The sequence below is a fragment of the Protomyctophum bolini genome (assembly GCF_963924005.1).
Source record: "Protomyctophum bolini genome assembly, chromosome: 21".
Taxonomy (NCBI): Eukaryota; Metazoa; Chordata; class Actinopteri; order Myctophiformes; family Myctophidae; genus Protomyctophum; species Protomyctophum bolini.
In genome coordinates, this window is record NC_137882.1 from 17,948,679 (window position 1) to 18,020,767 (window position 72,089).

Here is a 72,089-nt window from a genome sequence, read left to right on the forward strand (position 1 = left end):
ATAATACAATACATCATGTCTTTATTGGTCTCTTGAGCCAGACTGTTGACTCACACTATTTTCAAAGATATTGCAGAATAGTCTTCTGGCTATGCAGGACTATGGCCTTAGTCTGCAGTACTACTAGCTATGCTCAGAAACATTTTGAGACTAAAACACAGCTTGAGTGCTGAGGTTTTGAAAATAATAAAATCCAATCCATTTATGTTTCTGAATAATATTGACCAAAAACATCAATGCATGAAGCCTGCATGTAAATCTGTTAATTATGAAACATCTAGATAGCATAACTACTTATGCCGTAGGAACGGTCCTATGACCAGACAGACAGCACCTGAAATTAAATAATGAATTGAAAATACCCTTCACTGGCAATTAATGAATTATACTAAGATATTCAACAACAAAAAAACTCAACCTTGAAGTCGATAGGATGATTATTAGTCTTGTGAAAAGAAAGTACTTTATGTTGGCTTGCTTTCATAAGAGTATTTCAGTGAGGGTGAAACTTTGTTTAAAATATTGAGCCAATGAGCCAGGCATTCTATTCTATGGTGGGCATGGAACTTAAGAAGCTATCAAAGAAGTACATTTGTTTTAATATGAGACCGATAATTTAATATTGTTGAGAGAAAGACAGAGGGAGTGAGAATATTGAACATCCTCTGGTCCAGCATGTAACTCTTCACTAATGAGCCAGGCATTCTATTCTATGGTGGGCATGGAACTTAAGAAGCTATCAAAGAAGTACATTTGTTTTAATATGAGACCGATAATTTAATATTGTTGAGAGAAAGACAGAGGGAGTGAGAATATTGAACATCCTCTGGTCCAGCATGTAACTCTTCACTAATGAGCCAGGCATTCTATTCTATTAAACATGGAACTTAAGAAGCTATCAAAGAAGTACATTTGTTTTAATATGAGACCGATAATTTAATATTGTTGAGAGAAAGACAGAGGGAGTGAGAATATTGAACATCCTCTGGTCCAGCATGTAACTCTTCACTAATGGCGGGCACTCTTTGGCCCCTTTGAACATTAGGGTCTCATTAGCAAACCAACAGAGGCTACCACCAAGGCCATTACACTGGTCAGAGTATTTTTTCGTGTGGCCTTCACGCCATTACGTCTGATGCATATGGGGCCCCAGCAGCCAGAGATAAGGATTTCATTGCATTACAGAGTCCATTATGTGCCACCAGGGATTAAGGCATTAAAGTTTGTGGTCTGATTAAATTTAGTGCCGCTCAGTTGAAGAGGCAATTAGTGTGTACAACACACCTCAACCCTGGACGCTGTGGTGCAGGTTGCCCTTAGAATGAAACCCACTGCAATATGCATAATTCAGCAATACTGCATCCCTATTAGTCTCCGTTATCCAGTTTTTCATTTGTCCTGCAGTAATGGATATATATATATATATATATATATATATATTATATTATTGTTCTGGGTGGGTAATTGCAGCTGTACAAAAAAGCTATTTGTAATGAGTGGTGAAGGCACAGCATGATACAAGAGATTTACTGTAAGCTCTGGCAGCCGTTTCGAGGTCAAATGATAAGAGTAAGCATAATTGCTCTCCAAACTATATGGGAGTTGTAAGCATTATAATTATCTGAAATATTCATGCAAAAATTACATATGGATTCACAGAGATTATACCTTCACTTACATATAAGGTATCCTTCTGATAACATACTTTTCTGTCAAAACCAGGAATGATTAGATTCCAAATATCCCCACTATGTTCCTTCTGTGAGAAAACAGCTTGCAGGCATGAGCATGTTCTTGCCGTTGCGCTGGAATCACATTTTCTCAGTGTAATGAGACATTCTAAGAGGTAATTGGTTATACGGAAGAAAGAAAAATGAAATCTTCTGAAAACTACTTAATATCTTCATTTGTAATTGGTGATCTTCACTCTTTGATGTTTAAAATGTGAATTTGAACGTGTTCCTCAGTCATGTTGCAGGTCCCTTGGTGTGATCCATGGTCAGGCAATGCCCTCTTGATTATTTATTGTATTACTACACATTATGATACGGTTGATGATGCTGCGTTTGGTCGTGTAAATAATGTAAACTATTTTCAGACTATCTTGTCTGTCCATGAATACGTACTCTGCTGTTGTTGCTTGTGTTTGTATTTTAGGTTTTCTGTTTTTTAAAAACAGAAAACCTAAAATTTGTAAAAAATCTAAAATAAAGTACTGATCATAAAAAAATAAAAAGATAATGTGAATTTGACAGACATGTAAAGTAGGATAAAATACATGGATGGGATGGATTTCATTTATTTTTAATCCAGTGACCGTTGCGTCATCCTTTTAGTCAGAAAGGGATGAGAGAATGGTTGCAGTACAGTGTATTCAAAAATTCATATAGCACTGGTTACTTTTTAATGTACTGAGCACTCTGGGGGTTGTGGAGCAAGGCAACTTGGATCTTTTATGTTGAAACATGTTATCTGAGCACGTACAACTCATTTTGCCCCGTTATTATTAAGCTCACAACGCCACGCAAGAGCTTGTACATCGGCTATTTTCGCTTTTTTCTTTTGTTGACAACTTGGCCAATGTTTGACCAGTTCTTATAGTAGCCTATAGTTTGTTGACTACTTTTGGACATTTGAGGTATTAAAAAGTTCCTTAAATTGTCTCTTCACTCACTGTCATCTGGACCCCCCCCCAAGCCCCCCACCCAAAAAAAAGAACTACTATTACTAATACTACTACTAACTACGGGTTGAGAACCAGAACAGGCAAGGATTTAGGCGAGCACATGTAAGTGAATCTACCAATAAGCTTCGTTTCACCTGACTGTGTCACTGACATAACTTGTGCTATTGGATAGCTCTGATCCATAGCCTTCTACTGCTTCTACGATTCTGCCCTGCGCAGTACAAGGCTATGGGACTTACAAAGGCGGGTTGTGTCAATAGAAAGACTACTTTCCTTAGTGGAAGCACTCTGAGCCCCCCACCACACGTATAAACGGTACTTTTTGGCCAAAAAGGGAATTTTTTTCACCGGAGGAAAAATATTCTCTATGAGGCAGTTCTCTGGGCAATATCAGTAGAGGGCGCAGCGGAGTAACTAAAAATGTTTTTTTCCCGGTGGAAACAAAATCCCTTTTTGGCCAAAAAGTACAGTTTATACGTGTGGTGGGGGGCTCGGAGTGCTTCCACTAAGGAAAGTAGTCTTTCTATTGACACAACCCGCCTTTGTTTTGGTGAGTAGCAAAAACGTTATTTTTATTTACACTAAAGAGTAGAGGCTGGTCTGCATTCATGCGAGCGGCGGAAGTTGATAGTAACATAGCTCTAATGCAACGCATTAGAGCTATGGAACAGAGCTAGCTATTGGAATGCTATTCTTCTCAGTTCAGCTTCCCACTTATTAGGTGGCAGGCACCCTGACCAACCAGTAGGAGTCGCTAATGCAGTGACAAAAACCTCAGCCTTGCAGTTGCTGCCAGTGGCTTCCCTCCCACAAACATGGCCAATTGTGTTTGTAACATTCAGGTGATTCAAACCTTTGATTGATAGTGATACCTTTCTCTGTGAAAACTGTCATGGGCATATGTATACTGTATCACTGTATCTCTGCTATAGGCTAATTAAAAGACAGTAGTACTGAGTAATATGGCATTAAGCCATAAGTAAATCCACTAGTCGACCTTGTTGGTACTAGTTGAATAGTTGATAAAAAAAAGTTTATTTTTTATTTATCCCCCCCCCCTCACCAATGTACAAAGTTTTTAAATGTACAAATATTTATTTGCAAAAAAAATTAACATTATTTATTTTACATAATAGGTAGTTAAACAACTAGTCGACTAGGCAACTAGTAAAAATGACTAGAAGTGAATACCCTACTGAGTAAAATAGGTCTCTTCTTAGGTGAGAAGAATAGGTCCTTTATACACAACAACAACCTTTCCACAGACTACTGGCAACCGGATCCCAGCCTGCTTCAGGGGGAAATTAAGCACAGTTGGGATACTTGACCAAGCTAGAGCAGGGACAAACAAACAAACAATTCAGCTAACTAGCTCCACACTCTGCTTGTCACAATAAGTACTGTACATGCTCACACACACACACACACACACACACACGCATGCACGCGTACACACACACACACACACACACACACACACACACACACACACACACACACACACACTGCTCGGCAGCAGCAGGAGCTTCTTGCCCCTGGGGTAACATGTCATTGGATCGACCTAGTTCGACCATCACTAAGCCTATCTCTAACCCTAACCTAAACATAACCACAAGCACGGGAGCAGCGCATGTTCGCCAACCTTAATGCATGTTTGCCAACCTTAATGCATGTTTGCCAACCTTAATGCATGTTCGCCAAACTTAATGCATGTTCGCCAACCTTACTGCATGTTTGCCAACCTTAATGCATGTTCGGACTAACGGGACTTCGGATCTTTGGGCAGTCCCCGCCCCGGGTGGGGATGGTGTCCTCCTGGAAGGCAGAGCAACTGAGCCTCTCCTACAGCGAGCATGTCTCCACCTGCAGGGAGTGGGATGTCCTTTCCTCCAGGGCCAGCGACAACTGGTGCTCCAGGTCTTTACAGCGCTTGTTTATAATTGTGGGCAGACTGGGCACAGTGTCAGTCTGGTGTAGCCTGACTATCTTGGCTATTTGTCTGTCTCACAAACACCAGCTACACTGTTTGTTCTGACTAATTACGCTGAAAACAAATTGACTTCCCATCTGGAGATGTATCTGCCAAGGCCTCTGCACCCCACTTGTAAACACACTCTGCGTTTCTAGGTTTTTGACAATCATGGCCAAATGTGCCTGCTGCTTCATTACCATGTATTTTATTTCTGAGATCTTAAGTTACAATTACCTGCGTTTCATGAGACTGTAGTGTTGTTGAGATGTATGTACTTGTCCCTTTGAAGCTGCCCCTCCTCAACTCAGCAAAAGGCCTGTCTCCGCAGGTCAAGGAGTGACATCCCAGGGGTCTGCCACACCAGCCTTTTAAGCACTCTGTAAAGCATATGGTCACGCACCCTTTCACAAAACAGATGGTGTACGGCATTAGCAGAATTCGGCATAGCATTAGCACCAGTTGTATATTGCAGTTTAGTTTGTATTATTTATAATAACCAGTAAGACGCGCAAACGCGGGAAGCGAACGCAGCTCGTACATATTTGGGTTTTGGACGTATAGCTGCTTTGGGGACTCCTTATATGGTTATGGCTGAGTCATGGTGACGTAATCACTCAGCTCCATATATGGGCACAAAAGCGGGACAGACAGACAGACAGACAGACAGACAGACAGACACACACACACACACAGACAGACATGATCTGCTAGGTCTCATTGCGAACGCAGTGATTGCGAACGCAGTGAGCACTTACTATGAGACCTAGCAGATAATGTCTGTCTGTGTCTGTCTGTCTGTCAGTGTGTGTGTCTGTCCCGCTATCCAAATATGGAGTGTGTTGCATCAGCAATCACTCAGCTCCATATATGGGCACAAAAGGGGCCAGGTCCACTCAGCTCCATATATGGGCACAAAAGGGGCCAGGTCCATACAGTAACAGACAGACAGACAGACAGACAGACATGATCTGCAGGGTCTCAGCTGCGTTCGCTTCCCGCGTTTGCGCGTCTTACTGGTAGTAAGTGCTCACTGCGTTCGCAATAATAATTGCTCTTGTAACATGACATAGGAATGGGAACAAGAATACAACGGTACATCATTCATTATTGTGAGTGTCTTGTCACATTTCACTGTAGTTGCTGCGCTGTCAGTCATCAGCATTCAGCACAATGCCTCTTTTTACAGGGTACCTTTGACCCAGAGGTGCTGTTCAATCTGTTCCTGCCACCCATCATCTTCCACGGTGCGTACACCCTTAATCAGGTGAGACTGCTACTCATAATGCCCTGCACCCCACCATATTGTTTTGGCCTAAATCAACAGCTGAATTTGAGGCTCTTGTTAGCACGATTTGTTTTTAATCAACGAGTTGCACACAGTTAATTCGTTTTTTGTATCCTCCTGGTCGATCAATCATCATTCATCAATCATTGCCATTTTCTCTTATATAACTGCTCCTCCAGAGGCGATTCATTGACAATCTTGGATCTGTGCTGACATTTGCAATTCTGGGGACCGTAATGACGTGTGGGATTATAGGGTGAGTATTGTTTCTTTGCACACAAACTTAATGATGATATGATATGACATGATAAAATACTTTATTGTCAGCTCACACTGAAATTTGTCTTTTGATTGATGACCCACGATAAACAAGTCATGACAAAGTAACAGTGCTGCCTATTGATGTAAATGCAGATAGTGTTAAATAAAAAGACAGATGGCAGCATGTGACATGGCTCCCCCTTACACAATACGCGTGAAAACTATAATAATACTGCAATTAACAAATACTAATAGTGTTACTAATTGAAAATGTATAGTTGGGTAACTACCTAAAAGAAGGGATGTATACAGCATATATACGCGTGCGTGCGTGCGTGTACTGTACTCCAGCGGTCCAGCCTACTATATGTGCAAAATTTAACAATAATGGCTTTGTTTTGGTAGCTTTGCTATTCCTGCAACAGAAAGCTAGATGGCACTCTTGAGCTTTGCAGAATATTACATCTTTGCAGACCTGTTGTGGTTCATGCAACACACAGTGTGCAGAAAGACACCCAAATATCTAGAAAGAACCAGGCATACCCTGTGGGCATAATGAATAATAATAATGCAAGAATCCTGTAAGAATTGTATAACCTCTAATGTCTAATTTGTAACAGTATGCACATATTGCTGTGTTGCCAGTCATAATAGGCTATTTCATTATTAACATCAACAAATAAATACTGATTCTTTGGAATATTTGAAACATAGAGTAGCTACAGTATCATAATTGCTCACGTTCCTTTTTTGTTCATACTAGTGCGATGCTTGTCGGAACGCATTCCTCCTCGGATATGCAATGCCCGTTGTACCCGAGTTCTTAGTGGAGTACCCATTTTCATAGTAGGCCCAATTGGTGTCCACTGACCAGTTTATGACATCAGCACTATGACGATGCATGCGGAAACACTTTCCCCTTCGGTTTTATGAGGATTTGTAGATTTATAGATATAGATATTTAAGAACTGCTGATGCGACCGACTTCACACCAGGCGCTGCCCTCCTTCGGTCCTCTGCAATACATAGAGCAAGTTTGAAGTTAAACGGTCGAACGGTTCTTGAGATGCGTGAAGGAAAGGTACACACATTCATACACGCAGAGATTTGCGTAATTTATAGATAGTGTAGTAAAGATTAGTTTGATGCCCATCATTAGAATGCATGTCCCTTCCGTTATACAATACCTGTTGTACCCATTGTCGGGACCAGGAGGCCTGTCTGTATCGTCACTAGCATGAAGGCATATTGAAATGAATATCAGTGGATCTCCAATTCTCCACATATGGGGACAAAATGGCCACTGTGTGAGTGAATATGACCAACTGTCAATCAACAGACACTGCCTATTTACCCATTTATCAAAGGTAATGTTTCTTTAGATTGCAGGAACATGCTGACCTCAACTGACTTCACAGTAAACTGGTGTCGGATCTAAAGGTTACAGATGTTATCTTTTCTCTCTTCTCTCTCCTTCGTCTGTGGTCTCAATCCACGAATGGGGAATGCACCCCTGGGGAAAACGGCAGGATTTGACTTGTTGTGTCACATGCAGCATTTTTCGTATGCTAAGGCACCAAAGACTTGACCAACCCTGCTGCTTGTTAGTCAGGCTGTCATTTGTATCTCTCTCTCTCTCTCTCTCTCTCTCCCCCCCCTCCCTCCCCCCAGCACTATATGATTGTTGGAAGTCAGGTCATTTACCCTGAGAGAGTCATACATTAAATCCTGCCCCGGAGACAAGGGGTGTGTTCTCTATAACCATGGTTACGGGGTTATGCTAAAGGACACATAAGTTCCCCAGAGAGGCCATAGTGACTGAGACACTGATCAGGCTCAGTGCTAAACAAGCATGCACACTTTTAGTCAGGGGATATTAATACAATCTGGGAATACATTTCTTACCAAGAATTGTCTTCGCCAATGTGTTTGTAAAGGTATCTACAAACATATCCCACATTGGTTTATATTCAACCACCCTAGGGGAATTTTTGACAGCTGCTGAAAGTTGGGGTACCATACAACCATTATAAGGCAAAATGTTTTGCACAAAAAACACTCCTTGGGCTAAAAAAGGCCATAGGCGTCATCACAATGTGATGAGGTCTATGAAGTGTCTATGGCTGTTTTTAGTCCAAGGAGTGTTTTTCGTGCAAAACTAATGCTTGGAATGGATTCAGAATGATGAAAACCCCCTAGTTTGACACGTCACATGCTATTTAAAGCATAATGACATTTAGAACATTTTGCCATATATTGGCTGTTGATGGTACCCCAACTTTCAGCAGCTGTCAAAAATTCCCCTGGGGTGGTTGAATATAAACCGATGTGTTAGTAGACACCTTTACAACACATTGGTGAAGAAAATTGAACTGACATTTCTGCTGAAGTTTAGCTTATCTTATATTTTGTAAAGAAGACGAGGCAGGACTGTAAGCTATGTCAAGATGAACCTGTATTGTTTTATTTTATTGTTTGCTATATTCTATGGTGCAGACTCGAGACAGGGTATGATTCACAGATTCAGGGAGATTTAACTCATGGCATTACAGTCTCACTCAGAGCATATTGCAAACACATGATTTGCGTTCCTCATGTGCTGAGCTAGCACAACGCCGGCATCGGCATGACATTGTTATCCGTTGTCCCTCACAGATAAAGCTCACACTCTGAATGTATTTACACTTCACCCATTAGCACCCAATTCTGTCTGCTAACTCTGTGTCTCAGAGGTGGGCTGTGGCCAGTTCAGAAACCAACCAGCAGCCACGACAGCAGGGATTCCAAGCTATTGGAAACGACAGCCTTTGTCTTCCTGGAATGTAGGCACGCTGAAATAGGAGCCATTGTTGTTTCATCAATAATAAGAATAAAAAAAGAAAAGGTTTCAAATCGTCTGAAATTACCAATGATGATGTTTGACAGTTCAGAAACCTGACCGCAGACCACCTCTGAGTGATCAGACAGAAATTGTGCTATCTCGCATGAGATGATGAGACATGCAGATCTGCTATTTTTGTCATGTGACACTGCTGTACGGCGGAGAGACATTTAAGTATTAGGACATTACGGAGAAGAATTGCAGCACAGATTTAAGCAGGTGGTAATGATTCTCCTATAGTACTTGTTTACGGTTGATATGCCCTTCAGCCTTCACAAAATTGCTCTGCGTCTATTTTACCCAAGGAACCCCCCCATGGTCAATTGGTCATAACTCTTCTTCTAAAAGAGAAGAAGAGGGCATAGTGAGACGCTGATTCTTGTGGGATGCTTCAAAAGGAAGCATTATGTCTGAGAGCTTATAATGCAGTCATAAAATGATCCCAGGGCAAAAGATGGATGGGCGCCTCCGCTGAGAGAGTGTCACCCTGCATGTGTGTGTGTAAACGAGCACACAGACATGTGTCGGGCAGGCGATAGCTGTTTTTCATGTACACAGTACATTTTTATCGGGATGTGCATCCCGATGGCTAAGCGGCTAAGCTAACACCGGTGCTGTCAGGCTGTTTGCACCAGTCCACCTGTGCTAAGCAGCCTCGGAGTGGAAAGCAGGTCACCTCACCTGCTGCTGGCAGCGTCTGGCCCCATTACACACACTACACTGGGGGAAGCCCTGCTGTGGTTAGAGGGATGACGGATAGCTGTGCTGTGAGCTCTGGCGCTCCCTGATGACTTCACTGTGTGTCCTTCCATCCTCCCTCCCTCCCTCTCTCCCTCCCAGGGCCTGTGTGTATGCTTTCAGCAGGCTGATGGTGCTCGCAGGCCAAGCTGCAGATGACGACTTCCTCCTCAACGATTGCCTTCTGTTTGGAGCCTTGATGTCTGCCACTGACCCAGGTAGTTGGTCATGAAGAGAGTCCCACAGTAGCACTAGTCATCTTTATTTTATTCTCATACTATTTGTAACTTGTTTTATTAGACTTGATTGCTGAGTTGTTCAGTACTATTGTAGTGGATACACAAGAGGCACATTTGTATAAGCAGTGAATTCCCTTTAATCAACAACGTGAAGGCTCTGTGCATAACTACAGTCCCAGGTTTTCAGAAGGTGACATAATTTCCTGTTCTGGTTAATTTTCCCATAGTTTTGTTTTGATTGCCTTGGCAGCAGATTTGAGCCACAATCACACATGAAGGTCTCACCTTTGTTTAATTTAAGTCTCATACTGGAACGGAATTATTGGGCCTTGTCAATGTCCCACTGTATTTTAGTGTAGTTGTTTTAAGTACAGAGTACAGATATTAGATGAAGATAAATATTGCTCTCAGAGAGAGAGAGAGAGAGAGAGAGAGAGAGAGAATCCAGGACATATTGGAATGACATATTGAGGTAGGGAATGGACACGTTTCATCTAGACTTCATCAGATGACTTGTAGGCTACTGGGCAAACACGCTTAGGGACGTAATCATATATATTCACCTCTAAATGCGTCACTGTTAATTTTAGTTATTTGTGGCACATACGAGTACTCGCCCAACCACAGATGTAAGATTCAGTGTGTCTGGACTCTGAAGTTAAGAATAATGATGATGAATCACTTACATTTTCTTTGCGAGTTCTTGCATATTCTATAAGTGGGAACATGGCATAATATCTGTGATTCAAGACTAATCGAAAAGGTTGTCATACAGCTTCCCACAACATGGTGACGACAGCGGATAATGTTCTCATATTCGAATTCATTATTCATCATGATAAGCGGCTGATCTTGGAGTGTGTCAAGCATGAGCTGTAGATTACAGCGCGTCACACAGCCTGATGTCGGGAGTGCCGTAACACACTGCCCCCGTCACCATCATCACAGTGATTATAATCATGCTGCGATGTGTCAGTGGCCCCCAAAGACAGTCTTGCCCAGGGGTTGGCAACGTTGACGATGGAGAGGGCCACTATAGTTCCACAGTGACTCCAGAGGGCCACATTGCATATTTCTGTCGTAGGAAACATAGCCGATCTACAAGCTCAAAACGCGTCGCACTGTGACACCTTTTGAGCTTGTAGATGATGATCAGCTATTTTTGCTATTATTTGAATTGAAATCCTGAATTATGTTATCTAAAAAGTAACACTTTTTTTCTTCAAATGCCTTTCAAATGCCTTTAATCATATAGTTATGGTAACTTTATTCATGAACTAAATTCAAATACATTGGACATAAAAAAGAAAGTCATTAATATAACTTAATATTAATAAAAGTCCCCCCTTCTGTGTAGCCTAGAACTGGAGGTCTAGAACTTGAGGTCATGTGATCAGTGACATCACCTAAAGATGTACTTTGCAAGCTGAAATAAATAATATATCAGTAGTCTGATATCAACCTGAGGGCTGCATTAAGTGAAGGTGTGGCTCCGGGCCGACAGTTGCCCATATATGTTCTAGACTCTAGAGTATAGACCATTGTTTCCCAAACAGTGTTTTGGGACCCAAGGTTGGGTCGCGGACCAATTTGTATGGGTAGCGAGAAGATATTCCCTTTTTGTGTCTTCCGTTTAAAAATATACATTATTTAAAAAAGTAAAAAATAAATCTAAATGACAACTTTTCATCCATAGCCAACTAGTCTTGTGTAGCCAGACAACTATTCCACAATCTCTGAATGATATATAGACTCTAGAGTCTGAAACTACACCTGTATGACTGTATGGCGGAAGCATTTATATTTTACTCATGATAAGAGCTTCCGTTGCTCCAGACTATATGACGGAAGCATTTGGAAATTGTGAGAGGCAACAGTCTCGCAATGCGATACTAACCAATGCGACGCAGAGTGAGTAGACAGAAATTGTGCCATCATATAATGAGTTTTACTATGGACCAATGATATGAAGATAAGTTTGGAGAAAAGTGCTCCTTTAACCACGAAAACCCTTTTTGTCACAGAGACGCATAAAACAAGGCACAGGGTTGAGGTCACAAAGTAGACGCTCCCGCTGCATCGCCTCAGGAACGCAAGGTTCACATTTTACTTTTACATTTTTTTCTCTTTCTTTTGTTCCCCTAATTAAACAGCTGCACTGTTTAATTATCAGTATCAGCTGTACTTACAGTACAAAAAGAATATCGTCATCAGGCATTGGATACCTAATGAAGGTCTCAGTGACCGGAACGTATCATTACATTTTGTAAGTGGAGACAGTGTGCTCCCCTTTTTCTACTAGGACCATAGACCCTTTTTCTACTTTCATCTGTCTAAGTTCATCTGTCCGTCTCCGGTGTGCAAAATAACTTTTTCACACATTTGTATATATACTGTATATAATTTGTTACAAATTTGTATGTATAAAACTAAAGCAAGAAAAAATTGTTAAAGAGGAACACATGGTTCTCTGAAAACCCAGTCAACGTATCACTGGGGAGATTCCTCTGGTGCTGCACTTATGTGACCTGGGTGTCCTGTGCTGCTGTGCATATATTGCCTTCAAAAAGGGTTGTTGGATTCCGTGATGTTTGTTTTTGGAGAGAATTAGTCATCATCAGATACTTAAAGCCATGTGAGACTGAAAATCCAAACAACAGCATACAGTAAATCCACCAGTGATAATGTGGTTTTCCGCTTCATCCTGTGTTCAAATTATGGTGGGGGGTTTTGCTGTAATGCCTTTTGAGGACATTTCAACTGGGCAACAAGTATTGCAGTAATTCCCTGTTGCTGGTGGTAACATAGCCAATGCACGAGTTTCAATGTCCGACTAATACAAAATCAAATAACAAATCCAGTGGCCGTGAGATTGGTTTTCACTGAACATCCGAAGTATAGTAATGTGTCCTCCTAATTAGACTCTTACCCGTTCGACTTTGACCTCTTCAGCTGTATATGTGTAACGTAATGAACTCCATCAAGCCAAAAGGCCGGGTAGGCCTGACTTTGTACAGCTAATCTCAGACGCCCATCGGGGGGAGGCAAATATACTAGACCGGCAAATGCGGTCCGCCTAAGTCTTTACCTGCCAAGGACGAGTTTTGAGCAAAGTCACAGACTGCCAAGGACGAGTTATTAGGTTATTATTAATTATGAAAGAGCACCAAAGTTATTATCATCTGGTTAGCTTGGGTTTGCTATAGCTTGCGTTTGCTATAGCTAGCGCTAAACAGGCACGGGGCCGTAAACAAGATGGCCACGGTCATAGACTTTTTCATAGATTTTTAAATCACGTATTTTTACACTTACTTTTTTCCCCAGATTCTTTTCCCTGATCAAAACGTTTTTGTTTCACGGCTCATAACAAAAATCCCAATATCATATACCCGGTAATACATTTCAGGAAACTCTGTCTGTTTGTGTATCTGTCCATCCTGATCCATATTCTAATCAGTTATTTTACTCAGTCGGTTGGTCAATTGATCTGAAATTGAAAATGGGCAATTGGGCATGCAGGGACTGACCAAGCTGATTTGTGAGCTCTGCCACTCAATTAAAACCATGTCTGTCCTCATCCATTCTCATCTATTTTTCTCTTCACTGGGCTAACCAATCGATCTGAAACTGCACAACAATTAGGGTTTTTTAGCGGCTGATGGCAATATTTAACAGTGTTTTATGGCAATAATGCAATATGTTGTTATAGACTGAACATCTAGTTATCAAAAAATGCCAGATATCGGCCCAATTATTGGCCTGACTGTCGGTCTATCATAGGATTTACCGTTGGCATATTTTAAGCACAGGATGGGCCTATAGGATCTGGAGCCTTGGTAATGTTCCCATAGGCCAGACAGACGGCCATGCTGTGTTTTCTTTGGGCTTGATTGTCAGAGTGGCATCATGACCAATAATTGACGGACGGGACATTTACATGGCTGTTCTCTTCTCGTGCATTTGTCTCCTCAGTGATTTTCATTTGAGCAATCAATCTAAAATTATAATATATATATATATATATATATATATATATATATAAGGCATATAAGGGACTGACGATGGTGATGTTTCCCAAATGTAAGCTTTTAATTAGCATTTTATAGGTAGTGTAGTTGAGCTCACAGTCCCATGGTCCCAAGTTTCTGCCCACCCTATCTCACCAGCTGTCTGTTTTTTTCCCCCAAAGTATTTGATATTATTGATGGGAGATTAATCTGCAAAGTTTTTAGATTAATCGGCATCGGTTTGATTAATCGGTCTGTCTTTACTGATAAACAAGCCCAAAGTAACAGCTTGAACAGATCTACATGCTCACTATATTAAATATAAAGGTATTTAAGTTCAATCTGACTTGCCTAAGCATGCAGTGCAGATACCCTACGGTACATGTATTTTTCAGAATGGACAAAATGATTATGATTTTTCAATACAGAATGAGATCATATCGACATCGGTAATATCTGTTATCAGCCATAACAGCAATTAATTATCGGATATCGATAAGTGTCTCATCGGCACATCCCTATTTGATATTGTTATAGTTATTTGATCATGCTTTTGAAACTGGGACGGTTCTCCTTTGTGGACATTTTCCCTTGGAAAATAGATTTTTGGATTGCACCTTGTGCTTTGTAGTTTGTAACCCTCCCTCCCACAACTAATCTTTCTTTGATGCTTTGAATGAAGTCAAGCCTCTTTCTGTAAAATAGTAAACTTCTTCCGTGCCACTTGCAAGGTTGATTCTGGCCATGAGAACAGTAGAAAACAGCACTCCGAAGTCCTTGTGATACATTTAATTCACGGATGTTCGGACAGCACAGCTGTATGTGCACATACCTGCCTGCCTTCCTCAGCATGTATGATTCCAACCATGTTCAAATAATTTTCCCGCAGCAATACCAATGACGTATTTTTTTAAATATAACAATTGTACAGATCGGATTGGGCATACCTTCATCAGTGTCCAACACAGATGGTGTCTCCTAGACTAGTATCTGCTGACCAATATTGGCTATTGGTCAATATTGTCAACACTCCAGGCACAACAGGATCATATATCTCTCTGCCACTCAATGTCAGCACTTGTTTGCACATGTGCTGAGTGAGTGTGCGTGCATGCGGCTGTATGATGTGCTGTATACTGAACATTCTCTTGTTGGTCACCTCTGATGACCTCACTTTCCTTTATACTCAGCAGTCACTGACTGCTGAATGACTCAGCTGTATAGATAGATTTGTTTCTCTGAGCTGTTTGTTTTTTTCTCCTTATTTATTTATATATATATACCATGGGCATGACACAATTGAGCCACGCATACAGTACATGACCTGGGGTCAATTGGTAATCAGCAAAGATAAAGAAATGTTTGTTGAAACTCAATACATTGCATTGGTCTTTTCATCTCTCTGCTGAGGGCCAAACGGGAATGTGGTTTGAAATAAATAAATGATGAAGCACGTGTGAAGCCATAATTATAAGGTACACTCAGTTAGTGTAGAGAATTTGGCATTGGCATGCTTGATGTACAGACCACACCACTTGGTCACTAGATTTTAACAATCTGCAACCTCTTAAAAGTACAATTTACTCTATTAGGTGGTCCACATGGTCATATTGTATGTTCTTTGACGTTTTGCTCACATTGCATGTGTGCAAAACAAGGGGAAATTACTTCTGGATAGCTTTCTCATGCTCTTGCAGCTGTGTGCAGAATCTCTGTTCAATAGCTTCCCATAATGGCCATCTACTGTGCATAAGGGGAGCTTGCACTAGCATTTAAAACAAGATATATTTTTCTTTTGAAATGATCAATGCCTATTCTTTACACACACACACACACACACACACACACACACACACACACACACACACACACACACACACACACACACACACTCCTGTTTTCAGCACTGCATATGCCTGCAGTGTTTATTCCTTTCCAACCCACAGGTTCTAGACCACTGTTATAGACCATACACCACCATGTACCATAGATTGTCTAAAGGCTCATTCATAGTCTGTCTTTTTGGTGGTGACGTGACCACCGATGTGCCGCTGTTGTATTTTCCGGGCATTGCCGCACGGCCTCCATCCGGGTGTCCGTGGGCGTGGCTGGCAGGTCTGTAGCACGCCGCGTCCTGTGGGTGTTGCCTGTGCGGCTATGACGCGCGGCAATACTGTGCCGCGTCGCTGCGCACCCACTTCAGACGGTGTGTGTTGGGCTTTTCACAGGTCCAGGTGTGCCTTGGGATTTTGTGACAATCACACATTATTATGGCAATTTGTAAAACCATACAAAAAGCCATGAATTATTTTTATTTTACTATACAGTATCAGTACTCTCTGTACACTCCCGAGAAAAATTCGATACCCTACTGCGTGCGTGTGTAGATAACAGATGGATGGATCAATAGAGAGACACACACACACACACACACACAATATTATTTACTGGAGAAATTGGCCATATACAACTTCCATAATGTCCAGAGATTCTCAATGCTGTTGAGCAGAGGGGAGTTTGCATTATTTAAAGTGTGGAGGCTAGCTCTCTGCCTGTGGTCCCCCTGCATTAGATTTAATTGGCTCCTCCTGGATGTTTTAATCATTGGCAGTCAGAGTCTTAACTCTAACCTTCTCCTTATACTCCCTAGCATTATAACTGTGCTCATGCCCGAGACTGACCACTGTCACTTTGCCCACGGCTGTGTGCAGTACCCTTATGCCAGTGGTACTGCAATGTAGAAATACTCTGTTACAAGTAAAAGCCCGGAATTCAATATGTACTTGAGTTCAAAAGTATTGTACTTTATGTACAAAAAATGTACTTAAAGTACCATACATAGAGAGTACCCATTATGCAGAATGTCCCATTTCACGAGTGTTCAAATAAAAAATATATAATAATTGCAAATTGCAGGCTCACAAGCTCACAATGCGTCGCAGCTTGTAGATTGGCTATTTTCAAATGGCCGAAATGTATACAGTATATAGGGCTGAAGTGTTTTTGTTTGAAAAAGCACAGGAAAGTACAGTTCAATACAAGGCCTGCAAAGAGGATTTAGTTAGTTAGTTAGTTGCTGCCAGAGTGAGGTCTAGCCAACACCAACTCAGGATTCCTGGATCGCTGCCCTCCACAATTTCCTATCCAACATCAGGTACCTGAGCTCTGCAGTGTTGTCAGCCAAGCTGGCGCGCCGCAGCACGTCTACATAAGTGGTACGCTTCTTTCCCCTAATGGCTTTGCCCTGGGTTGGCTCCCATAGGGTCAATTTACTTGCCTAAAGTTCTGGGTGCCTGACGCAGTGCCCTGCCAGTCTCATCCTTCTCTCTCTGACTTTGTCCGTGACCCGTGGTAGGTCCCCATAGAGGTCCACATTTCTGATTTCTGATGTCCATGTGACACCTACGTAGCATTCTTGTGTAGACTCCATCCAGGGCTTTTTCCTGTTGTGCTGTGAGGGTCCATGTCTGGCCCCATACAGCAGTACTGACTCCACAGTAGCTACGAACAGCCACATCAAGGGTTGGATTGGGGGTCCCTGCGACATAGCGTCATGTCCAGGGGGTGTACTTGTACATCAAGCTGCCTCACGCTACAGAAACAGGAGATATGCTCCTGCCCTGGGCCTCGTGGCTCGGCAAGGCTACTTGAGATGTAGTGGAGTAGAAGTAAAAGTACTGAAAATTGGAAATACTCCAGTAAAGTAAAAACAACCTCAAACTGAAAATTCTACTGCTTAGTTACTTTACATCACTGCATGTGTGTACTACACTTGTGGCCACATAACAAAGGACACAAATATATGTGGCTCTGCTTTTTAAAATATGTGAAATCAGAATACTTTTTTGACTCAACTTCCTTTCCCCAGCTTTGTACCGGCCTCATTAGCTTTAATTAGAATGTCTGAACTCAGTAAATCCCAGATTATCACACGCTGTGATAATCTGACTATATCCAAAATGTGTTAATTTGAGATAAATTAACTCCATCCATCCATTTATACACTTTTACACTTTTAATACTCCACATTTTATAGTGTACCTGATACAGTCACACACACACATTTGAATTATTTTATTTGGATCTGCACAAGAGGCGTATACAGAATAGACCCAAACACTGGTCAGAATAAGGTTATACATTACATGGTCCAACCAAGCTGCTGCACATGCGCTTAACACACAGAGGAAAAAGAAGAGAAAGTATATATTTAAAAAAAAAAATATATATATATATATATAGCACATTGTTGACGTACTATATACTTGATACTACTAGACAGGATGTTTGTTTTGGGTTTTTTAAGCCACCTAGGGATAAATGAACAGGTAACTCTGCTTTTTAAATCAAATCATTAAACGGAATGAGCTTCAGCATTATTTGACGAAGAGGTTTAGGGGATAAATATGATTTATAACGGGCTACAAAACTACAAATATTCCCACCAAACTTTTTTTTATGGCATATGGCAAATAATTTGTATCGATATTAGCCATGTTGTCCATAGGACTTTCTTGTCTGTCAACCGTCTTCGGTTTTCAAGGACAGTTTCCCACAGTAAGAATTGCCATTTAAAACCGGTAATGGTATTTCTATATCTCCATCATTCCCCAATTGCAGTGCTCCCTGTTCTTAGCCTTTTTTATATCGAGATGAGTAGCTTATATTTGCCTGGACAGAATCCTCCCTTTGAATACTGACATAATTTTCCATTTACATGTTATAGTCTATTATTTATTAACACTGGAGTAATGTTTGCCTTGGTTTCTGAAAATGTTGGCAGGAGAAGAAATGGTTTACACTACAGTTGCTGCATTTTTGGCAGAGAACTGATGGTCCACAGACAGCTGACACTACTGTATTCATCTCCCTGTTAGTAAACCTCTTTTATCCTTCGGTAGTATTCAGTGGTGTGTTTTGTCTTGACAGTATCAGCCTTGCTTCCTGTCGATGCTGGACCCAGATTTCTGTTTTATACTATATGTTTCCGTCTTTCATGGTCTAATAATCACGGCCTGAACTGTCTTGTTATCGCTTGACCTCCCCCAGGTGTTTATGTACACGTACAGGTTTTCTCCTGTTTTGTTTTACAGTATCTGTACTCAGTCTGTGCTAGGCCCGCTTGTTGTTGTATCTCATAGTGGTCTTCTGTTTTGTCTTACAGTGTCAGTGTTGGGCATGTTGTCAGAGCTACACGTGGACCCAGAATTATACACCCTGCTGTTTGGTGAGAGTGTCCTGAACGACGGTGTGGCCATTGTCCTTACACAGTGAGTCTGTCTGGGTTCTGTCTGGGCTCGGGGGGAAATGTTTTTCCTTTCCTTCTTCTCCTTTGTAAGTGGTTGCCTGAGGGCATCAATTATCACGACCTGGGCCTGTATCTGGGTCTGGATGCCGAATAAACCAAGGCTGGGATGAATGGACAGATAGACGGACCGACAAACCGGCAAACCTGCCGGCGCAAACATAACATCCACACTCACAAATGCTTATTTCAATGCATAGCGGCAGACAAACAAACAGCCGCTGGATGCTTCCAGCTTTAGGAAAGCATGGAATTGGAACACGACGGTGTGCCAGCATTTCATTAAGGGATTCGGCAGCAAAGGCTGCAGATAACGAAGTCCACCTAGCTGCTGTCAAATTCAGACAAAATACACAAGTCATTTCTTAACTGAAACGGTTGAGAAATGACAGTTACCATGTGCCGGTCCCTCTACTGTACTGTACTGTCGAAATCATCATATATATACAGTGAATATGTGCGTGTGCGTTTGTGTGTGTGTTAGGTTGCGCACAGGTGGTGAAAAACAACCATGCTGTTTTTGTGCTCATACCCAGCCAGGCAGGCACCCACCCAGCCAGCCAGCCACCCACACACACACACACACACACACACACACACACACACACACACACACACACACACACACACACACACACACACACAGCTCCGTAAGGGAGTGGTTGCACCACTCAAAAACAACAATTATAGAAAACAACCGAGCAATAGCTCCTCATTAAGCCCTTTTGGGTGTTCTCTGTGTAAGGTGTGAATCTACCATGCCTCTCTCTGTAACAGTAATGGAAATTTACCCGTAGGTAAATCAGACATAAAGTGGGACAGTGGAACATAACAGTTTGCTCTCACTAAACTCTTACATTTTTAGCACGTTTATGTGCAGAAATGGGAGGCTCGTTAAACACATGACCCACTTTCGGATCACTAGATAATATATGCCAGTGTTTCTTTACAGCACTCTTAATGTCAGAATAAGTAGTAGACTAAACCAAATTGGACTCGCCTGTCTGTATAGGGCCCAGCAAAATATCACAAAACAATTTGTCGCTTCCAGCCCGCATTCTTGTTGTGGGGCAAGTAGGAGTAGGACCCATAACGGAAGGACTTGTGTCATAACAGAAGGACTTTAGAAGGGAGGATTTTATTGTCTGGACTTTCTATCGAACAATCAAGTATCAGCTAATGTGTGCTGACAGCGCACAGAACGGTGGATGCATAACAGCCAAGCACTGGTCATTTAATTAAGCCACATACGCATTTATATAATCTATGAGGTTTCTATTTTAATTGGGTGTCTAGCTGGTCATGTCATGATTTTATTTATATATTTATATATCACTATTAGAATAATAGTAATCCATCTACAACCTAGTGAGCTTGCAGATCAGCGATTTTCAATGAACAGATTTAACAGTTAAAAAAACACCTGATCTAAAATAAACATGGGCCATTAAAGATTTCTGCAGATGTTTTCGCTAAGCAATTACATGTAGGCCTAAGTTATTTCCTTCAATAAGGTAGGCTTGAAAGTGGGGCAGTAGCATGTCAAAATCTTTCCATTCTGTGTGTGAGTGACGTGTGTTCATAATATCCCCGATTTTGCGGAGATAAAGCTCTCTTCCTAATAGCTTGTACTTGTACGTATGTTGAGCGCACTTATAAAAGACTGTTAATTGTCTTAGAATCTCATCTCTATAAGAGGTTTTATTCAACAATACTATCGCACCTACTTTCGTGCGATTCAGATTTTACGGGGGCCAGTTTCGAATTGCAGCCGTCCGTAGTTGCCCTTTGAGTGCGGATTTGAAAGAGTCAAGGGATTTGCATGTCTTAATGACTGTTGTTAGGGCGTTCCACATTTTGGTGGCATAGGAGCGAAAAAAGAATTGTCCCTTGTTTGTGCCGAATCCGGGTTGTTGGTGTGGACTTCGTTAACATTAAGGAAGTATTTGGACAGGTACATGGGTATCTTGGTGTTGTATCGAATCTTGTGGACCAGACCCATTGCAAGATGCTGTACTCTGTCTTCGACCATAAGCCATTCCAGCCTGTCAAACTGGGCAGGGATGAGGTTGGGTTCGGGGGGTGAGGCCAAGTAGGAGCCTGACAAGTTGGTTTTGGGAAGTCTGGAGCCTTTTTTTAAGGGCCTTTGAGGTGCTGTGGTACCAGGAGGTGCATGCATAGTCTAATAAACCTTGTATGAGGGCTCCTGTTAGGGTCTTCATGCTTGTTAGTGTAGAAGGCAGAAGAAACACTTCAACAAGTCTGCAAAACGTGGCTACAGAGGAGGAATAAACATACTTTTCGGTCTCAAAGTTTGTGTCAATTCAGAACTCGCAGGTTCTTGTATTTGTGTTGACGGTGGTCCACTCACTGTATTCGGAGCCTCTTTAGCAAAAAAGGCTCTCAACTTCACAGACCTGAACATTTTAAACAGTTCTACTCTTGTCTGAAAGGTGTCAGCATTTTTAAAAGGAACAAATGACAAACCTTTAGAAAGAATGGAAGTTTCGTGTTCACACTGTTCAGTCAAAGTTCTGTTGGATAGGTTGATTTTGTTCCCCCCATGCCCCCCCTCCTGGATCCTCTGCCTTGGTCGTCTTATAGACGAATTAAAAAACGGGTCTCATGGTCGCAGCTTACGTATTTCCTGTAGGCGGACTCAACGTAGCTCCGGGGTTTAAACCCTCACCAGGCACATCTCTTCTACTACAGTGAACCGTAGAGTGACTGATGTATAGTCTGCCTCAAACGTTACTCTTTTACCTGCTTTTTACTAACACTAACATTACAAAGATGCCCAGCACATCGAGATGAACCTGTGTAGTTTATGGCTGCTCCAACAGTAGTGGCAACATTAAAAAATAAAATAAAACGGAATGTCAAAATATCCACCGCGGTAGCTCTGAGACCAGAGCCATTGAGTAATGGTTGAGACGAAGCAGTGAAAGGTCCTGAAAGATACATAACGTCAGTCTTACCCAATACCCAATCTTTCTGTTTTATGAACACAAGGCTATTATATGGAGAGAAAAGTCAAGAGTCGAAACATGTTCCACTTCCACTCACAATTTACGTGCTGGCTTTTAAAATGCGGTACTTATTCCTTCATTAAAAAATATGATTACTCATAAGTGTAAATATAAAATCAAATATAATATAGCCTACAATTGAAACCTGCTACTGCAGTGATTTTATCCTGTGTTCAATGCGTTTCTGCGTTTGTGTGTGGACTCAGATATCTGTCGTGTGTAGGGTGTCACCTGTTTAAACAGTATCTTGAGTTATTACCATAGTTTGTTTCTTTTATTTTGGTCTGCTGTCAAGTATTATCTTTTTTTTTAGTGGTGCAACCACTCCATTACACAGCTATGTGTGACCCCCGGGAACCCCCAGTGTCACACACGTGTCACACGCGTGTCATGACTCGTGTACCAGCACACACCAACACACTGGCCTAGTGGACACGCAAATGCATAGGTCTCTCTCTCTCTCTCTCTCTCTCTCTCTCTCTCTCTCTCTCTCTCTCTCTACACAGACAAATGGGCCTGGAAAGGCTGGCAGATTGAGAGAAAAAGAGGAGACGAGCGCACAGATTGTTGGCCGTGCCCAAGTGCTGGCTTCTATCCCCCTGTCCATTGAAGCCAGCGTAGACACCAAACCCCCCCACCCCTATACAGACACACAGATAGTGCAGTGTCTCTTCTTGGGGTAGCGTGACTAGCCTCTGTGCCATCTCCTGTCACTTGACTGGCTGGCCAGAGCCGCCGGGTCGCCCCGTCCCCGTACACAAAGGCCCTTTATTAGTGAGCCACGCGGGGCCCCGGCATTGGAATTTTAACGAGCTCCCGCCGCAGCTTGGCCGTACGCTAACGTGCCCTCTTCCATCCAGCGCACTACGCCGCTCCGCCTGCTCCCAATGGGCTTCCACTCAGCCAGGTCTCGCCTTGACATCTGGAGATTCTCGGACTGGGACTTAGCGGTCCCACGTGGCCTAAAGAAAACATCTCTGAAAGGTCACCCTGCATCACTTGCACACTTAGAAGCTAGTGGCTGAGTTAAATGTGCGAAGTTCAGAGTTTTGTTTTTGTGTGAAGGGGGTAATTGCTTCAGCTAGCTGCTGAGCTCATTAGCAGCAGCTTGATTGATCGCCCCCCGTCTCGTTATGAAGATTAAGCCATGTTGTGGTATATAATGGCTCATTTAAAACTGACAATATGAAATGCGGAGACGCTTTACAAGTACATTTTTCAACTGTTTTGACACAGGCTGTGATTATCTTGCTGTCCATGCGGACCGTGTTCAGTCTAAGGTGCAGAAAGTCAGTCCCTGTCTGGTTTCTCTCATCCGTCTCCCAGACAAAAGAGTACAGTACCACCTCAAGAAGCTGACTCAAGAAAAGTTTTTCATGCATTTTACAAAGGGAGCTTAAATCCAAAGAGTGTGTGGGAGCAGTGGGGGGGGGGGGTTAAGAAGTTCTGTCGTCTCAGGAAAGTCAGCCTGCTCAATCAGCCGCTCACAAGGGTGCCTGCCTGGCTTCTCCCTCTCTCCCCTCTCCCTGCGATGGCTGGTCTGAACTCATTGACTTCCATGCGGAATCCCCCCCTCTGCCACAAAGTAAATATTTATAGTAATGATGTGCTGCATAGCACAATGCTACTCTCTTTGCAAACAACAGTAGTATTTCCCCTGCGTTCGCCCTCCAACATCTGTGGGACCTCTCTCAGAAGTGAATAGTAATTCAACCAGACTCTGTTTTCTCCTGCAGTGGCAAGAGGGAGAGAATCAACCTCAGAGGAATGACGCACATTCTCTGAAATGAGTCAAATGACTCCAATAAATTGTACTTAAGAGGCTTAGCTCAGCATAATAAGCGTGTGAATTTATACCCACTGTTCTGGACTGGCGTATATTTCTGATGACTTCTCTCATTTCAGAGCAGTAAACTGCATAAATGTTTCAGTGTGCATATCATTGTTTTGTTTTGTTTACTTTATTACTGTATCTCCTTTGCTCCATAACGGGAGCCACAGCGTGATGTATGGTTAGTGTGTTTGTACAGTATATGCATATTATGTGTCGTGTTTTTCTGATTGTTCGCATCAATCTGTGTCCCACAGTGCCATCGCCACCTATAGCCTGATCGGTGGAGGAAGTGTCTTTGGCGCCCGTGCCTTCTTCCTCTCCGCAGGCCATTTTGTTGCAGTGTTTGCCGGCTCCTTCGTCCTGGGCTTCGTGTTCACAGTCATCACTGCCCTCATATCCTTTGCATTCCCTCCCACTGCAGTCCCGGCACCCCACACGCAATTATCACCTCAGCATCCGCTGCAATCTCCCCACTTCCTCCCTTCAGTAATTGCTTCTCTGTAACCCCCCCCAATTCTACTGTACCAGCTTTATCAACATAAGCAACTCGGCTGAGCCTAAAGTGCTCCTGTGACATTAATGGCTGGCGTCTGCACGAATGGGGGTCATCAATCAAGGCAACGGCCTCTGATGAGGTTTCGACTTGCGATGTTGTCCGACGTTTGTCTCGGATCTTCCTAGTAATTAGACCTTAGAGTGAAAAATGATGACGTGTCAAGAGGAGGGTTTGGGACGCAGGGCGCAGTGCTTGTTTGCAGTGAATAATCTCCAGTTGACAGAAAAACACAAAATGAGCATAGCTTTCATTCATGTGCCGCCTCAATGCACACACTGTAGTTAACTCTAAAGCCTCACATCCCGGGAGGGTACTCGACCTCAACATCACTACTTTTCAACTTATCTTCATATAATTGGTCCTCTCTAATGTTCATGATAAAAATATGTCTCATAGGAGGGCTGTGGGCAGTTCAGAAACCGTCTACCAGTGACATCGACACGTTGTTTTTGCATTTAAAACATGCTTAAAATGCATAGCAGCAATCAATTTTTTCAGCACAGCTTCTATGTCCGAGCATGTCCCCCTAGTCTCACACCTCGCAAAACCACACGCGTGTCCTCGTTAAAAGTTTTAGGCTTGCGTGATCCGTGATCTGGAAGTTGTTTGTACTGTGTCTGTCTATATATCCCGCTAGATGCCAGCAGGGAGTTTTCTTCTGAGAAGTAAAAGAAAGAGAGCCTGCAGATCAAAGACCCCCACAACCCTTTGATGTATGGCAAAGGCGGCATGCAGTGTTACAGAGATGTTTACCTCCACTGTCCCGCTTTCAACCTAATGTATAATTACTGTACTATGAAGACAAAAGTTTCAGTGCAGGATGATTTGGAGTGGAACACTGTTTGGCTCGCTCCCAGACAGGGCCCTAGGTTTCTGCTAGGGAGCTTTGCCTGAGGCGATGTGGGACAGTGGAGAGGCACAAGTTAGATCTGGACTTGATTATGTACTGGAGAACTCCCTAAAATGAACTCATTAAAAACTGGAGGGTAACTCTACACTGCACTGTAGCTCCCCCGGCTCTGCACAACAACCAGTCGGCACCGGATCACTTTTAGGGGTGGGCGCGTGCATGCTGTTTTTGTTTTCTGGAGGAGCATTTCATGTTTACAGTATGATTGCATGTTGTCCTTAACTGTCCCTTCCACCTCACCAAGTTTGCTCGGCTGCATGAGAATCCACTGCAGGAGACATCGCTCCTCTTCCTGCTGTCCTGGAGCAGCTTCCTGTCAGCCGAGGTCTGTGGGCTTTCAGGTAAATGGTTTTGCGGATTATATACGATACGACAGTCTCAAATACAAAATGGCACCATGGGGAAAAACCTTAGAGTATACTGTATATGAATAGAGACAGCACCCGGAGGAAACCCAGAGGCGAAATGGACATAGTGGCCGAATTTGGTGTTGCAGTTTGGACTCATCGTGAACGCACTGGTCCGTTGACTGTCATTGCGCACGTTCATGATGACACGTGAACGCTGTTTCATACGTGAACGCACATGAACGCGTGCAATGATAGTCAACGGCCAGCACGTTCACGATATGGGTCCAATCCATATCCCAGAATTCACTCTGTTCCTGTTCCGCCTCATGCGCTTTTGAGCAACTTAAGTGGATGGGAGGAGAAATCTGGTGCCGTCTTTATTCATATATACTCTAAGGGAAAAACTGTGAAATTGTAGGTTAGTTGCCCTACAATAGATCACATATCTGGTTACAGCTTTTTGTGTAGGTGTGTTTGAGCACGGAATGTGTTCATCTCTCCAATTTAGTCGTTCACCCGCACACATTTGTGCGTTGTCACTGCTGTTGTATCCTACTGACTCGTAGAGCCTTCGTCCTACTCCTCCCACCCAACACTCCCTGTTGACAAGTGCTGCCCCGGCCCGTAGGAGTACGCGAAGTGACAAATATCACCCTCCTCGCCCGCGAACACGAGCGAGTTGTGTTCGTGTAAACACACTACAAAGCCAGAAGCACCACGGTGGATTTCAACCCACAAACTCTGTGGTGGTGGGCAGGCAGTTTTACCCCTGCGCCACCCGAGCACCGAGACGCAAGGTTTCTGTCTGACGGCGACGATATATGAGATTGTGTGTGTACTCTATGCTGTTGCACCGGTGTATGTGTCTACACTCTACTTTGTTATCAGGATGAGGGGATATCGGAGGTCAGAATTAAAATCCTCGCCAGCCACCAATCCCCGCAAAGGCTGGGATTGGATTCCTCCTCAGTGCCAGCTGCTTGGCCAGGCGTGGCAACAAACACAGTTGGTGGTGGTGTTCACTGCTGGGAAGCCAGCAGGTGATTGTGGGAGTTTTTGTCGCTGCACTAGTGAAAAAAGAAGAAGACTAGTGACTTCTATCGGTTGGCCCCGGGCACCTGTTTGACTGGAAGCAGAAACACATTTTGCTCTCGATTACACGACTCCACGTGTGTCAGAGGAGCCATGTAATCATTTCCATCCACCCAAAAAGGCTGTATAGTGCTAGCCTGGTAATCCATCCTGGTCATGTGAATTCACATTATCATGCGTCTTCTGCAGTCCGGTCTGGCCCCAAGTGCTGTGTGGGAATAGACACCAAAAAGTGGAAGAGAGAATCAAGGTCTGTCAATCACAGAGCCCTGAGCACAGACGCTGATTGCAGGGCTCTTTTTGGTTTCGGCAAAACGCTCACACGGCGCTTGCGGCCAGGCCGGTCTGCAGAAGACACATGATATTCACACGACTGGGTTTACCAGGCTAGAGTGCATTGTTCAAGGGGAATTATTTAATCATGGAGCAAAAAAAATATTGAAATCTGTGACAAAGACCAAGGCCAGAGATAAAAAGCAATTTTTCCCCAGCTGAAAGCGATGCACCAGTGCACCAGCCCCTCGTGGATGTCCCTTCATACCGGCATGCCCAGACTTGCATCATCACTGTCATCATCAGTGCCTGTTCGGTTGGCAAGCTACTGCTGGTTGTGGTCTCATAGCTGTCAACCTCGCTCTACGGTGCTGTGAAAGATGTACGCCTCTTGTCCACATTCCTGACACAGCCATCTGTGCAGTTACCTGATAGAAAACCCACGGACAAACGGGATGATCCTCTTCTGATAGGGCCGATATTGAGCGGCAGAGAAGATTGTTTAGCGTCCCATATCCAACCGTTGGCCAGAATATTAAAGAGAAAAATGAGTTTCATTCACACACAGACGAGGACACACTCACGCACACAGGAACACACACATACCCTCTAATAGTCCTTGCTGTTATAGCGAGTCAATAGTGGAGATGAGAAAGTATTAGGTCATTGCCTCGGTCTACAGGGGGCTACATGTACTCATTCCCATCTCAAAACCCCATAACTCATTCCATTTCGACCCACATACTGTACACACACACACACACACACACACACACACACACGTCAGTCTCAGCATGTTCAGTCTCATAGTTCAAGTCAAGATAGGGCCCAGAGATAGCGGAGAGCCATAATGGCATTCCTGCCCTGGCTGTTAGCCTGGGTCTCGTGTAGAGCGAAGAGTCGCTCTGGTCTCATGTATTATCGATGACCTGCCCTGCCCTTCTGTACGTTTCTATTCCCACCTTGCATTTACCGCCCAGGGAAGAAAAGTGTGCTTTGTGAATTCACCCACTGTCACAGTGATGTGACAGTGTTTCCTTATTATGTGGAAATGTTTTATACTGCGCTTGGAAAAACAATGGATTAGCCTCTTCAGTTGCCAAGTGTCAATTACTTGTTTCCTGTGGAGTCATGACGTAGTTATAAAATATACATGTCTCATACATACTATGCATACTAGGGCCGACCTCAATGTGTCGGTTGGTATTCAACATTCAACACAGTCAGCGGTGTGGTGGAGTCGCTCTATCCTTGGCAGCGCTCCCTCTGGCATGTGGAGGAGAATACCGTTCTAATTAAATATGTTGACCTTTTCTCCATTAGACCCCAACTCCCAGTCTATAAAGCATCCTAATGCTGTCCGGCGCTGAGATGGTACATTGTATCCAAGATGGAACTTTATGTGGTATCGTTATTGGCATTGCTGCTGTTATTATTTAGAGTGCACAGCACAATTAGGGATTTGATTATTCTCATATGTCCCAGAGGCATTCAAAAACAGTTTGCTTTTCATTAAAGAGTCCATGAGCAGCAAGGCAGGTAGGGCTGTGTTGTCTTGCGTGAGGACAGTGTGTGAGATATGCTACAGTATATATACTGTAGGCTGTGTCAGACATTATTACCTTACATTTGTGGAATCATCTTTGACTGTCCAACAAGACTTTCCGCAGCTGTTTATAGTACTTAATTAACCGTATAGCTAAGATGAATACTGAAGTTCAAGAAGATGGACTTCTACAGTAGCTATGCCTTTGATGCTAACACATTTTATTTATTTTTCAATCAAAATACATTTCCAAACAATTTCCAATTCTCAATATTCATCTGCACAAGCTGCAGATGGCCACGTCTTCCTATGGGCTTTAATGGCCCATTTATTTTTGAAGCAATAGCTCATCCAAAGGGGATGCAGTGAGCGATGGCAGTCCTCCCTCGTGTCCTTTGGTAATTGAACCTCTCTCTGTCTGCTAATTGCTGGAGTTTAGCAACCGTGTGCGTAATGACCCCAAACCTCACAGGGAGCGCTGGCGTCATTAATCTCGTGCCCTGCATGCCTCACAGCCGCTCATTGTGGTATGAGTCTCATCTGTTGCCCAGTGCCCAGGTGCCCACCTACCATCCTTTCCATTGGGGAGCCATCATGTGTGCGTGTGGGCGTGCTGCAAGGCGAATGATGCGCTACCTGCGTCCATATTGCGTAAGCTGAGGATGCAATAGAAAATGCACAAGCAGCAATAGCAATAGATTTGATAGTGGTACAGTAGCACAACCTGTTAAGACTTCATGGAAGAGTGGCGTTGAAGGACGGTGTGAATTACCGGAATCACCGGTCAATGGGACAAAAAGGAGTGTAATGGACTGGCCTCAGACTGGCTCTATAAATGCAGTCCTCATTATTGCTGGCCTTGTCCTATAGTCCTATCATGGCAATTTCCCCCTTTCTTTGACAGCAAAGTGGATGTCATACAGTATATAGCCGTTCATCACAAGCTGAAGCACTCCATGTGAAATTGAATCCCCAAACAAAGTAACCGTGTTTTCATCCTCCCTTCTTACTTTCCAATTCCAACTCAAGGTCTAGCCAGGTCACACATTCTTTTTTTCCCTGTCCATTTTTTCTCACTCTTTTGTTATCCTCCACCCCCCACCGCCCTCACTGATATGACTCTTTATACTCGCTCTAGGTCTTTTATCAGTCTTTAGCCCGAGCTTACTCTCTGTGTGTGTGTGTGTGTGTGTGTGTGTGTGTGTGTGTGTGTGTGTGTGTGTGTGTGTGTGTGTGTGTGTGTGTGTGTGTGTGTGTGTGTGTGTGTGTGTGTGTGTGTGTGTGTGTGTGTGCTCAGGTTAGAAGGGGTGAGGTGTGGGTTTTGGCCTGAAAGGCCAGGATACTGGACAGCTTTGAGATGTTTATACAGCTGGGAGACAGTGGAACGTAGACAGAGGGTGGATTCTGGGTGTGTTATGGGGTTGGGCTGGTATGAACTGTTGTCGTAAAATGTTACATTCTAAACCAAAGGCAAGAAAGAGGAGGGGCAGAATGCAGATGTTTTTTAGGATGCTTTGGTTTGCTCTGTGTTTGCATTTCACTAGGAGAACACGGATAGTTTACGCCCACTGGTACGGAACCACTGGTTTACGGGATTTACTGTATTATTGGGAATGGAAACTTTCACCTCCTTTTTTTGAGAGGCGCTAGCCCCTCCTAACAGCTTTTGTCCCCACACGTCTCAATATTTGCCTTTGACGATGAAAGGAGAAATTAGGTCTGTCGGCCTTGAGTAGCGGCTAGGCGGCGGCCTATAGGAGATAATTTAATCATAATTAATTTTGTAGGAGGGGAGGCAGAAACGTAGCAATGTGAGGCAGCTGACTGCCTTTGCCTACAGTACATCCGCGTGATTTTTATTTTGCAAATGATCAGATACATATATATTGTTTGAAAATAATTACAATTTCTGCACTGCACTGGAAGTCTGTTTGTTTCAACCTTGCACAAGTTGAGCGAACTGAGCTGTCCCTTGCTTCCTTTTGAGCTCCAGAATCTTCTGGCATACTATTAGTGGCTCACACAGAATCCAATCAAAACTTATTTTTCGATCACCAGAGTAATGCCTGTGTTCTGAACATGAGAACAAAATTATGTCAGAGTCAACACACACACACACACACACACACACACACACACACACACACACACACACACAAAGGGCTGCAAAACATAACAAGGTTACAGTAACCTTCTTGGCCACGCTAACCTGGGAGACAGATTATTATTAAGGATTTGGGTACCATCTTTGAGGTAGTCAATAACCTCTCACTTCCTCTGGAAGACGGAGTGGGTGTCATGTCACTTGTTCAAGTGCTCCTCCAGCACACACACACACACACAGTCACACACGCAGTATGTGCACACAGGCAAACACATTTCGTATGCAGTCCCATTGTATAACGTGTGTGAGAACTCTGCTCACAATGCACTAATCAACATAATATTGAGCACTCTGTTCTCTATACAGCACTCCTATGCCCTTGTTCCTCTATACTAGTGGTTTTCAACCCTTTTCATATCAAGGTCCATTATTTATTCTGCATTTGAGCCACGGACCACCATGTGATGAGATTTAGCCTCTCAGACACAAAAACGTATAATATTTATCGTTGGATAAGATTTTGTCCACAATTTAATTTAGTATGGTATGGTGTTGGTACCATAGGAGAGATAACGATCAAAACAAACAATTCTTCTACATTCTCTAATTGTGTAGACTTAAACTATAACCAATGCGTAAACTAAGTAATGCGGAATGTTTAACAATAATTTAACTCTTGAGAGCGTAAAATGAAACTGTTTAGTTTTGCGCTCTCAAGATTTATCTACAGTATAAGGGTCAGTTTGGTTACCAACTGTCCATTTAGCTGGAGACCACCTGGAACCCCTTCATGGACCACTGGCTGAAAACCACCGCTCTATACTGTATACTCCCCTGCTCATCATGACACTGACATTAATTATTATGTGTTGTGGTACTTTATGTCCCATGATGGCAGGCATTGTGGCGGTGCTGTTTTGCGGGCTGGGCCAGGCCCGGTACACTCTCTGCAACCTGTCCTCGGAGGCCAAGACCAGAATCAAGCAGGTAGACTTCTTTCTTTCTTTCTCACCTTTATTTATACTCAGAATACAGTTGAGGGCAAGCCCTCATTTTCAACGTAGCCTAGGTTACAATACATAAAATACAGTCACAAGATAATACATCAAACAACATTATAAATCAGGGTAAATTACAAAGGAACTTTATACAGAACAACCATCAGTAAAATAAATCAATTGAAGCAGGAGCAATCATGATGAAAAATATTCTGGAGCATTCCTTTGAACTGACCGAAGGATGGCAGTGAGCACAGTTTTAAGGAGTTTTGGAGTACATTCCATGCTTCCTCAGGCCCAACTCTGTCTGGGCCTGAGGAACCTTGATCCTTAAGAAACACTAGAGTGGGTCTGATAGGGGTTATTGTTCAGTTCCATCATGGAACAAATATAGTCAGGGAGCATCCCAGCAATGGCTTTATATAAAAATAGGTGCTAATGCCTATTTCGTCTCTCAGTCAGAGAGGATAAACCTGAGTTCTCATAAAGTGCACAGTGGTGGGTACTATAACTATCACTAGTAGTCCACCGCAAGGCGGAGTGGTAGACAGTGTCTAGTCGCTTTAAAAGTGAAGGAGCAGCAGACCTATAAATAATGTCCCTGTAGTCCAGGACCGAGAGGAAAGTGGTCTCAATAATAGATTTTTTACTGGAATTTGGAAAACAGAATTTATTGCTATACAGAAACCTAGTTTTTGTCTTAGTTTGGAGACAAGATTTTTTTTATCTCATCTAATATTGTTAGTTACGAGAGTGACAGCGGTAACTGTACTGTGATTGGATCGGAAGCCGGACTGATTTAGATTTAAAACAGAGAAATTGGAAATAAATACTTGTTTCCAGGATTTTAGCAAGACACGGTAGTTTCGAGAGAGGTCTATAATTATCTAAATCTTGCTTGTCACCTCCATTGTGCAATGGTGTTATATGTGCTCTTTTCCAAATATGAGGGAAACAGCTTGATTAAAAATGTGAGTGGTCTGCTCTACAATAAGAGGTGCTGCTAATTTGAAGAAATACGGGTCTAAATAGTCCTCCCCAGTTGAGCTCTTTTGGTTTATGTTTAATAGTGCTTCTAGGATAACAGTGGCAGGGAGGGGCTTCAGGGAGAATTGACCAGTTGAGCTATTTGTAGGAATATGGTTGGCAGCCTCGAGTGCAGGTCCTCTGTATGTATGGGTGAATAGGTGACCAGCTTCTGCAAAGTGTGTACATAATATGTACATATTTCCATGGGGTCTGAGATTGAACGGTTGTTACAGATAATTTGTGTAGGTAGGGCAGCAGTGCTGGTGTTCTGAAGATAATTCACTGCCTGCATTTCCCTGGGAAGAGGTAATTAACTGAAAATGATAGTCTGATATGGTCAGACTATCACCGGAGTGCCTAGCACGAGCCCAGGCATTGTTCCTTTCCTTGAGCAGAGCTGCTAGCTCAGGATAGAACCATGGGTTCTTTATTGGAGCATGAGCGTTAACTTACCTAGAGGAGAAGCTTAATTACCACTGTATAGAAACTGGCTTTTATTCTCTAATTGCTCAGTTCAAATGGCTTTCGTGTGTGTGTGTGTGTGTGTGTGTGTGTGTGTGTGTGTGTGTGTGTGTGTGTGTGTGTGTGTGTGTGTGTGTGTGTGTGTGTGTGTGTGTGTGTGTGTGTGTGTGTGTGTGTGTGTGTGTGTGTGTGTGTGTGTGTGTGTGTGTGTGTGTGTGTGTGTGTGTGTGTGTGTGTGTGTGTGTGTGTGTGTGTGTGTGTGTGTGGCTTATCTGTTAAAGGATCTTTCATTGTTACATCTGGTTACACAAGTACATTAGGGTAAATTATTTTGTTCTGGTTCCTGTGTTTCTTTTGTGTGCATAATCATGAATGACCATTAGCACTGGAGACGTCCAGTGGGAGGCCTAGACTCCATCTCGCTGTCTGCCAGTGTGCACACAGGCAGTTCAACAGAGCGTCTTATGATACCAACCAGCTCCCAGGAATACTGAATAGATAGAGTAGTACTGTAAAATACATGCATATACTGTATACACTCATCTATGCATTTATTATTCATTGTCGGTGCCACAGTGCAGGTCAAAAGGAAATGACAGCTTGATCAAAGCATTTGCTTTTAATTTAAAGTGTGGTATCCTGTTTGTTTGATCAAATGCTTATAGCTACATTTTTACAGCATATACATGCAGCCGCACCTCAAAGACAAAGTCAAGTGGATTTAGTTGGAGCCGACACTAGTTTAATAGAAAGCAAGAGCAGAGGGTAATATATTTCATTGCCTTGTCCTTGAGGAGAAAGTGGGCAATTATTCAAGTGAATGGGTCTTTATCTTGTAGAGTCAATATAGTATGTATTTGGTCAGACTACCTAAAAAGAAGTAAAGCAGAAATGTTAATTATCTTTCAATACACATTATATTTAGCTTGTCCTTTATAGCTAGAGTCATCAGTGTAAGTATAGGACCAAGCTGTTTACGATGCCTGGTAGGCAGTATAGGTTGTGATAAGAAAATAATGCTTATCACTACGAAGTACTTTTCAATTAATGAATCCACATGACGGGTATACACGGACGTCGCACGTGTATCGGCGTCAAGCCTTCCTCAGCATGTATAGGAGGAATGGTATAATGTTTGTGGGCTATGGCCTATCCTATCATCACCACTGAACCAGAAAGAGCGACATTGTCCCTTTCAACTGAGATGAGATTCAATGTATTGTCAATGTACAGTACAGCGAAAGGTATTTTATTTTCACATCTCAACAGTGCAAACATGTCAGTAAAAAGTGAAAGTGCAGGTCAGTAAGTAAATGCAGTAAGAGCAGTAGACATTAAATAAATAAATGGATATTATAAGGTGATATTAATAAAGAATAGACATTCAATATTGTCAGATCCATATTGCACATACAGTAGTAGTCCTTTTTGCACGTAGCCCATAGTGCACAGAAGGGCTAGACTAAGGTCCAGTGACCATATTGCACAAGTCCACAAGGATGTAAGTGTACAGAGTCCCAAGATACAACAGGGAAGGTGGGTGGGTAGGGGGAGGGGGAGGGGGGCTGTCACTGAGGGGGGTGAGGAGTGGATGAGGAATTCAGGTAGATGACAGTGGATGGGAAGAGGCTGTTCCTGAGTCTGCTGGACTTGGAACCAAGGTTCCTGTATCGTCTTCCAGAGGGGAGGAGGGTAAACAGACCGTGTTTGGGGTGAGAGGGTTCTTTGATAATGTTATGAGCCTTCCTCAGGCACCGACCTTCGTAGATGGTCTTAATGACAGGGAGAGATGTTCCAGTGTTCACCACCCTCTGCAGTGCCTTCCGGTCAGAGGCTGTACAGTTTCTATACCAGACCGTGATATATATATAGTATGTGAGGATGCTCTCAATGGCACAACGGTACAAGTTCCCCAGTATCTGAGGAGATAGATGGACTTAACTCAGTCTTCTAAAAGAAGAGACGCTGGTGAGCCTTCTTGACCAGAGACGAGGTGCTGAGGGTCCAGGAGAGGTCCTCACACGTCGCCCTCACCCTCCTCACGGCGCGGTGAAGAGGGAGTAGAGAAGGGGGCTCAGCACACAGCCTTGTGGGACACCAGTGCTCAGGGTTAGGGTGGAGGAGGTGAGGTTGCCTATCCTTAACAGACTGGGGCCTGTTAGTAAGGAAGTCGAGGATCCACTTGCCTCATCTCGCCCCCAAAAGGAAGAAACTGTTAGCTCTCTGTTCAAACTCCACTTGACAGGTCTTAGCCTGTCGGCTTTTAATTGTGATCTACTTTAATGTAACTACTTAAAAAACAAACAAATTAAAAACTTAACTGAAGAGACTGTGGAAAACACTCCTTAGGCTAAATGCAGGTCAGGTATGTCCTTGAGCTACACTTGTTGGCAGAGACACTGCTGCAAAGGGACATAAATCACATCAGCGCTGGAGGTGCAGTGTTTTATTAAAATATAAACCTATTTTTAACATTCCAATTGAACAGCCAGTCCCTAGTCCTTCAGTGTGGTTTCCTATAAAAGACTGCGTTTTTGTGCTTTTGTAGCAGTAGTGACTCAAAGCCTCTGCCTGATGACCCAAAGCCTAATATTGAATCATTAGCAAGCATTACTCCGAGTCCTCCCACAGGTGTTGCTTAATTCATATCAACCAGCTTAATTAGCCTGTCGCTAAGTCCCACCCAAGCCCGTTGTTGGCCAATACCACATTAGCAACGGTTACTAGGTTAGGAAACTCGGTCAAGCTTGCAATGCTGGTCAAAATGGTTAAGCAGTGTCAATACATATATTTGCTGTACAGCATGTGTGGGTTTGTTTTCTTACCTTATGAGCAAATTAGTCCATTCCATGAATTATTTCGCTCCGTTGTGCAGTTTAGTATCTATAAAAATAGGCTCTCATTGACTTCCATTGTAACGGGAAACAGCTCTCAAAATCAGTCAGTTAGCACATAAGCGAACACAACAAAAGCTGATTCTGACAGTTTATGACATCAGGAAAACTCATGCCATCTTATTTTCGTCTTTTGATAGATTTATAAAGTAACTATATTGGTTGGAGATATACAGTGAAGCGGTTCTGGTGTTCCTCGTTTGTAAACAAGTCGCCATGCTGTTTGAGATGCACCCAGCTGCAGTCCCAGACATTTCTCCTAAGCATCTCCCTCAAACACGTCCAAAATTGTGTATGGTGTTTGCGACAAGTGGACGAGATAAAATGCATTTGTTTACATCCAACGGTCTGGATGGTAAGTCTGGGACCGAGGCTACTTCAGACCAATCAGATCGTTTTGTAGGCAAACAGGAACTTCTTTCCACACAAACTTGACAGGGTTGCCAAGTCTGCTTATTTCCCGCTACTTTTGGCTTAAGGCTAATAATTAGTACTGTAATACATTACCAAAACATTAATTATCATAGATATAGGCCTACATAGTATTTATAATTATAAATGCATACAATATTTTTATTAGGATTATATATGGTCATATTATTGTGTTTGTTTTGGCTTGTTTTTGGAGGTGGGTTGGCTTATATCTCTCACACAATGTGGCAACACCGAAGTCAAAACAAAACATTACAACGTTGATATTTTTTATTAAAAATAAAACGGTCATAATCAGCTTAGTGTTTTAAAAGAGTGAGTTTGAGAGTTGTTTCCCTGTTACAATGGAAGTCAATGAGAGCCTATTAAACCCACACATGCTGTACGTCAAATATATTTATTGACACTGCTTAACCATTTTGACCAGCATTGCAAGCTTGACCGAGTTTCCTAACCTAGTAACCGTTGCTAATGTGGTATTGGCCAACAACGGGCTTGGGTCGACAGGCTAATTGGGAATGGTTAGCATTTTGCTAAGTGATAGGTTTTACAATTTAATTGATTTAAATGTATATCATCTATGGGAAAATGCTACAGTTACACACACTTGGTAGAGCGGTTCACAGCTCAATGTCCTATGCAAGAAAAAGTCCAGTTTTTTCTTGTGATCAATACCGGTATGTAAATAGATTTCTTATTTTAAGGAACATGTGTAAGCACAGGTGCACCACAGGCAAGGCCGTGTCCTGTCATCAGGATCGTTTACCATACTAATTAGATGCAGGAGACATCTTTATCTACTTAAGTATGCTGATGGCATGGCCTCGATCATCTGGGCTACTCTGTATCAAATTTTAACTATATGGATACATTACTTGTTACAACAGTGCTCTTATGTCATAAATGCCTGTAAACCTAAAGAGTTGGTCATTTGTACAGTAGTAATGACATTCCATTCCACATACTATAAGTCAATGAGAACAAATGGTTTTAAATATTTAGGCACTCTTGTAAACAGCATAATTATAAGCTATTTTGAGAGAGCTGAATAGCCTTTCTGTAAGCAGACAGCTGGTGTACTTACAGTGCATTGACTTTTAATAGATGATAAGAATACAAGTAGATCAAGGATTGTGAACATGGCTGGGGAGATCATAGACAAGGCACATCAGAGACAGTAAGACCTGCAAATCCTGGCGGACCCAGGAATATTTGTATGACTTTTGAACCCGTTTTCTTTTTCATCAACAGCTCCTTGAATTCTCAAAGTTCCTGGGAGAAATCTTTATCTTCAGCTACATGGGCGTTTCAACACCATGTGTTCAAAACCCTCTTCATATGCGGGGCATTTGTATCCTTTTCTCATATCTGAAATTAACTTGATAATGAAAGAATGATACTTCTCTTCTCTTCTCTTCTCTTCTCTTCTCTTCTCTTCTCTTCTCTTCTCTTCTCTTCTCACCCACCAAATGTCCCAGATGGGGGACATTCAATTACTTGGTGTTACTGCAATCTAAATATAATAAGTTTTGGATATAATAGTTCTCCAGGTAGCTTCTGTAGTAATAAATAATTAACTAGCCCTTTTAGGAAAACTTTCAAAACTGAACTGCATTTAAGTTAGATTTTGCAAGCTCAGCACATCTCCATCCATTTATTCAGTCCCCTGCAATCTCCATCTCTACAGATGAAGTTACAGATGAAGTTGTATTGACGAAATGGGTATTTAATTTACCATGCTTGTGTTTTCTCCAGCAGAGCTCCTCGCTACGAATTTGTTTACCTGTTTGAATTGAGTCAGAGCTACATTAATGCGTAGTAGAATTAGTTAACATCCCTGTCACAGTTGATGATTAAGCCTGGTTTAGTTTTAGAAACTCAGTCTGAAGAGCTATACCTGATGCACTTCAAAGTCTCCCTGCTGCCTCTATCGAACTTCTGTCAGATCCAGTTCCTTTAACCGGTATACTTCAAAGGGGAACATTTACTAGTGTGTAGCAATTCTTTGCTATAACTCCTTGCTTCACACACTTCACCTTGATTTCACCCAGTGATTCACATTTCAAACCAGACACATTCTGGTCACAAGTCAGCTTTAATAATCTGTAGACTACACGGTTTCACTGTGTGTGTGCACCACCTTTATTAAAGCTATACAGTATAGTGGTTCTAACATTCCTTTCGTAGCTGCTGTCAGATCAGAGATCAGTCAGTGGACAGTAATGGACTACTGGCTACCCACGGTACCATTGTCCTTGCCTCAGAGCTGACATGACCACAGTCTACACCCGGGCATAGACTCGAGTGGCACCACTCCAAGGAGCCTTTCTTTCACAGGCCAGTGCCCAGATGGTCAGCAATTATTATTACAATCCATCTTCCACCAGAGGGCCAATGAAGCCATGGCAGAGAAAAGAGTTGACCGAGCGTATTCTTTTTCCTCGGCTGCTATGTTTGCTGTGAAGGGCTGCCAAGGAGGCAAATGTTTGAGTTGAACGCAGAGCCTGTTTAGCTTTGTGCTCATTGTGCTCCCACAACAAAAGCTCAGTGAAAGAAAAAACGCTCTGGCTAGCCCACTGTTGGAAGTGGCCTGGGCTGTACATACACACACAGATGAATGGAGCTTAGAGTCTTCTCGTGCCGATTGTCTATAAAAATGAGATGACCCCAACAATTTAATCCTGTTAATCGCTCTTTGGTTATGCGGTAGATTCTAGATTGTAATCGCTCTAGCTTTGCTCCCCTCACCAATGACATTGGGGATGTGTTTTTGAGGAATGAGGCTGAGATGAAAGTGCTTAATTACATCCAATTCAAATAGCTCTGGGGTCTTCAATAAACACAAATGAGTGTTTTTTTTGGGAGCAGGATATTGCTTTTGAAAATCCATACTCTGCTTTCATATTGACTGCAGGGTGCAAGGGAGCTGTTTTAGTAATAGCCCTGTCAGACACAGGTCCCCTGTCGTAGATATGGGCCCTTATATTGTTCCGGACGTCACACTTGTACTTACTGCTGAATGGGTAAAATCCATGGTGCATTTTACCCCCATCCCTGTGATGCAAAAGCAGCATTACCTCTTGTATAGATCAGGTAGTATAAGTTGTCGAGTGCCACATAAATTGTAGTTGAATGAAGGAGATGGTCACTTTTAAGTAATTGGTGGTAATTATAAAAGATTACTCTTTTATTGCTTCAGTCGTCATCGTCAAATCAATTTCTGTAGTTGGCTACTGTACTTTTAAGTATCAAATGTCCCCCAAATCCTCCAGAATACTGGAAATCTACTTTCACCTACATCTACAAATCTGGGAACCCATCTGCAAAAGAAAAGGGGAAAAATGTTTTCCTTTTGATTTTTCTTCTTCCGTCCAATTCTCTGTATAGAGACCGGATGTCGGCCCGTTCACTCTTCTTTAGCCCTCCTCTTCCAGTGGTGCCCCTTTGTTTTCATTCCTTGTAACGAAGTTGCTGAGCTCTTAGAGCTCTTAGGAGCTCTTAGAGTCCATCACTATTTTAATCAGATCTACCCATAAATAAACGTAATACGCCCATAGATGGGCATACGGTATATGGAGATCTGTTTGTCCACAGCCACAGATCTGACCGCTATGCTCATATACGGTCATAGGAGTGACCACCATATTGTGGGAATAAAAGGGACAATAAAAGGTAGACGGACAGATACAGAAATCTCCATATATGGGCACAAAAGAGATACAACAGGTACTCTGACAAGGCCCCCTGCAGTCACGATGACTCCAATCTGGGAATCCATCTCCCCCAAAATAAGGAAAACGGTGGTACCGATATACCGGTATCCTCTTGTGCACCTTCACTGCTGTACAGGACACTTAGCATTCTGTTCCATCCCATGTGAGACATCAAAGTATGTGCGGGGGCCAGAAACAGCTGTGAGAGCCCGATTGGCTTCATGTCTTGGCACGGTGCCATGTGGCCTAAATGGAGGATATGCAGAGCAGAGACCTGTGTGTGTGTGTATCTCTGCGTGACTGTGTGTACTGTATGTCTCTTTATGTTTGCGTATGCGTGCCGGTGAATGCCCATGTGCGTATTCATGTGTGTGCACACTGCATGCCCATAATGCTTTGCTTGCATACGGTACACATGTCATAATGAATTAATGATTGGTTATTGTCCTCAACCTGCACCATGCATGCACACAGCTCTCCATCTGCATATCAAGAGCGTGCAACATCTACCCGTTGTCTTTGCTTCTGAATTCGTGCCGTACCACCAAGATACCTCACAACTTCCAGCACTTCATGATGTTTGCAGGTAATGCATGCTAAAGTACTATAAAATATGCACACGAAACATTGTGACTTACAGTATGGATTATGTTGTTGCTTGTGAAAGGTGTCGTACTGTAGAGGCGGTGACAGCCTTGTTATTACCATGTGGCTAGTAACTCAGAAAATAACGTATTTTCCCCTATTTATCTAATGAAAGCTCTTTAATTATGTAATTTTCTTCACTGCCTGCAGCTAATGGCATTAGTGAGGATGCTTAGAATGGGTCCCCTAAGTAAGTGTGTGTGGGTGTTTGTGTGTGCGTGTGCGCGTGTGTGTGACGTGCGTGTTGATGAAGCCACCTACAACCAGCCTCCCTGAAGCATTAGTGTTATCACAGCCACAACCACTGTCTTGTCAATGGGACTATTCTTATCTGTAATGCAGGAATCCAAAGTGTGTTCCTTCACCCCAAACTTTTTTTTTTTCACTTAATTTTTATTGAAGGAAGAACAGACAAGAAAACACAACTAACAAGACTATACGGAAAGAAAAAGAAAAGAAAAGGACAAAAAGTAAAAGAAAAAAGGCTGCATTTTTCATATAATAGAATACAGTTCCTCAATAATGTCCATCCATTGATCTTTCGTTGGTGGGTCCTGTTGGTACCAGCGTCGTGTGATTGCTTTTTTACTTGATGCTAAGAGGATCTTGATTAAATATTTATCATGTATTAGAAACTCTTCAGGGATATTTCCCAACAGTAGAAAAGAAACAGACAGAGGTATCTCAAAACACAGAATGGTCTCCAAGGTGGAGTGGATATCCTGCCAGTATTTCTGAATTTTAGGACAAGACCAGAAAATATGAGTGTGGCCCGCCCCCATTGGCATTTCTATTTGCTGAATTTCTTTGTGGCTGGGGAGCTTCTATTTTAACATCCCAGACTAACAGTTGAAACGGTGACTGGCTTGATGATGCAGGAGAAAATGAAGTGGAGTAGTACACTCAGCATGGCTCACTGCTTCACTGACCCACTTTCCCCCCCTTATGTAAGACATGTTCTTTGTGAGAAGCCCTTGGTCTTCTGTTTTCCACAATATGCTTCTAATGGGCTTAAGTTTGTTGTGCATGGTGTTGTGCACCAAAAATGGCAGATCCACATGCTTGCAATGCGTCGCGAATCTCACGATGCAAGTCACATTTTCGATGTGGGACACGGGAGTGCAACTGAGCATAACTCTGACTTTATGGAAACACAGGATTTTTCTGTGAATTCTTTAGGTTGTTGTTTCTAGGCTTACTCTGATAACTACCTCATTCACATGGCTATGCAATGTTTACAAGGCACCATGTAATCAGTTGATTGTAGAAACAGAGTTCAGTTGTTGGTCTTGTATCAAAGAGCCAGTTCATAACTTTTTTCTTTTGGAAAGATATATGGGTGCGGTCATGCTCAACATCTTAAACCCTTTATAAGTTGACTGGGCTCCCCCAAGTCTCTGTACGTGGCTTGGTTCTTTTTTGTCTCTTTTCTCTCTAGCTCTTTGCTGGAAATGGCCGTCTACGAGCTCACAACTTGTTGCATTGCGACAAGTTGTGAGCTTATAGATCGGCTATTTTAAAATAGTCAAAGTATATGGCTTGAGTAGTGGAATTCTATTTTTTGCACGGACAAGAGCAGACAAGAATATTACCAGAAACACAAAGAGATGGCCAAGGGACCTCTGGGGTTCCTTGAAGGTGGTCTCTGAGAGGTATGGGGGTCCTTAAAGTCTGTACTAGTGGACTCCTGTGTCATAGTAAATCAGTGTCCTACACATTATGAAGAAAACCTGGTGACTGACATCCAGTAGTTGGGTCTTATGATCAAAATAAAATCTAACATTTGCCACAGACTGAAGGAAAAGTGGCACAGTGTGCCACATTTGGACACATGTGTTCGTGTACGGACATTGATGACCACTGCCTCTCTCCCTTAATCCCAGGTCTGAGGGGCGCCGTGGCGTTTGCCCTGGCTCTCAGAGCCAATGACACGCCCACCGAGGTGCGGCGCTCCTTCCTCAGCACCACGCTGCTGGTGGTCTGCGTCACCGTGTTGCTGCTGGGCACCACCACCATGCCCATGCTGCGCTGGCTGGACATCAGGTTAGTGTCACTGTGTGAGGACGGCCGGTCTGCCGTGCGGAAGCCACTGCGTCTCGTGCACAATTTATACTCCCACCGATGGTGGTGAAAATACATGACCATGGTAGGGGTGGGACAATATGGATATTGGTAGGATTATAGTGAGAGAAATGATCAGGTTTGATGATCAACGATTATTACACGTACATTTATTCAACAAAACTATGTATGTATGAAATCACATGAATTAAATTAGAGGAAGTGCAGTCTTTTGAAGACAAAAAAGCTACATCTTTGTACTGTAGGCTAGGACCTCTCTCTGCAAGGCTTTTCAGACTGAGTGATGGACTGAGGAACAGTTTACTTTCTCATTCTAGATTAGAAGTTGGTCTATTAAGATAATTACTATTCAGATCATCATAGCAGCTTTCACTCTCTCCACTGTTATCCCCCCACCTACAACTAGTCAGTTTCTGCACTAATTACTAAATCTAATCTAGGAACAAAAACACAAAATTAATCTTTTCAAAAAGGTGTTAGCAGCCCATTTTGGATGAATGAATTTTCCATGAAAATGTTTGAAGACCACTGGTCTAGACTCAGGAGTCCTTAATGTGTCTTTAATGAAATAACTATCCAGCATGGAGTTTTCCTTTATCGCTGGATATGAGAACAGTGCATCCCCTGATCAGCCTTCTCCTCACAAACTCTTTGATCTCTGAGCGCGCTCTGCTTTGTCCTCCATTATTGATTTCTCAACTGGGTGCAGAGGGCTAAGCAGCGCCACAGGTCCTGCCTGGGCCTGTGTTACAAAAAGGATAAGGGTAAAACACACGCCTATGTACTTTATACAGACGAAGTACACACACACACTGAATAGCCATGGCATCAGACGGGGGTGGACTGGCCACAGGACGTACCGGGCATATTCCCGGTGAGCCGCGACGTAGGGGGCCGCTCAAGTTATGATATGATATATACAGTATATAGTATATATTTTAAAAATGTTGACAGGCAGGCAGGCCAATAGGCGGCAGGCCACCGGGAATTCTATCTTGAATCCTTTTGCCAGCATCATTCTTGTGAGAGCAACAAAGCGTTGTGTAGTTGTCTGTTGGTTTGTATCATTTATGTTGTTCTGTAAAAGTGGTGGTATTAGGGCTTAGTTTCTACTATCTGCACACTGGTTGTGGTGGGCCGGACCGGGCCGAATTTTTGTCCCAGTCCAGCACTGGCATCAGAACACACAGAGTGGAGTATTACTATTATATACTATTATTTCTTTAGAGTGGGTTGTGCTCGCTGTAATTCCAGGACAGTGGGTGAGAATGATTAGGGAGTGCAGAAGAGGCGTTAATGATGTAGTGCAATAATTACTGTACTGTATTATTAAAGGCTAATCTGTGGCACAGAGTGTATTTTGTTATAATTGACACCAGCAGTCCTTCCAGACGACGCCTTCTGATTCTCTTGTCTAGTGCCTCTCTGTGGCATACACTCGTGTGTGTGTGTGTGTGTGTGTGTGTCTGTGTGTGTGTGTGTGTGTGTGTGTGTGTGTGTGTGGTGCAACAGAGAACCAAGAAATAGCAGGAGCAGCAAGCAGTGATGTTTAATGCCTGCATGTTGGTTTAGGTCCTTGTTTATAAATGAATCTTGTATGATGCAAAATGTCATGGAACAGATAAATGCAGCAGTGGTGAGAGATGGATTCAAAAGCAGTGAAATAAGGAGTTCAGTTTACCTCTGCAAATTTAACCAGAACAGTTATTATAAAGTCAATGCCCCCCCCCCCCCCCCCCCCCCAATTGTTTTGAATTCAGGGTCAAATACAGACCCACCCAGGTGCTGTAATTATTTTATTCTCAATCTCAACAAACAAATGCTGGAACTGCCCTATTGACTGTGAGAATTGCAGTGACTTTGCTGACTCATTCAACATTTAGTTTGAGCCTAGTAGTTTCTTTGTTGTGAATACATAATTTGTGCAGGGTCCATCCACAATATAAATTAATATAGATTTTAACTCTCTTATAGACAGACTGAACTGTCTTAAAAGGGGCGCCCGCTGGCCAAGTGGTCCAGGCGCCTATTGGCAAATTTGCCTGACAGCGTGTTCCAGTCCTGTTCATGATGACCTTTGCTGCATGTTTCTCCCCTTCTCTCTCTCCCTCTTTCCTGTCCATCTTCACTTGATACTATCAATAAAAACAAAAAAGCCAAAAATAAATCTTCAAAAAAAAGATCACCAGTAAGACGCCTTAAAGGCGAGAAGCGACCGCAGGGCTGAGACACTACCGGAATAATGTCACTTCATTATGTCAGCACTACTATTGAACAGACGGTGAAATCTCTACCGAAGTCCTGATGTCACTCGCTCATCCCCTGGTCCAGGGCCGTAGAAGTCTCTGTGTAGTCACAACAGTCAGTCAGTGATATTTGATAGCGTCTGTTTATAGCAAATATTTTAATAATTCGACGGCAGTAACATTAGCGTTTTCTCTCAGTCAGCTGATTCTTGATTCAAACCACCGCGATCATTTGTTTATTTTTGGAACCCAGTTCTTATTTGATGCAATATGAAAAAGTTGCTCTCCTGTCACTTTGGGGGATGCCTCCGTACAAATAAACTTCTCAAGATAAACATTTCTCTGCACTTTCACACAAAATACAGAAATGCAACAGTATACTGTAAGTACAACTAAAGCATGAAAACTTACAAGCCAAGGCTCTTCAAAGCACATGGCAAGAGTAACCATAGAGAGTAACAGGCAAGCATTTACAGGTAGCAGCATGACAGAAGCAGCGTTACAGGAAAGCGTGACTGCTTCTGTGTTCAGAGCGTGTGCCGGAAGCATTACAGGCTTGAGCGTGACAGGCTTCCTGCACATTTTCATAGTAACTGCGATCTGCTGTTGCAATAATAAGAATATATTACCATAACTATTAAGTAAAGGTGTGTGTGTGTGTGTGTGTGTGTGTGTGTGTGTGTGTGTGTGTGTGTGTGTGTGTGTGTGTGTGTGTGTGTGTGTGTGTGTGTGTGTGTGTGTGTGTGTGTGTGTGTGTGTGTGTGTGTGTGTGTGTGTGTGTGTGTGTGTGTGTGTGTGTGTGTGTGTGCGTGTGCGTGCATCCAAGGCGCTTTACATAGATTGTGCATTACGGCGGAAACCATGCAAGGCACCAACCTGCACATCAGGAGCAATTAGGTGTTCAGAGTCTTGCCACTCTAGCTGTTATGCAGAGAATACGGCAGTGGCCCTGAGCCACTGCCGCCCCTTTTCATGAAAATCCGCTTTAAAGTGTGTGTGTGTGTGTGTGTGTACTACTATGTGTATATATATATAGAGAGAGTATACAACATGGGCATGTCTGGGAATATGTGTGCTTTTGAATTTGTATTCTCTGCATAATGCACTCGGTTGTGCCAGTGTGTGCATCCCCACATCCCCATAACGACACTGTCTTTGTTCCATCGCAGTTCCATCTCTGGAACACACACACACACACACACGCATTGCAGTACAGTATAGCCGCTAGCCCAGAGGCTCTGTGGAGAATCTGGGAGAACAGCTCTGCTCTCTTGCTTCACTTCAGGTTTCCCATACAGTAGCTCGCAGCTCTCCCACTCGTCGCCTTCACTCCTTCTCTCTTGTATTCCCCGCTCCTCGTCTCTTCCCCTTACCGTGACGCATGTTAGTGAAGAGGGACAGGTAGCAACAGCGGGAGCGTTCATCTCGGTGAATAATACATTATGTGTCTCTTTTTCACTCTTTACCTTCAGAAAAAAATCTACTTCCATTCCATCTCTGAAATGGCTTTGCCTTTGCAGAGGAGAGCCTTTGAAAGCTTCACTTTGCTGTGTAATTAGTGTGACTAACACTTTTTTTCTTCTATATTTCTAAAGCAAACCAAATCTCCAGCAAGAGCGAGGTCATGAATAACTCCCGTCTGTCCGTCGCTAACTCCCGTCCGTCATTTAGCGACCTTCTTGACCTCACTGTCTCTCCAAATTTTGTCGTGCTACTCAGTTTTTGTGGCACACAATACATTATGTCAAATTTATTTCAATAACAGTTTGACTGCGGAATTAATTAATCGCAATGCCCCGTTGACTGCCTAGATTTCACTAACCTTTGAAGAACCACCACACCAACATCCTTTTCATGAAAATCCGCTTTAAAATGGTGTGATCCTTTGTCGTAGTGTTGAAAAATAATCCAAAGTGGCGATCAACAATACAGCGGAGGAGGAACACGCCCGCTGCACGCCGCCACCATTTGAATGCATTGGGCCTCAATTTCCCAGAACCCTTTGCATGCCATGTGGCGGACGTGTCACCTATCCCACTCTGAGTTAAAGTGTCAAGTGTTAAAACGCGAATTAAACGCGTATGAATGAAAACGTAAGTCGTTTAACTCGTTATTGGGAGGGTAGCTGTTCTACAATCAATTAACTTGTGTAACTCGTGAATGGGAGGGAATGTGTTGGTGAATACATTTTTCCCGTTTACTTGAATGGGAAAATGCAAAACCTCACATTCAATTATTATTATTTTTAATCTCGGACACCGTTAGTGCTACAATTTAATCTGTTTTTAATATTGTTGGGGGACATTGTTGGAGTCAGTTTCATAAGTCAGAAAGTGCACACCAAGGTTGGTGTGTCTGTCCGTGTCATGAGGGGGTGATGGGTGAGAGGCTAACAATGTTCACAGAATATTAATGATGTATGGATGGATAGCAGGAATGGATGGTTGCGTGGGTGGAAGAACGAATGGACAAATGAATGCCTATGAAAATATTTCAGACCTAAAGCAAAGCTGGGCAAAGTACAGTGTTGTGGGCAGACAAAGTAAATATAGCTCCTACGTTTTTCACAGTGAGCTTGTGTTGTACAGTATGTGCATGTGCAGTCCATTTGCAATTTATAATTTAGCCATGAAACTTTGGAACGGTCGGCCTTCGCATGTGTGCTGCTTCTCTTTTTCATCATTGCGTTGCCTCACTAGTTGCTTATTACTAGGCCCAAAATGGATCAATTCAAACTAGAATTGCAGACCATAAGAGAAATATTGATTTCATGATTAACACTTTATTTAGGCAACGTTTCGGTCAAATACCTTCTTCAGGCATCAGATTTTTCCCAAAACGTTGCCTAAATAAAGTGTTGGTATTGCAAGTGCAAACGTTGTGCAGGTCTTTGTGCATTTCTGAATACATTGAGCCCTGCCTACGCACCCGTCTCAGAGCATATCGGGTGTGCATAAGACTTAGTTGCATAAGGTTTAGAAGTCATCCCACCAAGAAGAGGTGGAGACATAGACCGGGTACTATTTCAAAGGGAGGCCTACTGTAGTTCCCAAAGGGGTTGAATGATGAATTGTTATTGATTTTTTTTTTAAATCAAATTATTGATTGTGGAAACTGTACAATACAAATACTATTGATGACACATTGAATGTAAACACATAATTTATAATTTTATGAATTATATTCACTAATGAGACACAGCTGTTCACTATCGTTTAGCTATATGTCACTTCCGCCTGATTTTTGTTTGAAATGCTGAAGAAGGTGTACATGCTGAAACACGTCCGTTTCTCGAGGTAGACTGTGGTGCTAATGCTTCTTATTTGTAGGCTATTCCTTTTTTATGTTTTTTTTTGTGGCTTTCGTCTTTATTTTGTATTTGTTATGGAGGGATAGACAGTAGGCTTACAGGAAATGGGGAGAGAGATGGGGGGGAGACATGCAGTAAAGGCTGTCAGGATTGGGAGTCGAACCCGTGGCACACTGCCAGACTGGATTACCAGCCAAGGTGCCTGGACCGCTGAGCCATGGCCCAGGCCAATGCTTCTTATATTCTAATAAAAATAATATAAAACGTCTCAAGAGAGCATAATAATCCTTTCACTGCCAAAACGGAACAAGCCATGTATCTGTGCTAGCAAAAGATAATACATTTTAGAGGCAAAACAAATAAACAGCAGCATTTCCAACAGATCCTCCCACACAATAATTAAACCTTTTTGTTTAGTTTTACAGTTTAGTATTTTCTCCCCAATGTAGTCATCAATTCACCCCATGTTTTTAATGGTCCCTGTCTCTGCCAACCCCTATTGGAGGTTGTAGACCATACTCAAACGTTTTCATGTCAACAAGACCCAAATGTATATGTATTTGGCCGTGGGCCCCCGTCTGAAAATATTTTGTGCCAGGGACCTTTCAAGATTTGTGGTGTTGCAATGTTTCAAATAAATAAAAACATCTCATCTTGTAGATATGCTATTTTCAAAACATCTTATCTGTAGTAGACTGTATAGGATTAAAAGAGATTAAACTGATTTTGATGCTATATTATTACATTTAGCCCGGGACCCCCTGTAACACCCCTCAACTACCTACTACTTACTGAGGGAACCACTGCTGTATAACCATGCATTTAGGAGAAGGCATTTGCATATACAGTATGTCCTACACTCTGCTTTCTTCAACACAACTTTATTCCCCTTCAGCCCCTATTAGTACAGTATTTGCCCGCTGACATGTGTCACACTGCCAGCCTTGTCCTGTCTCTTTGGGTTTGATGAGGACCGAAGGTGGCAGGGCCCCCCCCTGCCCTGAGAAGATCTGAGGCCAGTCACAGTGAGCTGTCCGGGGCCTCTCATTGCCTGCATGTGGCCCATGGGACTTTGAACATTGGCCATTCGATTCATGTCTTCTTCAATCCATCCATGTCCGTCTGAATATTATTATTTGCTTCCATTTCCAGCTTATAGACTAATAGTTTTATTTCCGCGTGAAGCATTCGAGCTGATCCAATTTAGTCGTAGCAGTCACAAGGTCAGAGGACTTCTGTATGCCTCTGTAAAAATGTACTTATATAAATACATCATATTTCCACATATGACGGTGTACGAACAATGGAGAATAATGTGCGCTGTGGAAATTGCTCATGTGCCTTCTATCCTGTATCGTGTGAAGTGAGCAGCACTCTTATCATACATCACATTCCATGCTCAGCCAATCAGCTGAGCACATTCCGTGCTCATACAGACACACAAAGCTGTGCATAGGAGCAAAAAACTAAAAAACTGCCCACAGAATAATGTAGAAAGAGTTTGATGCCATACCTTGTCTTATACAGTGTAACAACGCTAAAAACACCATTAAACATCGTTTTCAACTTAAAGCAATTATATTTCATTGAAGCAACTCCTTAGCATTGTTTTCATACCATGGATGTGATAAGAAAATGTATCAAAAATAAGGGAAATATTAAATAGTATCGGGTGTACCAGTTTGGGCGCTTGAGTCAGTTCAATGGGAAAATACATTGATTAAACAAACGTTTAATTTATTGAGTTGTACAATGTTATATAACCCTACACTAATTTTAGAATACACTCTGTAATGAAGACAGCTGACTGAACATATAATATTGGCCAATATGTCAACTGTGTAAATATGACCTATAATGGTATTGAATGGAGCCGGCGTGTGTTACAATTGATCCACTTTCGCAAGTTTTCTTTGCCGTTGCTTACAGACCAGAATGAACGTGCATTCCGTCTAAACACGATGCAAACTAATGAAGAACATAAGCATGAAGACATCCATGTGGATTTTTATTCACCAACATAAAAGAAATAAATTGTAGCACACATATACTCCAGGTGTAAAAATTTTGCTTTTTGAGAAAATTCAGTTTTTAGCTCCCCGCAGGATGAAGGTAAACACTTCAAACTTCCTGGGCACGTAGAGTACGTTGCTGTACACATACTGACGCGATGGCGTCATGATGGCGTTCACCAATCGAGAGATAACGTTCATGTTACAACCAAAGCGCGTTACAATCGTGGCGGCTCTCCCCTACAGTACAAAGGGGTACAGTACAGCACTCGCATCGCCCTCCCGCTATTGCCTTCTTCCCATTTGCCATGCATCGAGGATGCGCTAGTACAGTATAATCACCTTCACATGTGTGTGTCACTGCGTATTAGTCTGCGTGAGTATCCAGTATGTGTGTGTGCATGCAAGTGTCGTAGCCCTAAATGCTGGAGGCAGGCTAATTAGTGTGGTTGCCTATGGCAAGCAGACTATTGTTATTGCACTCCAGCACTTAAATCACTGAAAACGTTTAAATAGTTCAATAACTCTCTGTTCTCCCCTCCAATTGGCCACCGATTCTGAACTCTTCCCAAGGCATCTGCTGCTAGAAGAAGTACACACTAGTATAACCAGTAAGACGCCCTGAGGGCGAGAAGCGGGCGCATCCGACTGGGTGATGGCAGACTGCTGGCGCTTTGACATGGGGGGTCAGATCAAATATATGGAATGTCAGAACAGATCAGCTCCATATATGGAGATCTAAGGGTGTTAGCGGGGGCAGTGTCTTGAGTGTACAGGGTTTGATGAAGTCTGGCCATATATGGAGCATGTCTTGAGTGTACAGGGTTTGATGAGGGCCCAGGTAGGGCCAGGCCTTAATTTTTGGGCCTGTTGAGAATGGCTGCCGAGGCGTGGCTGCACTAATAACTTTGGGGCGGGCCCGTCTAGAGTTTGAATGGACAGGTATCAGTCAAAAGGGAGACATCGAAGAGGAAGGACGGGTGGGGTCGGATCAATATATGGAATGTCAGAACAGGTCAGCTCCATATATGGAGATCTAAGGGTTTGAGATCAGATGTATAGTTGCTGGCCGGCTCCATATATGCAGATCTTGATATATGGAGACGGCCATATATGGTGGCATGATGTCACGAGGCCTGACCATATATGGAGTCGTGATCAACTGACCGACTGACGGGAGATGTAGGTTTTCATAGTAAACTGTGACCTTCGGTCGCAATAATAAAGTTAAAAGGAGTAGTTCTTTCGTGTATTGTCATTTAATGTCCAACCCAGTGTTGGAGACGAGGGCCATGCCCTCGTGTCTGGTCCCACTAGGAAGAGGCCCTTCTCTGAAAGTAGCCGACAAGGAGGGACAAGTGTTTATTATGTGGTCGGCACTCTGCAGTTTGCTCAAGATCCCCACACTCGCATGCTGTGCTGTCTGTCAGGCCCCACTTCTTCGTAGGGCAAATTGAAGCGGCCAACCCAAGGGAAAACAATGGATTGGTATACACTCAACTTGTGTGACCCTGGGTCTCTGATAATAATGAGTGTCTCACTACGGGGGAAAGGTCCCTGCTATCCTCTCTGTCACTAATCCAACCCGTATTGGCTAGCAGTCATGACATCTGCGTTGGGGTGAGCTCTCCTGCCCCCTGATTATATAAGGCCCCCGAAATGGGGCTTAAAGGGCCATCCACAGGTTTCACGCCAACTATAAAAAAATATACAATGGTGAACGATATAGTTATGGTTGTGTGAATGGCGCTTAACACAGTTTACTGGCACCCACATCTTGTCATTTAAAATAAGCACACCTATTACTAACTTTACGCAATTGGAATTGTAAATTGTCAATCACTTCTCTTATGTATTGGCACCATCCACTCACTCTCCCTCATTCTCTCTCTCTCTCTCTCTCTCTCTCTTTCTCTCTCTCACACTCACACACACACATGCACACTTCTTCTCTCAGTCCATCAATGTCCAAGATGATGTAGTTTCCTTGTGCTGTGATGAGTTTGTGAGTGGTTATCTTTGCTGACACGATGCCACTGTATATGATTATGAAGTCCTATTCTGGAACCACATATCCTGCCACAAATAGGACACGTGAGTATGTATCAGGAGGCTGAAATGGTACTGGATCATCATAGAGGTGTCTTTGCTGGCGCCACAGCATCCTTTATTGGGTGCGTTTCTCCTCAAGGTGTGTGACCCCCATTGTGGCATAGGGACAGAGCAGAGCCATAGAGTAAGACAGAGTTATGACAACTCCGTTCACTTCATGGAGCCAGTCTCTTCTACATAGACTTCTATTGGTTTGTCCCCGTTTGTCGCCTCAAAAGGGGACACCCGGAAGTTTACGGAATGCATTGGCGCCTATGGGCTCGCCCGAGTAAATGAACCACGTGACCAGGCCGTTTTCTGCCCCCTCAATGTCTTAACTCTGTCTAACTCTATGGCTCTGTGCCAGAGTTGCCGATTTGCTGCATCTGAATGCAGGTGGTCAAGGTGGTCCAAACTTGCTGCAGATGGACCACCAGCTTCTTTATGAATTGAATACATAGGAACCAAATGGAAACAAGGCGCTATCCTTTTTGAGGGGCGCTAGCCCCTCCTATGTCCTGCTTTGAGGGTCTGTGTAAACGCAAACAAGACAAGACAAAAGTGAGGACGCAAATTGTGTTTGGCCAGAATGAGATGATGTATGATGAGAGCGCCCCTCACTTTACACAGGTGTGATTTTTAGTCCAAGTGTCTGCCTGTACTGTCTAAAGTCACATTCTCACCTAATACTTCAGTAGACTCAATGCGTATGGGCGGAGAATTTGGGATTCTTGCATATTTAATTTGCTGCGGTTTGCCTTCACACTGTCATCCGCAGCAATTGGAAACGCAGCAGGGGGGACCTTTATCAATGTGTTCCATTCATAAACTAGCCTACACAGTGAAATCTATCGTGATAAAATTATACTCATAACATGCATGTGTCGTCTGTCGTGCCGTCTGGGACTGGACCCCCCCCCCCTCTCTCTCTCGCTCTCTCACTATACGCACGCAGCCACACTGTTCTTTTGGGCATTGAGGCACAGCGCTGAGTGCACTGATATAACAGACAGCAGCGCAAAATGTTTAAACGTTTATTGAGATGAAAGTTCCTACTCCCCACTAGTCCCCACACAGTGACAGCACTCCATGTTTAAGGCACGCACAGACAGACAGAATATTCTGTAGGCTATAATACTATTACACTGCACTGCAGTGTTTATGTGTTTTCTTAAGCAATTGATTAATGTACTCGTCCTCATTTCGATCAGTCGCCTCATTCGACCACGTCTATCCACGGTAATGGGACATCTTTGCGCTGCGTAAAATATGCCTTCTCCGTCTCCAACTGTGTTCAGCTCCTCACCCGCCACATTCTTTGCTTCATTTCCTTTATTTACTGCAGTTTGCATTCACACCTGCACCGAATCGTAATCAAGTGCGATTGGAAACGAAGCGAAACCACCGTTTTTGCTCGGAGTATAATGCGGTTCTTTGATACGCATTACGATTCGAATGAGCCTTCACACCTGCCAAACGAAGTGCACATTCTGAAAATGCGCAGCAGGACTCGTTTTAATCGCAGCAAAGCTCTCTGGTATGAATGTGACCTAAGTATTCAACCATTCAATCACCTGGCTTCCTGCTGGCTGACATGAGCTGTCCCACATAAATCACTTGACTTGACGGGGGCAAATGGCAGCCAGTCATCCGGATGACCGGAGTTGCCTCTGTGCTAGGGTTGGCTAGATGCTGAGGGAGGATGTCTCTGTGAGGGACACGGTCCTGGAGTTGCCTCTGTGCTCGGGTTGGCTAGATTCTGACGGAGGGAAGTAGTTCGAACTCCCTCTGGTAGACGGTACAAAATACCAAAAGCTAACCGTAACATCTTTAAAAATTCCTTACAAAACCCAAGGCGGGAGTAGAGCACAGACAGGCTGCAATGCTAAAAGGCCTCTACTACCACACACACACACACACACACATAACACACACACACACACACACACACACACACACACACACACACACACACACACACTACTGTCCCTCGCTCACCTCCTCTGGAGCCCTGGTCCTGATTTTGAGACATCACAGAAGGGAGGACAGCAGAATGTCGCTCACGTACACCTCTGTGGCCCCAACCCTGATTGGATGGAAGATCCTTCAAAGGACTCCACAAATGAATGCCTCCTGTACAGGCGTCACCCCTTCTGATAAGTAGAGGAAGCAGAAAGACGGGAGTAGCACGCGAGAGATGGATGGAGCAACGGAGCGAGAGAGAAAGCGTTGAGAGAGACAGAGAGGGAGACTGATTGAGAGAGAGAGGCTTAACCTCGCCTTCAAATGTGTTCTTTGTTCCGTCCAGTTGGAGCGATGGCTTTTTCTTCTTTTTAAATGTATTTCTTCGTTCCTTTTCATATGAGAAATGTGTACTATAGAAAAGCAATCTAAAGTAGCAACTTTGGTAGGTATAAGGAAAGTCTGTGCTCCTTCACTAAAGGGATGTAATGCTTGACTTAATGAGATTTCTGAAGCAATCTTTGTTGTACAATATCTTTGGGATGCCGCTGTGGGAAAAGAAAAGCGGTTGTGGAACTTTGGAAAATGGAATATTGTTTGTAGCCCATTAATCAGACACTCAGTTGCAACTTCATTCCCTGTCCATGAATGCACAACATGTGATTTCAGACCTCTTTAGACCACTATTGCATCGATTTTTAACATTCTTTACTTCTAATTCTCTTTTACTCATTCTTTATTTCTAATTCTCTTTTATGCCTTGAACTGAAAACGTGAAAGCCTGCATAAACAAGAGTTTCACCTCACTGTGATGAGACAATACTTAAGTTGATTGATTGATTTGTCAAACCAATCATGGCAATCTGTGCATGAACTCGACTGATCGTTCAGTATTGGTGATCATAACCTTATGATGTGATAATGGATCAGAGTTGTAATTTTCATCTGAAAACATTTTGCTCCATTGTTCATCACAATAACCTAGCATTCCTCTCTCTCTCTCTCTCTCTCTCTCTCTCTCTCTCTCTCTCTCTCTCTCTCTCTGTCTGTCTGTCTTTGTTCATTCCTCTTTTCTACCACTGGGGATTTCACATGTGCTTAATTTAAGTCCCATTTCTCATCACCTCACGCTGTCAGTGAGTGCTTGTCTGACTGGATTCTGTAAGGCCCCATAACAAAGCCACACAGGAAAACCATGTTGAGGACTACATGAGAAAGAACTGCTTTTCTGTGTGTGTGTGTGTGTGTGCGTGCATGGCTGCGTGCGTGCATGCACCCCTTGACCGGACACGGGTGGGTAGTCCGCTCCAAGTATAATGACGACGAAAATTGTGCTTAAGTAGTACAGTAGTTGAGTAAATGTACAATAGTTACTTTACACTACTGTCCTAGACATGAAAGCATGTGAGAACCACTGGTATTTATTAGGGTTAACACTTCACAGGGCCTTTCATTCCAGGGTTGACCTGAGACCTCAGGCCTCTGCATAACCCCAAGCTGGCATGTTGCACACGTGTGTCTGCCTCCAGGCATGCAGTAGCAGCGGAACAGCCTGCCTTAGCCTCAACCATGGCTCTCTTTTGTTGACTCGTTCGTTAATGGCTGTGCACTTCACACTCATCTCATATTAATGAGAGGGGGAAACAAAGACGGTGGCTGTAGTAAGGTGTCGCTATGGGTCCCAGCGTGGCCGGCAGTGTTTGTAAACAGACTGGTGTCACAGGTAACCGCTGACCCACATTTGCATATGTTGTTGTTGTGGCCAATGGGCATGAGAGATGCCAACGAGAGAGATGCTGCTTACAGGAGGCCGGCGGTTTGTGACCGTGACTGTGATCAAACGTGAATCACTATCCTTCCACATTAGCCTGCCTGGCCTACTCTCTGTTGCACCACTTTCAGCTCAACAATTAACACATAATTTCATATAATCACTGTACTGGGCTGTACGCATACGCAGGCAAGAAGAAACCATTGTCTACAAGTTGAATTATTTTTTGTTTGCATATTTACTTCGCCATTATAGTGCATTACAGAACAAACAGCTTCTCTCTGTGGCATTCTCCTGGGTGGCGTGGTCAATGCTCTTTGGCCAAATGGCATTGATCACGCCTCCAGGTCTTTAGTTTACTCAAGTTAGGGAATAAGACCTGGTACTTAAGACACGCAAAATACAGCCCATAATCTGGCTTGGGGCTGCACCTCCATTTGAGGAAGCAAGTGCTCTGTCCTTCTGACTGAGCTCAATAAGTTCATCACTGTCCCACCACTGGCTCCTTTCTTCAGATTGTAGCTTACGTTCAAGTTCATCATCCAGATCCCACCATGAAAGTTGGCGAAAGTCATCCTGCTGCATGTCTTTGTCTAACATATTTGCAATTTCCCTTTTATCACACAGCCGCGCTGTTGATAGTTCAGTGTCTGGTTCAGGTGCAATATTGCAAATGCGCAAAATAATAAAGGCAAAGTGCAAAAACAACGAGTGTGTCACTAATGAAAGTCCAGCAGTGACAAATGCATCAACAATAAAACAATGGACGGCAGTGCAGAAATTGCCAGCAAACGTGCCAATAAAAGGTAGCAGTGACAAACACAAAAAATAAAATAAGTGCCATTTTCCTGTACAGCCTTTTAAATTCGATGTATGTTTGCTACATACCAGCTGATTGCTGTGGCTTTGTGCTGTTGCTGTCTTTGTGCTTCACGTCCAATTGTTGTTCATTTGAGTTTGTCGTCTTGTCGTTGCATTCCTTGCATATTCCAATTCTCCATCCTTTGGCCTTTTCCAATTATTTTTCTTCTTGTTTCACCAGAATGTCCAAATTCTGTGTCCAAATGTGTGTGTGTGTGTGTGTGTGTGTGTGTGCGTGTGTTGCGTGCTTGCGTGAGCGGAGAGGGACAGGCTGGTAAATCAGCTTGTGCCAGCGGCTGTTAACGTGCCACTTTTCCGGCACATTGTGTTTCGAAGGCTTTTTCTCACAGTGAATTGATTGCTGTGTGGCAGCATACAGAGAGGGGACAGATTGCTGTGGTAACTGTGCCTGTCGGGACCAGCCAATATGTTGAGTTTAACAGGCGCATACATCCAACTCCGGTCAACGCTAAATAGCAAAGCTTAATGTGCGTGACATCAATGCGAAGATGGGGCGTCATTGGGATGGTAGAAATGTACTTGTGTTCTGTACGCGAGTCAGGACTAGAGCTGGGATAATACAATTTCATACATCTGTGTGTGGGCCGTAGAAACAAGAATATTGCTGTGTGTGTGTGTGTGTGTGTGTGTGTGTGTGTGTGTGTGTGTGTGTCTCTGTCTCAGTCATTGTGTCTCACTTGTTTTTGCATTGAATGTGAAATGTGCGAATTGTCAGTACACTCAAAGGGGGTTTTGGGGAGGACGTAGTGTGTGGTTTTTGTATATTCCGAGTTGCTCTGTAGGGAAAGGCTCTGTTAAGCATAATAGCCCTACTGCATGCAGAGAGAGAGATAGATGGAGAAGGAGGTAGAGGTAGAAGTGAGCACAGAAAGAGAACATCAGTATGGGCCATGTGTATCTCTGGCAGGTGTCTGTGGGCTGAAAGAGGATCCACACATGAGTATGAATAATAAAACAGACTCGGGGGCCGGGCGCCTCTGCTATGGGTGTAGACTCCCTCTCGAGCTCTCTCTCACTCACTCACTCACACGCACGCACGCACACACACACACACATATATTTTTTCCACTCTGCTGATAGATGAACAATGCTCTAAGAATGTGGTCTGCATAGAGCCCTCAGAGGGAAGGAGCATAAGTGGGCTGATGGATGGAGCTGATGGGCTCGAATCTGCAATGCTGCAGAGAGGGAAAGATATGATTAGAGATGGGAGGGTTAAGCCTATTTATGCGGCGTAGCAGACCTACGTACAAGTTCACAGTCTAAATTAGCCGAGCACACTGAGCACACGTACTGACTATGTCGCACATCGATGACGCCCGACATCGTTAAGTATGAATCGGGCTTTAGAGAGGGCTACAGGGTGACTTTTTTAAACACCTGGGATCTTGCATTGAATAGCCGTGTGTTGTTTACGAGCTCGCTATGTGTTTGCTTTGTGCGGGTCTAGTTTGTCTCTGTGCACACGGCAAAATTCAGTGTTAATTTAACCCGCAAGGGTCCATTTACACCAGCTGCGTTAAATGAACATTCAGGATTTTACGGTGTGAATGTGTGGGAGGTGCTATTTAAAAGCAGACGGCATTAATGAATCCAGCTCGCCCAGGCCAGCAGCCGTGGCTGACTCGCTGCAGCCTGCATCCCAGCAGTCTCACCCGCCTCAATCACTCTAAATGGGCACCTCTTATTTATAGACTCATTATTTTCAGCCTCCGTCATTTTCAGCCATCTGAAGAATTAACAAAGTGGGGATGGAGAAAAGGACATAGACAGAGAGAGGGAGAGAGAGAGAGAGAGAGAGAGAGACAATACCGTCGCTGTTGGGCAGGAACCTTGTATACATATTTACAGGGGTAATCACTAGTTGATCAAGCAGGGAGTCACAATTGTAAAAGGTTGGAGTTGACTGTGACAACAAAAGAATAACACATTTTTCATGGTTAACCATTTACCCGAAGAAATGTGTAACCTAATATAATGACTGGAGGCAGCTGCCCTGCCCCAGTGTTAAAAACACTGCTGCAACTGCTTCATGATTGCTGCCAATGGTGCTGTCTTACACACATAAACACTTCAAAGCGCTTCAGGAAGTGTCTGACAGGGCAGAACTTTCATGAAGGCCTTAGGCCTAGGGCTATAGGCACTCCCCAGTTTGGCCTTCTCCATCCATCTTCAACTGCTTATCTGTAGTTGGGTCGTGGGGGCAACAGCGTGTTCCAGACTTCCCTCTCCAGAGCAACATTTGTGACTTCCTCCTGGGAGATCCCGAGACGTTCCAAGGCCAGTGTGTCGATGTGTTTCCTCCAACTGTGCCTTGGTCTGTCCCGGGGTCTCCTCCGTTTAGGCCTTCTGCCCATAACAAATGATTATATGCCCTGAGGCCACAGTGGACTTGGTGCCCTGCCCACACTGCCCCAGGTGGTAGTACCATGCTGCCTCTTTCATCTTTCCTGTCAAAAAGGGTTTTAAACAATAGTGTTTTTTGTTTCATTCAGAATTCTTTACTACTGTACAAACGAGTCCAGTGACTCTGATTGGTCCAGGATTGTATGAACTCTGTACTTTCTACAAATATTGGTAATTTTTAAATACCAATAGATTATTGTTTGATAAGCAGCATAGCATAAATAAGCTATTTATTTAACCTTTAGGTTTCAATTTCAATAAATCTGTTATTTCCGTGGTTTTATTTCATGCCCATCTGGCCCCTGGCATTTGAACATTTGTGCCATATCTCTCTTAAAAAAGAAAAGAAAGGAAAAAACATAAAAAGAATGCCAATACCCAAGTGCCCTTGCCCCTATAATGATGAAATTCCAGATTTTCATTTCAAACCCATGCCTTTCGCACAATAACACCATGTGTGCAATGTCTTTATAACCCAGACCCAGGCAATTTCCTTCAGGTGTTCACCTTAACTAGAAGCCAGTCATCTGTGTGGCAGTGTTTGTTTTTAAATATTCTAATTTGTTCTGTAGAACGTTTCACACTTTAAAACATAAACACTGTAAATGGGTCTCATCTGATTTTCCTGTTGCTGTGCTCTTGAATAATCAGTAGCTGACAGGAAATATACTTGGACTCAAGTTGTTCCCTAGCAACGCAACTCCACTCATAACGTCTGCAGGGGAAGTTCAGGAGAGTGACTCTAGCTAGATTGAACCTTTATTAAGCTCAGTCCCTAATTTGGCAATGGTCATTATGGTTATACAGTATAGCTGAAGATTGTCAATTTAAAATGAGTTAGATAGTTTGCATTTTAAATTAAATTTAAATTTAAAGTTTTCACACAAAAAAAGCAGATCTACAAGCTCAAAACGTGACACATCACAATGCGTTTTGAGCTTGACTATTTACACTATTTTTGAACATGTAGAGTTTGTGTCGCACCGCTAATCCGACCAATATGCCCCATACTGTGTATATGGAGAGCAATGTAGCCATCAGTCCTTGTCCCTCTCTCTCGGAAACAGAAGTTTGCCACAGGGGTGAAACTTGCTGGATCTCGCTTTAATCTGCACGGTAAAACCCAAGCCTCGGGTGATTCTCTGTCTGGCTGTGATGCTCCCGACAGCTTGCAGCGTGGCAGGGGAATTGTTGACTAAAGCGAGAGGAAAACGGCTCTGGCCCAACTGATAATGGCAATGCACTGATGAGACTGAGAAAAGCACACGTAGTTCAGCAGTTGTATATTGGGAAAGCGGAAAGGAAGATGGGGGAGAAAAACAAACAAGCGATACAAACAGCACGTAGCGGGAGGACACTATAGGCTAACAAGTGAAACGAGAGAGAATTGCTGGGAGATGGACAATTTCTCTCAGCCTCAGAGGCCTCCGAGCGTCACCGCCACTCAATTCGAGGCTGTGTAATCAAATCTTCATGTGTGGAAATTATATATAGTAGCTAAGATATGATCATAATATCATATAGCTGTGTAGTGTGGGTGTGCATGCACATACGTACGTGGACGAGAGAGAGAATCCTCAGTGACATGTGTTTCTGTCCTTGCAAGTGTATTCTTGCCTAGCATCTGTGCATTATGGCAAGCGTTTCTGTCTGACCAGATGAAAACAACCCAAACAGAAAAGGCTTGGCTGGCCTTCAGCTGGACATCTGTTCCTGTGGATGTGGTCCGTCTGAATTCTCTCTCTCTCTCTCTCTCGTCTGTCTCTCTCTCACACACACACACACACACACACACACACACACACACACACACACACACACACACACACACACACACACACACGGAGAAACACCAGGATCACATTCTCCCTGGCTTTCTCATCTAGTATTTTCATAGAGCATCCGACACACACAGAGCCACAGTACAGCTGGTTGTCCAGCTTGCATGTCCTGACTGTGACCATGTGTCTGCTGTGAGGGTCTGTCTGTGGCTCCTGTAAAATAGATGGGAGGGGGGCACACAGATGGGTGTGTGCGTGTGTGCGTGCGTGCATGAAAGAGAGAGTGAGGAAAGCACTTCCAGAAATGCTTCAATTCACCGTAGTACGTTTTTTCGTCCCAGTACAGTATGTATGTCTGTGTGTGTGTCTGTCTTAGGGCTGGCTTAACCGGGGATGTATACCATTTTCGTGTTTCTGATCCGGTCGGATGATAACTGGTTTCATAGGCACTGGGTTGTAGTCATCAGGTCAGAACCCAAACCGGAACCAGAATTACCCAAAATAATTCCCTGCGATCAACAGAATCATAATTTTAGGGCCTTATACCCAATAGAAACGTGTGAGGTGTATGAATCCGACAAGTTTCTTCAAGTACTTCTTGGAATAGTTTGTTTGGTTGTATATTTTATTCCAACTCGTAGTGACTAGTGAGACTAAAAACAAGCAGGCGGGACCAAAACAAAGCAACGGCTAAAAACCGGGAACCACCTTACCTAGACCACGCCTAGACTGGATCACACAGATCACATTAGAGGCTTTCTTCAAAGGTGGAAAGTCTGGTGACGCGAGGTTAGGGCTGGCCCCAAACTTGTTACATTGACATTGGGAAGTTAATTTAAAAAATATGACATATACTGTAATCATTTATTTGTTTTCTGGCTTGTGACTTGCATAGCTACTCGTTCAGCTCTTTTTTCTATCCATCCGGTTTAGAGAGGATTGAGTACGGACTGTGTGTGGGTGTAATAAATGCCCGAGATTTCCACATGGAAAGCCAATGGCTGGGTTTCCCAAAGGACATCATGCATAGGGAGTGGGCGTGTGGTGCTTCTCAACAACACCCCCTTCACTGTGAATATAGATATTCCGTGCATAGATGTGCCACGCAATGGTAGGCCTGAGGCCTGGTATGGTAGGCCTCAGGCCTGAGGCCTGGTATGGTAGGCCTCAGGCCTGATGCCTGGTATGGTAGCTCCTATGGTAGGCCTCAGGCCTGTGTTTTCATAAAGGCCTACATCACTTGGGTTACTATACTTTGGTCCGACATACCATTGGTCCGATCGACTACCTACCCCAAACCCTCACCATAACCGCGAGCACGGGCAGCACACCTAAACCTAACCCCCAACCCTATCCCGAGTCGTACCAATGCTCCTTCGAACCAATGATATGTCGGACCAAAGTATGCTCCCCCATCACATCACTTCACGAATGAAATTTAATGTAATAATATTTGGACTGCTGGACAGCTGACAGTATCAGGCTCTCTTCACTCTTAATTTTTTTTAATTCAATTTAATTTCTTTGATGCTGAAGTAGGCCTAAACAAGTTTTTATATTTAAATGAGATGAAGAAAGTCACCACTCACACCACACGTTTCTCTGCGAATGGTTTTACTACTGCCACATGTCGACAGGTGTGTGCACTGTATAGGCTAAAGAGGCTTTATGGAAACAGCTTTGTTTATGTATTCATGCAGGAGGCCTTATGTGGCTGTGCTCTAGGTTGTCTATTTCTATGTTGTTGTGTTTGACAGTGTTTCCCAAAAAAGGACATAGTGGCAGCCAATTAGGCTGCACACAGGCTTCTGTTTGCAGCCTAGACTAGAGGACCCAGCCAATATCTTAACCACTAGCCTAAAGGTGGATTCTCCTAGTGGTTAAGCTGTTGGCTCTCCATGCGGGAGACCTGGGTTCGAATCCCGTGTGTTACATGTGAATGTGTATTCATGTTGAAATGACTGGATCCAACAGGTCTTGGACTATATCTGTGCACAGAGCAGTATGTAGAAAAACACAGCTTTCCACAGATACTCGAGGACAATGCGATGGCGCACGCTACAGTTTGATGTTCAGGGTACTGTATATCCTGGAGTGGTTGGCAGATTCAGTCGAAGGAGTACAGAGGTGGAATAACTGAATGTGGATGAACCCAACGTAATGGTGTCAAGGCCCGTTATTTATTTGGCATTTTAGCCACGGACGGCCATTTGATGAGATTTTGCAGAACCAAATCGAAAGAATATTGTGTTATCGTTGGATTATCTGTCTGTGAGCCCTGGCTAGGCAACCCACCATGGTAGAGATATGATGTGCAACTTGCAAGGGGGGTGGGGGTCAGAGCTTTGGGCTCAACTCACATCAGCGGGCTTCACTCTGACACAGTTAGTGTGTGTGTGTGTGTGTGTGTGTGTGTGTGTGTGTGTGTGTGTGTGTGTGTGTGTGTGCACGGGTGTGTGGGGGGCCTTATATTGATTCATACCCTCAAGCAGCACGCCAAGAAGCCGCTGCTCTCATAATCCTTGACTCCTTAATAATTCACGGCTTACCTTCAAAATTTCAGCGACGCCCACGCATAGAGAACAAGCTCTGTCTGTCTGTCTGTCTGTCTGTCTGTCTGTCTTTTGGGTCCTCACCACACCAGAATGTGCCACACACACACACACACACACACACACACACACACGAGACCCAGCACTGTGCCTCTGTGTGAGACCATGGTTTGACATCTTAACCAGTGGTTCTCAAACTTATGTAGTTTGCGAGCCCCTATCAGTTTTTTTTCCTGCCAGGGACCCCCCATAAGAGAAGATTTGTATTAAAGCTTCCATTATAGAATCGTAACTTTTCAGGAATAGAAAGCCTGCAGTTTCCATTAGCTTCGATTCCCCATCGATGATGTCACTGGAAGACGGATTTCTGAACTGCCCACAGCCCTCCTCCAAGTAGGAGTTATTTTTTGCTATTTTATCCTGAACATTAGCGAGGACCAATAATATGAAGATAGGTTGAAAGTGATGAAGTCTCCATCCACTGCACGGTAACCCACAAGTCACTCTTTACACTTTCAGAGTAAAACTGACACTCCAGTTCCTCTCTATCGCGTCGCTCCTCTTTATTCACGCCGTGGAGTGACTTGCCTGAATGCACACACTAAAGTAGGCCACTGCCATCTCCCTGCAATGGAAAAATACATGAAAATCCTCTCCGCCGTTCTCCACCATGCAGCGGCTCTCTGGCAGGGAGCAGAAAGTAATTAGCCCAGTGCCACAGAGATGCACCAGGCTACATGATCAAGCGTGTGCTTGATCACGTTGGCCCAGATAACATGGACTTTTTGTTTTTACTGTGTTGTTCTTATTGCGGCCACCACCCGTATCCACCGAACAATAGACAATGGTATTGTCACAATACCCAGATTGTATTGAACATGGTTATGGGAACTTCACCAGTTGTCCTTTTGTCCTTGTGTTATTGGTATGAAAGGAGAGATACATAGATTAAAATGTTGCCCCAATTCCTGCACCTCTGGAAATGTGAGTTGAGGAGCTGTGACATAAATCTTTTTTTTCCCTTGTTCTTTTGCAGAGGAGCCATTGTTTGAGTGTTCGTGTGCATGGGGCTAATGAGGCTAGTAGGTTAGCCACCGAAAGAGCAGCATATCAAAGGGGTCTACTGTCTTTGTTTTCCTTTTCATTTCCCCTTGAGGCAGCTATTGTCCAATGTCGTATTTTCGTCTTGTGCATGAGCACTGCAAAATTCTGAGCCTTAATTTAACTCCATTGACTCAGACTTTTTGCAGTTCATTTTCCAACTTGGAAGGCAGTTGTGGTGGACTTGTAAGTGGTCTAACATAACAGGCTGTAATGCTATTATGGCATTTATTAGCGTTTTAACGACACATTAAAGTGTATTATAATCGGCTTGGGGTTTTCAGAATAGATCAGGGAGGGCTGTGAACGGATGTTCGGCTTATGGTGCTCAGGCGAGCCATCTGAACCGCAGGAGAACAGAGCGGTGGGGATCCGTCATTATTCCTTCAGTCTAGATATCCCACAGCATGCTGTCTAATGTGCCCCGCTCACATCTCAGCCACACTGTATACAACGGGAGACTTTTGAGGACACGTGTTTCAACTCAACTGTAGAGGAAAAAGAACATCATGTCTACACAGTGTTTATTTTGCTCGGAAGAGTAAGTGGAACTGTTGTAATTTCCATGTTCTGACACCAAATTGTGTAATTTTGGTTGACCAACCATGTGGTCCTTTAAGAGTCTGAGTTAGAGTGATGTTTCGGTTGAGTCGTGCGTGGAGAACAAGATGACACCAGGCAGTATCACACGACATGTTCTGACGTTTATTACACATGATATGAGATATGAGACGCGTAATATGAGATCCTGGTACACAGATGTGTAAGATATGAGATAAAAACAGAATGTTGTTGATTGTCAGCATGGTGTATCAGTATGTGCTTACGCAGATTAGAGTCATAAAGAGTTAGTTAGAGAAAAAGGCAGGTTACAACCCTTTTTGTTTTGTTTTTCTTCTAACAAATTATTTGATTGGCTCAAAACATTGTGTTTATTGTCATGATTTGTCACAACTCGAGTTGTAAACGTCTTTAAATAAATACTTTTTGAAAAGTCTATGAGGAAAATGAACGGGGAATTTTCTGGGTCTCTCGTCGTCTTGAAAGGAGTCGGGACTGCGACGCTCTATAGAGGCCCAACATGTGATTCCAATTTGGGTATGATTGGATGTTGCATTCATGATATTGTACAAAATAGCCCAATTACAGACCATTTGTGCCTAATAAGGTGGAAGAAATCAAGTTTTTGGCAACAATCAGAACATTTGTGGCTCCCCCTATGAGTGGAAGTGAAGATTTGGCCTACTGGGAGTGTTAGTGCAAAGTGTCATGCCCATCGGTCCAGCTGTGCCTAGCTGTTCACATACTGACACACGCACGCACACGCACACACACACACACACACACACACACACACACACACACACAGACACACAGACGGTAGACACACACAGACGAACAGGGGTGAAAACATAATTTCCGCCTGCCAGCTGTTCCGGCCTGGCGGAGGATACTTAAAAAAACAAAACTTTTGGTCATTTTCTCGTCTACTCAGGCTTATCTAAAATGAATGTCAAATATCTAAATACTGAATTGAGCAACATGCATGGGGTGTTCACATAAGTCTGAGTAGATGATACAATGACCAAACGTTTTTTTTTAAGTGAAATATCCTGTGTAATATACTGTGTAATGCTGGAATTAGCTCCAGATATATTATAGATGGGAATAGTAATAGAAATATAGAATGACCATGGGGCCACAAAAAGTAGCAGTTCTAGTTTTGTCTGTTGCTGCCGTTCTCTGACGGTATATTCTGATGAACAGACAGGTGGAGGTGTACACAGAACAGACAGGTGGAGGTGTACACAGAACAGACACAGAACAGACAGGTGGAGGTGTACACAGAACAGACACGCAAAGGACGGGGTAAAGGGTGAGACTGTGCCCAGGCCCCAGATCTATACACGCACTCGCTGGATCCTCTGGTACGTATAGTATAGTATAGGTATCATGCAGCTGGTAGGGTGGAATGCTGTATTTTTGATTGATTTATTGATTTAATATTTTATTAATTCAGAAATGTAAACAGCAGGAGGTACAGTGGTACACACATTTGTCAGGGCATTCCACATTTTTGTGGCAGAGTAGTAGAATTTCCCCATGTTTGTTCTGTAAATGGGTGGTAACAGATCGTTATCCCTCTAGTATTGTGGCTGTGGGTGTCACTTGGTAGTTAGTCGGGTACAGTATGAGGGTCTGCTATTTTTGAAAAATCTTGAAAATGTGGCGCAAATCTTTGAATATATATTCTTTCAGTAACTCAAATCTTTGCTTCTGCGGGGTCCCTGGAACAACATATTTTCAGATGGGGGTCGGCGACCAATTACATATAATTTTTGGGGTCCTTGACATGAAATATTGAGAACCACTGATATAGAAACATGAGGTTTTTCCTTTTTAAAACAGTGACATGCCTCTGCAGTCAGTTCTACATTTGAAATAATGAATGAATCTGTCAATTGAAAGTTGAAAGTAATTCCTCCGGCTTTGGGCGATCCGGTATGAAGATGGCTACAATATCCACTCTTATCCACTCAATAATGTTGCTTGAAGTTCATCAGGTTTATTCATTAGATTCATTTATAATTTATAGTGAAACATGCCACCCATAGGCTTGATCTTTCAGGTGACTGAGTATTACTCAAGTCATGAGTTATTCTCAAGTTATTTGTATTTGAAGATTGGTGTAAGGGAACTTGTATGGTTAATAATTCAGGCAATTCAGGCATCTTCAATCTTCTGCGATTGATTTAAATTGTTTTAAAATATTTATAACCCGCTTATCCTCCTCCTTGGATGGCCTTGTCGATGGTGAATTCCAATTTCCTTCAGCAGAGTTGCACTTTTAGGAAATCCAGTACTGTGGTTGAAACGTAGTTTGGCAGGTTTTAGCCCAGCTTGATGTTAATGCCATGTTGCAGGTAGTTGATGCCGCATCCATGTATGTATGTAATATATTAAGGCATATAAATAAAGCTTATTAGCCAGAGATCTTTTTATAACCTGTAGATTAAAAAATAAGCTATTGCAAACGCAGATCACGGTCGGCCAGGCAGGCAGCCAAGGAGCACCACATCATCCTAGGTCTATTTGCGGATCACATGACGCAGTTGTTAGTGGGGACCTCACAGTTTAGCTGTGATCTACCCATAGGAGAAGAGCGGCTGTTGGAGCATATGGCACGGATGACTAGTTTCCATCTGAGACGGACTAGCATGGCTGGTTCCGTTCCCCAGACTAAATGGAGGATGTTTCCCCCATAGCCTGGCAGGAGATCCAGCTGACCGGTGTGAGGCGGGAAATGAATTCCGTGTGAAGATGATAATAATAACCCCACACACACACACACACACACACACACACACACACACACACACACACACACACACACACACACAACTGTCCCTGGCTCCCTGCAGGGATCCAGCCTGCTGAGCGCCAGAAGACTCCATCCTTTTCCTGCTTAACTGACACCTTTTGAGGAGCAGAGAAAAACGAACTAATGGCTGTCGGCTTCCTTGGTGAAGACCATTCACAGAAGGAACCTGTGTGCGTGCGTGCGTGCGCTATAGAGAGACAGCATTAGTCACTGCATATTCACAGTCTTTGCTCAGCTGTTCTCAAATTAGCTCTTCCCATTCTTATAGAATACATGAACGACTAAGAGGGTGTGGGAAAGTATGTAGCATCACACGGCAAAGATTCACCAAAACGGCGCAGGTGTGATGAACGTCATCATTCGCCGTGCTGTGAGAGGGCATTTAGCTGATGATTTAAGTTGCCGTGGCAATAATTGGAGAAGCCACTTCTGAGCGTTATTAACCCATTTAGACCTGAGGCCGATTGTAACGCTGTCTAAAGTTTTCTGATGTTTTTTAAACATTTATTCAAAAATGTATGTTGCTATGTACAGTATAGCAACATACATTGTTTTGTAATTTTTGAAACAACAACTGATTGAAAGGTATAGTTATTTATAGGGGTTCCAGGTCTAAATGGGCAAAGAAGTAAGGTAATGAAAGAGAATGACATCTGTTGAGTGGACATGGTGAAGGAGGCTGAAAGCTTGGACCATCGCCCTCAGAACTCAAACTTTGAGATGTTGCTCTTACCGATAATATAACAGAACATGCAGGAACAGCCATTCATGTAAGTGCAGCATATTGGTAAAGCACTGAAGCACAAGTGGATGAATATAGAATGCAAATGTGCCCGCACACGCAGTCACACGCACACACCACTGGCAACTTTATTTTTACCCCAGCTAAGTGATGTTGAAATTTAGGTTAAAGCTGCAGAGCGAGTGGGACTCTCACTCTCTAGAATGACCTAAATTCAGTTAACAGTCATACACTTGGCCATATATGGACTACTTTTGTAACACAGTGATATTTGGGATGGAGGCTTACGCTGTATTGTTCTCTGTTTTAGCTGCTCGTCCATGCCATGGGCACAGTGCAGGGTTCAGCCCTGGACTCACACGCCACTGCATTAAAAGCTTCCGGACAATCAATCCCATTTAGTTCAGCCCTTTATTTGGATGAGCAAATTCTGTATGACCTGCGGTCAGGTCATTGCAGGAGTTACGGACAGGTCATTGCAGGACTTACACACTGCAGCATATCTTTTATTTGTTTATATATTAATAGTAATGACGTCATATTTAAATTTCCACAACTAACTGCGGCTTGCATGTACTTTCAGTCTTGTCATAAGATGTAACAAATGTGGTATTCATGCGTTCCCTGTGCGACAATCCCCATGGGATTTGCAAACAGGAAACTGGAAGCATGACTTTACAGTCCAGTGAAAACACAGTCCTTCTGAGACCCTCTATCTTTTCTGCTCTGAACACAAGCCACCCCCCCCCCCCCCCACACACACACACACACACACACACACTCACCCAGAACGACCTCCTATCAGAGCAGTATGGCAAAGGCATACTGTATTCAGAGCATAAAAGAGTTGTTGTCTTGGCGTCATTTCCCTATCATTTACCCAGCCTGATTCATTCATTCATTCATTCAAGTATTTATTAACAGTATGCCGAATAGGTACTGTACATGTCTACAATACAAAAACTGTTAACTGTGGACGACACCATAAAGCATTACACTTGTTTACAATAGGGTCCACCATTTTCAATTAATCTGAACATTTAGAGACATACAAATATACACTTCTATAGACTAAGGGGAAAGGGGGACTCCGATTTTACGGGGGCCAGTTTTGAATTGCAGCCGTCCGTAGGTGCCCTTTGAGAGCAGTTTTGGACGAGTCATGGTATTCAAATGTCTTAATGGCTGCTTAGTATTATGCTTCTGAGTATCCTTAATTGGATTACATTGTTTATTACAGCTGCCGATTTAAATCGGCTCTAGTCGGAGACATTCTACCCAATAAGCATATAGACAAGTAAGTTAGTGAATTGTTAGCATCACAGCATTTTAACCACACCACCATTATACTCCAGCTTCCAAGTTACTGTTAATGTTGCATAAATGAGTTGTATCATTTCACTTGAGTTATGAATGTTTTTGTTTTGTTTTATTACTGATCCCCCTCCCCTCCCCCTCCCTCCTTAATGTCTTTGTTCACTGCGCCTGCAGCGCAGCAAACGCTCCCATATCAACCCCCCACTGACAGTCATAACAATGCTGTAGGCAAAAACGTGTACAAGCACACGCATGAACATTATACAGCATACACACACGCACATTCCGTATTGCGATGTCTTGAAAGGCCGGGAGCTTTTCTCTTGGAGCTTGTGTGCAGGAAATTACCACTTGACTCTGACTTCTCAGTTTACACATAACTTACTCAAAAGCACAACAATGGAAATAAGTACTCAAGCTGTATTATCATTTTGGCAGATATACGGTATGCATATACATTTTGTCAAAGCTGTCAATCAGTCATAACAGGTCACATTTATTCTTGCAAACAGAAGATAAACAAAACAAAACCAAATTATTTCTGTACACTATGCCTTGGTCAGTGGGTGTGTTTCAATTTCCTCGCTCCTGGCTTGAACAGAAGTCCTTCTATTTTGATCAAACCTATTATAATTTCACTTAAACCTATGTTTCAGAAACAGAAATGTATTTTTTACTAATATTCAACAAAATACGTACATGACTTCTGACTCCCGAGAATATGCATCAAGCAGCTTTTTATTATTATATTTTTTTTAAATACATAGGCCTATATCTTGCAAGCAACATCCAATCGACCCCAAATTTGAATTGCATGCTGTCTGCACTGTACAGCATACCTCTACAAGTGCTTTCACTTCTGTCCGTAGGGGGCGCCACAAAGTTTTGTATGTCCCAGAATCATTATTTACCCGCACAGCTTCTACAGGCCTGACTGCTGCAACCCAAGATGTACACAGCCCTGGGTTGGCCACCTGGCCTGGCGAAGAGCTTTCCAGTCTGTCCATGCAGCTTGTTTTTACAGTTTGTGCTTGTTTCTGTATTCAGAAAGAATATGTAAATATATACGTATATGCATAAATATATACAAATGAATACATCTGTGCCAAAAGCTCTGCATCGAGCCACCTTAAATTGTCAGCGGAAGCAGAAGACAATGCCTGTTCACCACCATATTCATATTAATAGCAACACCTCCTCACAGGCCCTGG

The 72,089-nt window shown here is 43.2% G+C and overlaps 1 pseudogene across 1 annotated transcript; it reads left to right on the forward strand.

The window, feature by feature from the left end:
- Positions 1–4,490: 4,490 nt before the first annotated feature.
- LOC308336410 (sodium/hydrogen exchanger 9-like) lies at positions 4,491–43,985 on the forward strand (annotated as a pseudogene). The gene is made up of 12 exons: positions 4,491–4,652; positions 5,845–5,922; positions 6,123–6,199; positions 9,926–10,041; positions 19,234–19,339; positions 24,492–24,723; positions 25,927–26,044; positions 31,967–32,055; positions 38,135–38,234; positions 41,071–41,182; positions 43,125–43,284; positions 43,904–43,985. The product of its transcript is annotated as a sodium/hydrogen exchanger 9-like (transcript).
- Positions 43,986–72,089: the final 28,104 nt, after the last annotated feature.